The sequence below is a fragment of the Apteryx rowi genome, unplaced genomic scaffold, assembly GCF_003343035.1.
Source record: "Apteryx rowi isolate R43461 unplaced genomic scaffold, aptRow1 scaffold_374, whole genome shotgun sequence".
NCBI classification, from domain to species: domain Eukaryota; kingdom Metazoa; phylum Chordata; class Aves; order Apterygiformes; family Apterygidae; genus Apteryx; species Apteryx rowi.
The window spans coordinates 636006-708094 of NW_020450241.1; positions in this window are offsets into that span (position 1 = coordinate 636006).

The following is a 72089-nucleotide window of genomic DNA, read 5'->3' on the forward strand; positions in this document are numbered from 1 at the left end:
CAGAAAGAAAGAAAGGAAGGAAATAGAAGAAATGGAAAATACATTTTAAAATTGTCATACAATTCTTAAATATGTGTTGTTGTTGTTTTTTTCACTCAAATAATTATTGCCAGAATCAAATCATGAATTTAATGCGCAGTCCAGGGTATAGTGTTACAGAATGTAGAATTTTTTTAGGATATCTAATATGCAGCATTTTAAGACTGTAAATAGTCATCTACTTGGAACGATGGTCTGAAAGTAAAGCTAGAAACACAGCTTATCCTTAGTTTGAGTGAGTTCTTAATTCTACAGGAATCATTCACGTAGCTCTAATTTTTACTACTATTATGAATTCCACAAATGTATATAATTCATCATGCAGCCTCATTTTTTATATATAGGAATTAACCCATAGTTGCTTCAAGCAGACTAGGTAAAATTGAATTTGCCTGTAAAACAGCCTAGCATAATGAAAATGTGAAATATACCAGATGTGCCAATTTCACATTTTACAGTATGAGTTTAAATGCTCTAATCATCCACTGCAGTGTGTAATTAGGAAACATTTTGTTCATATATTATAACTGGCAGAGCATATTTTATCTCTTTCTAGAGATTACTGACAAAMAAGCTTTAAAAGGTTTAGAAATCCCTTTGAGATAAGCACCTCCAGTCTACTAAAGCCAGTAGCGGAAAGCAACTCCTGAAAGAGATAAAGACATAAAAGGGGAAAGGATTCTTCATGAAGGATGTAGCAGGTAGAACAACACTTCCTGTAACCTATCCTTCTTGATTCTCTGTTCACAAGGTGAAAAATTTCCTACAGTAATGTTATAGTAATAGAGAATATGAAAATTTGCATAAAGACTACGTAACTTCAAAGCTAAAATAAGTAGCAATGTTTGAAATGAAGACTGTCCAGGAAGTATGATAAACAAACAAATACTGGCTATTTACTCCCAAATTATCAAATTATTTTATGCTTTTACATCTCAGGATGGGGACTTCTCTCATAGGGAGACATTCTCTAGAGAACTGAAGTACCCCTGTTCCATTTCACAGATAAAAAAGGAAAGTAAAGAATGTTATTTAATGGGAAAAGAGTGCACAAAGTTTGTCAAATCTTTCTGAATATCTAAGAATTGTCAAATCTATTTTTATATATTTTAGGGTTTTTTATTTCTTTTTCTATTTTCTTAGAATTTGCAGCTAATGTAGCTAATTCCATAGCATAGGCAAAAATTCTGAAAAGATACAGAGTAGTGTAGGAGAAAGTTAAATACTATGGTTGTCCATAGAGTCACTTGTCAACACAAATTTCATTCTGTTTTTTTTATTATTTATTTTGTCACCCAAACTTCAGTGCTGTAAATTAACAGAACACAGATTCAAGAATTCAAAAGACAAAAATAAAAATACAGACTTCTGAATGTTTTCAAATTACAGAAAACACCTAGTTCAGATCCAAACTCTGCATTTTAAGTGATATAAATTATTTGGGATGAATTTATGCATGCTAGTAAAGTTTTTCTCCCCATTCTTTAGTCCCAAAACACTCTCTATACAAGATCACATAATCTACAACAGAGTTAACTTCCAGATAATGTCATACAAAACTGGTCTGTGAATGCATCCAGGACACAGCATTGATGAAAGGTGTCAAATTCTTTCACCTTTTCAACTTTCACTTTTGACCTTCATGCCAGTAAACACTGTTGTCTTCAGTCAAAGCCAATAATTCATTGTTCCCCTTTTGCTTTTAGTAGTTAGTTTGTTATTATGGCCTCTATTGTTAAAATGATTGTACATGTGTCTTAAAGTGCCTTAGACGACGACATGGCACGATAAAGTACTGTAAAAGTTTGAAGGGTTGATTTCACACGCTACCCTCTACCTCACTTCGGACATGATAGACTACAATGCTTGAAGTTATCAGTTATCCATGTCAATCATCTGCCATGCTACATCTCTTTAGTTCCAATCTGACAGCTATAATACTTACAGAGTCTATCTGATGATCTATTTGGAATTATCATTCCTATGTCTGAGACAAACACACTCTTCCTGAGCTGCAGTTAAAGCCTTCCTGAAAGCTGCAGTTCAAAGACATTATTCCTTATTCCTACTCTGCACAATATTTTATTAAAGCTAAAGCAAGCATTTTACAATCCATTTTAGGGGAAGAAAGAAAAACATACCATTTGGTTCTGATTTTAGAGATCTGCGCAAATGTTTTACTTTACCATATATATATGACTTGACATATTTAAATCCTGAGAAACATTCAGAAGTGTAATTTTTCTTATACATAAATCTTTTGTGGAACTTGGCCCTATACTGTTGTATTCAGAAACAAAATAAAAATCTTTCAACATACCATTCCAGAATATTTTCTGAAGTTATATTGATTCAATACCTTTACACAGTACTGATGAAGCACATTTTATGCTCGTGGACAGATACATCCAGACCTAAGGAATACGAAAAAAGATCAAGAGAAATATTTACCAGTTCACCATAGCATTCTTTTTACAAAGACTGAATCATTTCCTTTAAAGGAAATGTGCTAGTGCAGGCCTCATCTTTTATGGTTTGTTTCAAAAATATACACTCCCTTGTTTTCAAGGAGTACAATAAAATCACTGTTTTTGTTACTTTAACTTACCAGCTGTAGTATGGTCATTTAATGAAGTATTCAGATACAACATTTTGTGTTATATGAACTGTGTTCCATAAACCGTCTCTTGGGGAACATAACTGGGCAAATACAATTTAGGTGCCACTTCTGTTTATTAAGAATAATGAAAAGGAAACAAGCTATATCAGCAGTCAATTACTTTTCTTAGGTATTTATCCTGTAATTCTTATAATAATCAACTCTCATAATATGTAACCAGAAGGAAGTATGTATTGTGAATTTCAAATGTATTTTTTGTCTCATATACACTCTGTGTGTGTTTTCTTGAGTGCCTATGTGAAAAAGCACATTTCTTTCACATATGTATATGTATATACACATATATATGCATACACATATAAACGTACATACATTCATACAACATTTAACAGTTTGGTTCACAGAAAAAAGAAAATAAATAAAAATGGACAAATAACTTCAGTCTGGGTGCACATGCAAGTTGATAACTTGTAAATAAAACTGATAAAACACATTCACTAAAAAAAATATGCATTACAGGCTAAGACTTGTAATCCACTGTCTTTGCAGAGAAGATACCCATGAAAAAGTGAGAAACCCATGCATTATCCAACTATCAAAACAATGTTGACTCTACAGTGAATGTCTTTCTGTAAATGTGATTACTTCTTTGTTATAAACAAGCAATGAACACAATAATGAAAATACATTTCCATAAATACATCTATTAGAATCATTTTAATAAAATGCAGTTATATATAATATCTCAATAAATTAAATATGATTTATTTTCATATTATAAATAAATATATTTATAACAGTATATATATATTTTTTTATTTTCAAAAAAAGAGTTTTATAAATGATTTCAGAATCAAAAAAAGCTGTACAAAACATGGATTTATTTAACTTTTCTAGTGATCAAATTAGTATTAGTATGCAAGTAGTGTACTGTCCAAAAACATAGCAAATTGTAGATGGATATTTTAGCCACATCTTCTAATTGTTATTTATCACAGCTGCAAGATCTGTCAAAGGCTTTTACCACATGAAATATTACAAATCTGACAATAGGTAATTTATAAAGAAATACTTCTGAAGAAGCAAGAGGTGTTCGTTGGGGTGATCTCATRTGACAGCAGCATAGCTCAGAATACTTGGTATTCAAAGCATCTTCTCTTCAGCCCCATGATATTTGTCCTGTGCAGATTTGTTTTTATTTTTAGTCTATTCTGTCATACAGAAACACTTAAACTATCTATCTTGAACAAGATGGCTCCTATTATCAGCTCCCTCTGGTACTCAGAACTGCTCTTACTAAAGTGATATTAATCCTATAAGAAGTATTGGGAACTGGATGCCAGTTGGGAAGTAGGTTAAAAAAGGAGTGAATTGATCAGTAAACAATTACTTACAATACATATGATTTTCTCAAGCTAGACTGCATTATTGCTTTAGAGACTTTGAACCTTATTAGTTGAGGCAGAGTACTTTTGCAATATGTAGTCTTCATGAGAACTGTAGAAAGTTTTGTTCCTTGCCTCTGAAAGATAGAATAGTTAAATCAGTATGATTTCTAAGTACTAAATTCCTTTCAGTTACTCTTTAAAGTTCTTAGCTGCATGGATAGATTTGCCAAAAATTATACCTAAAATAAGTTGCTGGTGTATATTTATTTCACTAGCATGGATTTGTGTGAGTGGCTTTAATGAAAGACATCAAAAACGCTATACTAAAAAGGTAGTTCTTAGCAGAATATCTTGTTCTACCAAAGATTTGTTTTGGACATGTTCTTGCCTAAGTTTCTGACCCTAAGATCTGTTCATGAACATAGGCTTTGGTCTTGAAGCCACTGAAAATAATGGAAAGATTCTCTTTGATTTCAGTGGAACTTGAATCCATTGATTTGGCTTTCTTTTGATTTTGTGTTTATTTTTTCAGCTACTTGCCAAAGGCTAATTCAGAACTAAGGGCCAATTGCCAAGAGATAATACTGAAATGTTGTGCCAAACATTAAATCTTTAACCCTATCTCATGTATATGCTTTTGTAGCAAGTCTGAATGGTGGTGGTGATGTGTGTGGGGGTGTGCGTGTGCGTGTGTGGGGGTGTGTCTGTACAAAAGAGAAATCAAATTAAGTGTTGGCTAAATAAAAAGATGTTGGTTAATTTCATTGAATTATCAAGATGTGTCAGCACATGGATTGGTACTTTAGGTATTCAGTAGAAGATCACTGACTAGGGGCATGCATTTCAGGTGAAGCAAACTAATTACATGCAAAATCTTGAAATAAAACCTGAGGTGTCAGGATATACCATAAGATGTTCGGGGCCATCATCATTGTCATCATGAAAACCATGTATAGCTGTGTTTTTCCCTTTTCCTATAAATCTCAGAAGAAGTAAAGACTAGCAGGACTCACTGAATTGCTCCATTTTATTGCTGAAATTATGATCCAGTTTTGTAATAGCACCTTGCAGAAATGAAAGCTTAGCATGGTGCGAGAGTGAAGTGGATGAGACAGTCTTCCAAGAAGACATAAAGACCAGAAGAAAGCCTGCCTTCATAATCATATCATAAATTACTCAGACACAGTGAAAGAGAGAGGTATTACTTCACATTTCACTATTTTTTACTGAGGGTAATACTTAAAGCACGCAACTTGTTTCCAATAATTTCTCATCTTTTTTTCTTTTAAGAAACTACCACCATCGTTAATGGAGACAATTATAATAATTTGTAGATGAACTTGTAAGATGACCTTACAAAAAACAACCCTAGACTTCTTATTACTCTTTATTATTATAATGAAATATAACAAACAGCTCCTAGAAGAAAAAATCTTTTATATTTATTTGCAAAAGTATTACTTTCTTGATGAGGAATAATACTCTACAGAACTTTCTATTCATTGGCTTGAAACAAAAGTTTGTCAATCAAAACCTAGAGATCATTGCTTCACAATGCTTAAAGAACATTTAGGTTGAAAAGCCAAGCAATGAAAAGTTAAGGTATGGAGAAATTTAATCATTTTATACATAAATGTTAGCTTTTTGGTTTTTTATTTCATGATCACACTTTTTTCCTACTGAATCTCTGCATCACTCAAATTATTTCACTTATTTTTTGACCTTCCACATTCAGTGCATATTTTCATGTCTTATTTCCTTCCTCAACATGGCGAACATGACAGGCAGCATCCAGTCTGTCTAACTTAATACGTCACTTTTGTTGAAACTGTAGATGTCTAAGGAAGTAAGTGCTCAAGTTCTTTATATAAATTAAGGAGAGACATGGATGACTGAAGGCCTTTAAGGCATACCTGAATTAGTCCATAGAGTAAAGAAGCTTCATATGGACTATTTCACAGGATTCTAAAAATGAAGGCTCAAGACAGCTGCCAAAGTCAGATGGACTAAAGAATACCGACAATATTAATTTTCTTATGTGTGGTTTCAGCAGTGCTATTGCTGGAACAAGTCAGAGTCTCATAAATGTCAGTGAATTTCCTGTTAACAATATTTCTATTGAGTTATAATATTACTCCCATCTCAAAGTTGAGGCACTGAGAATTTAGTTGGAAAACACTGTAATCTTTTTGTCTTTTTCTTTTGTTTTGTTTTTCCTGGATTATACATTAGCTATTTCTGGTTGCCTGTTGGCTGGCATGGCCAAAGACCTTTTAAGTAGGATCATCTTTAAAAATATTTCTAATTTAGTTTGTTCTGAAGAATGGAACTACTAGAATTTATCGGTGTAAGAGAAATAAAAATATGTTTTAATATGGACTAACAAAATGTATTATTTTCTACTTTCAGACTTTGAAATTTTGAACAATTTTACATGATCTAAGTGATCTAAATGATTCTCAGCCTCAAGCAAGCATCTGGCATAAAATTTTCAGCCCAAAATGCCTAAAGTTTGCCAAAGTTATAAGTGACTTCCAAAGGCACTTGTCGGCAACATTGACTATTGTCAATGCAGTGCCGAATGCAAAGGGAATTTCCTGTTTAATTTGCCTGCAGCATGAAAGTTGACACAGTAAGAGTAGAAAAAATGCTGTTGTAGTCAAAACTTTGAGGAGGCAAAAAGATATCTTTCAAAGAACTTGAAAAATAAATAAATAAATAAATAAATCTTCTGGATATAATTTCAGACGCCTTTATAATATAACAATGACAGTAAGAATATAAGAATATAAAGGTTACTTTGTTCATCATGAAGAAATCAATGAATTAAAACACCACACTCACTAACAGCCTATGCAACTGCACACTGTTACCCATGAGTAACTTATCTTTTGACCTGTTTAAGTGTTTGTAAGGCCACAGCCTTTGTAAGAAACAGAAAAAAGTATTGCTGTAAAACAATGTCAAAAATTATTCCTATGTCTGAATTAGTTTAAAAGAAAGCCTCTGAAATGTTATCCATTTTAATTATGCATCTGTTCAACTCACTAGTCTATGCATGTCGTCACGTTCTAAAGCATTCATAAGGCTGAGCGCTAAGGGGTCCCTTTTCTACCTCTGTCTATGAGCATTTAATACCAACAAAACACAGACTCCAGATAGGTTCATATGATCCTAAATGAATTAGGGGCTTATATTGACTTTAATTAGGAACATCAACTATTTCTTTTTCTGGCAGTCAGAACAGCACCCCTGTTAATGAGCTCAAATGCACAAGGTCTTGTGTAGTTTAGACCTAATCCTTTCTTTTTTTCCCCCTTCTGACTGATTTTATAAAGACTATGATACAGGAAAGAACATGAATCACCATCTGTCACATATGTGTTCTTACAAAAATATTCATAATTAAAAAAATGAAAACTACTACTACATCTTGCTTAATTTTCACAAGGAATGTTATTCTGAAAGAAAGGCCTTAGCTAAGGTCTCATCCTAAAAGTTTCTGAGCAGCAAATCCTCCTCCTCCTTTTCCCCTCCAGCTATTAAAATAAGAATCCTGGAGGCTTGGGAAGATAAGAGGCTCCTTTTTACCTTGAAAGCAAAATTTATTGATGGACATCTGTAGAACACTGAACCCTAGTGGATATAACTAACAACAGGAATCTCACCCAGGCAAAAAATATCAGTGAGTCCTAAGCATATACTAGAGGGAAATCAATTAGTGAGGTTACGGTAAAGCTCTGGAATGAGGATCTCAGAGGAGCCATAGGTCCCAATCTTGGTAAGTCACAAACAGAAAAGCAGGATTTAGAAACCATCCAACATTTTCAGTGCAATGCACTTCCTCCTTAAAATGGTGGCAACTCTATATTTTAAGCACTCTTGTTCAACACAGTAACTCTGTGGCTTTTAGAGACGGGAGGGAAGAGTCATTCTTTTTCTGCTCTATGAATATTTTCCCAGTCTGGAGTGCAAAAAATGATGACGCTGACAATTCCACAATAAACTAATAGTTAAAGAATGTGAAGGGGGAATTCATTTTCTTACCTCTGGAGTAATATCCTAATGACTTCACTATGCTGAGTTTCTCTTTTTAATATTTGATCAGATTCCATCTTGAATTCAAGAAATCTTTATAAAGATAAGCTTAGTATGTTTTGCATACATTATTTCAATGAATCGACATTTTCAGTGCTTTGAGTGTTTAGCATGTCTCTAATTGACACCAAATTATAAATAATAAAAGTTACTACTTTTATATAAGACATTTTACTCTCTCTTTATGCTCCTGACTTTTTTCTCACATGGTAAAATCAATTTCAGCCAGTGATTTATTACCATTTGTGGAGAGCAAGATCAATGTATGAATTATTTAAAAAACAACAAGCAAACACTCCTAAATATTTTATTCTCTGATACATATTTGACAGGCTTTAGTATGGGTTCTTTCATTTTATTTATTTTTGCTATTTAAAAGAATGCCACACAACTAAAATAAAAGAAATAATCACAAAGAACATCAAGTGTGTTTTCTGATTACCAATGGGGATTACTACAATTTATTAAATCAGTGTGTATATGTATAAGTATGCAATCTATAGTTGTGATGCTCTCTCTCCTTCATAGAGATTGAAAGACCACACATCTCAGCAAATCGAGGGAGGATTAATTTCACCTAACTTTAGTGGCCTACAATGTAGATGTGAGTTGTCTAAGTGACCATTGTAGATAGTGGAGACCTAATCAACAGAGTAAATGTGATGAAAGGTACCATTTGTCTGAATGAAATTAAATATCTACTTTTGGTTGGGATGATTTTACTCCCTAAACTCCATTAACTGTATTGACTAAATCTCCCCTAAATATAATAAGAACACAGGGTTAGTCTGTCCAGATGCATCAGACAATGGGCAGATGTAGTTGTATGCATTCCGTGTGAACACCATTCCAAATGGATATGTGACTATTTTTCATATAAACTCTAAATGAGTAGGTTTCATATTGGAACTTGAACATTTCCATTTTGGCCACTAGGGTTGTTTTGTATGTACATACATATATGCATGCATTCGTATATATATGTACATATATGAGGGGAGTATATGAGTACGTGTATACACACACACACACACACACATTTATAAAACACATACATACGTACAGAACAACAGAAAATGCATACACAGACATGAGGACAAAAACCCTAGCTCTTTAAATGCTGAACTGGAATGACAGAAAATTATAATGGCAAAGAAGTTAAACATTAGTGGGTGCATGCTAAACTTCAATCTGTTTTTAAATAAATATTTTCTTTCTGAAAAAAAAATCTAAATTAACACCTCATTTTTGGACATTTGCTTTGCTATATGCATAATTTAATTCTTGTCTTCTGACTTATAGGCACATCAGAAGCAAAAATAAACCAGAGAAATCACCTTGTTTTCCATTCCCTTCTTTTAGCATAGACATGTTTTAAATGTGCTTAGATGTTTAGTTTAGTACAGAAAGAGTGATGTTTTGGGACCAAACCATTTTTTTTTCTCCTTTTGATACTGGAGAAAGCAAGCTAGCAGTGATGTGATGACTGCAGTGAATAATCTTATTTCATTATGAACTCAGATTGATGCTTCATCCTCTTTGACAAGACATGATGATTTTTGAATATAGTCAAGGGTCACAGTATCAGTTTCAGTGGATGACACCTTTAATTTTCTAAGATGTATGACTGTGCTAGGCCAGATGATTTTTGCAAGGCAAATTTGACAGAGCAAGAATCAAAAAAAACCAAAAAACAAACAAAAAACCCCCCAGATATTAGTGTTGCATCTTATCTACTGCACAGAAATAATGAATTTTTTAACCAGAAGTAAGTTACCTTTGAAAGTTGCTAAAGTATGGAAAGGTATATAGTAGATCTAAAAGCCAACTTACAGAACAGCCACTTTTTTCAATTCTTTGACTCTCAATGGTAAAGACAATCAGAAAAGGAAGAATATGTGCCTAGACACTCTGCTACATACATATCCAGCAATTTGGGCTTAGCCACATTTTTGCATTTTGTGGTTACATTGTCGACAATTTTTATCTAATATCTGATAAATACTGCATTGGCAAAATTTAAATCATTTTTACAAGAGACAAAATGGGAAAAGTTGCTGTTTATTTCACGCAGTGTAGAGATCCTGTCATGTCCTCTTCTTCTTCAACTGTAATGAGAATCCAGGTCATTCTGTACCCTGGTATGAAGTTGAATGGGTTAATTTTGAACCATTTCTTTGTGATTATTTTGCACTGTCAGAAAGAGCTTAGAATCATGATCTTTCCTTTGCTATTAGCCTGCACTTGGTTTTGTCTTACAGGCTCTGAGTACAGCTTCTTGGCAATAAAGAGAGAGATACCACAAATGAATATAGTGTTTGCATTTCAAAACTATAAATAACAAGCATTGCAATACATATTTCTGATATTAAGTAGGAAACATCAATAACAGGGGGTTAAAAACCCTAATGGCAGGGTTTAAGAAAACACCATTGGATCATATTTATATTATGAGCTAATTTTTGAATTCCTATGGACAACTAAATGCAGATTTTTCTCCCCAAATTGCCTTAGTATTATTTTTAAATTGTGATMATGTTTATGTAGTAAAATCATCTAGATTTATCTCCACAGGGTGTCATCTGCTCCCTAGGACCACACCATAGTTCTTCTCCTATATCTACCAAGTTTTAAAATAAGGTGTCCTTTACAACACAAAAATATAAGGATATTGCATGAGTTTGGGGACAGATTTKAATGTACATTCCAAAGAACTGGCAGGATCTCTACATCATATATTATGAATCAGTAAAAAAACCTATTTGTTATGACAAAATGGTGGAAATAATATTAAAACTTCACGATAAAAGAATGCTGACATATGAAGTATGTTATTGTTAGTATTAAATACATATTGACTTGCCTCACAAAAAGAGAATGGGTAGGAGCTTTGGCTCCAGCATGTCCAGCTGAAAATCTGGAAATGACTGTGAGCTTGCTTGCCTTACAGGTGTGAGCTAAATAGGAAGCTCATTGCCTTGTACTTCAGCAAACAGAAACAAAAGGTTGCAAAAGAAACAGCCCAAACATAGAGGGAAAATGAAATATAAAGCTGATTTCGAATGGCAATGCTTGTATGGTCTTGGTTCCTAACTCCCACCTGAAACTTGTAAATTTCAGCAATTGTTTCCCCATGAAAAAGACAATGAGCAGAAATATTAATGCAAAGAAACTTGTAATAATTATAGACTTCATTATCATCCAGCCATAACAAAATGCAGACAATAAATACAGGTAATTTACATCATCTTCAAGGTGTGTGTCTTACTTGCGCCTACAGTTCAATTATTTTACATGATTTGGATGAAGTGCCTCAGGCACAGTTCAGAATCATGACAATGAAGTTGTAACACAAGAACAATTCAAGTTGCTGAGTATCAGGATCAGACTTCATCACATGCCTTAGGACAAGAGGATTATTACTCCTCAAACCTGCTTGTAGCCAATACAAGCTAGAAAAAGAAACAATGTTACTAATAAATTGAGATGTTTCAGTATTACACCCAATTTGCTCATCAGAGCTAGTGAGATGGAAAAAAAAAATGCTTTTCTAGATGTAGGAGTCATGCTATATCACTTTGGAAAGAATAATAAAGCAACTGGAAATCATATCTATCTATTACTGTGCCAATTTCTACCGTTTCACAATTCCAGCATGTTATTAATTCTACTAGAATATTAAGCAGCAGCTTATGTTATTTTTCAGTAATTCAGGCTTTTTAATAAGCATCTTGATAGTATTAGGAGTTTTGGCAGAGATGGTATAATGTTTACTGAAAAGAAAACAAAAAAAAGCAAGGGGGGGATTTATCAACGAGGAGTCCTGGTTTGTATTCTGGTTCATACAGAGATTTACTCTAAGGATTTGCAATCTGACAACCATTCCTAGTGACCACCATTACAAATATTTCATTTTCTGTCTAATAATAATTGCTGTCAGAGAATTATCTGTCAATAATTCCATTTTAAAGAGCTGTTCACTAAAAGTTTTTGAATTGGAAACAAAAGATGTTAATGAAGTTGAAAGTCAAGCTACCAGAGATTGCACAGTATCATTGGATTAAAGTATCAGTTTCTATAAATTTAACTCTACTTCTGTACTAAGATATAATAAATATACTCTGACTTTTGTTGTTGTTGTTGTTTTTTTCCTGTCATTACCATCAAAAATAAATTAGTTGGAAAACTGACATAAGCCTAACAAGAAACTACCACAAAAATGAACCTGAATATGGGTTTTCAGAAATCATTGAAAATTTACAAACATTTAAAAATTCTTGATTATTGTCCAAACACATCCTGGGAGTTAATCCAGTTAGTACCTTGCTCAAGTAATGTCTTGCTGATATGAGATACTAAAAGAGAACAAACAAACTAGGCTTTCTTAGCCCACAATTCAAAACAGAATTGTCCTCCATTAGTAATGTAATGATGGAATGTGATGCCAGAGCTGTATTTGCTTATTGTCATGTAGTCATCAACTCAGATGCACGTATTTAGGAGAGAGTACTAGTAATAGGAAGCATATTAAGAGAGCCTGTTGTGTTGAGTATCCCAAGGACAGAAAAGTAATGGCTGATGAATAGTTGTGGTTCTCTTAAACCGGCACCTATTTGTTGAAAATAAATATACCTGAGTAAACATAACCGTTTAGAAAGGTAAAAATACTTAGAAACACATGGGGTGAATTAGGTATTTATCTTACTGTCATAAAATCTTTGATCCATATATTTGACATCGTTTTTGATGTTGGAGTATAGAACCATTCCTTCAAGACTTCCATCAAAATACCTGCTTATGTTTCAAATGATTGATGAACTTAAAAATGTCTTGTTTTTAGTTCAGATGTGTCTTAAAAAATGTTGAATGAACCTCTCTGGTGATTAGTTGACTTGAACCAGAGGAACGGTAATACTGTGATGTAATATTTCTCATTAAGAAAACATCAGTGCCATGAAAGAGATGAGAGAGGGGAAATATAAATCAGTTTCGAACTATTTCTGATGTAATACAAGGCGATACTGGTTCTGTCCCATCCTTCTCTCACAGGTAATGAAGAGGAAGGAAACTACCTCAATGCTCTTTCAGCACTGATTTATTTAATAATAATCACAGAAGAACTTTGAGATATGAAAGAATGATTGTAGCATAGTCAGTTGTGTCAGGTGAAAAGCAGTATTCATAATGTATTATTAAACGATTGCTATTCTCTGTTCAGAATAGGTCCTACTTTTCATTAACAGAATTCTTCAGATGGATTAGCAGAAATAGTAGTATAAAATGGCCAAGGTCTGTTATGGCAGGATAAAACATAGTGACAGACAAGAATGCATATCAGCTGTCATTAGCTTATTAATGCATGGGTCTCCCTGTTCACTACTGGCCTGAGATTAGGGAAACTAGAACAGTAGTACAATGTATGCTTTTGTTCTTTCTAAATCATCAGTCTGGTGGCACTGATAATTCACACTGTGCATATCTCAGCAGGAAATCTCATAATAAGATTTCTGGGATTCATCCATACTGTTTCTAGTTGAGCCAAAAAGAAGATTAGCCTTAAAGATTCTGCAAGAATTCTTAAACCTGTGCTGGAAATATCTGTTTGGGTTATGACTGAAATTTGGATATCCTTCATATTTCTCCTTCTGTTTCTTTCCATGACCAGAAGAAAAGCTATAACACTTTTTTTCAGGTATGAAACTATTCCTGAAAAATTACAACTTGATTTCAACATGCGTTATTCAAAGGTGACCTTGATTTGAACCAAAATACATGGTGATCATTCTATTCAACAGCAAGGTTTGGATTAAGGATTGGTCTGCAGAGGAGAACGTGGGTTTTGTTAACTTGACTTAAAGAGAGCTAGAGTCTTTAGACTGCAGATTCACATCTACTGTGGATTAGGTGCAGCAGGAATAAGCATGTGGGCAATATTAAACAGAACCAGAAACAATGCTCTAAGTTCATAATTCATTCTCTGGCAACATGTAGGCAAAGAATGGATAACAGAAATTATTTACAGGATCATTTCAACAAATACATGCATGAAAGAAAGTCAAAAATTGAACAAAAAGCAATACCATAAGAGTAACTCTCACCCGGGGCGGGAGGGGGGGCATTTCCCATCAGACATTATATCGTTATTTCCTGTTGGAAAATGGGAACATGCAATCTCAAATGAACAAACACTAAATTTTAAATTATGCCTATTGCATTCCCTGTAACTTGAATTATGATGAACAATTAGATGGGATTTTTATCAGTAACTCTACATTAATTTTAATATTTTTAGGCCATGGAATAAATTTAGAAATGTAGAATCACAGAAAGTAAGGGTCCTGACAAGTCTGAATAGCCAACACAACTGGTTGATCCAAACAAGTTAGACAATCCAGAACTGATACCTGCCCAAGAAATTTTCAATCTGTTCTTAGCTTCCCTTATGCAAAAGGTTCTAATGTTTAAATATTCTTTTCACTAGACACACTTCCTAACATCTATGCTAAATATCTGTCTGCAATTTAAGTCTACTTATCCCATTTCCATGAAGAATAGTTAATTCCCTTTCTGTTTTCCATACTGAAGACTATTATTTCATCTTTCCTCAATCTTGTCATTTCTAGACTAAACCTCTGTTTTCCCAATATTTCCTCATAATTCATGTTTTCTAGACTTCTGGTCATTCCTGTTGTTCTCTTTTGGATTCTCTCTGGTTGCTTGATGTTCTTTTTGAAACAGAGTGCTAAGAACTGGGCACAAAACTTGTTGAGATATTATTATAATTAATTCACATACCTCATATACAACCTTCCTGTTCATTCATCCCAGTTATATCTTGGGTTTTTTGTTTGTTTGTTTGTTTGTTTTTTGCCCCCACAGCTACAGGGGATAATTGACTGGGGATCACTATACCTTCCAGATCTAAAGAATAATTATGTGTGTATCAGTTGTGTTACTACTTTATGAACTGTACTACTGATTTTGGAATATGATTGATTTATTTTGGCTTTCTGCACATATGTACATAATGATATCATGTCACAATTGTGGAAGTTGCAGCGTAAAGAAGAAGTATTTATACTACACAAAAAATAAAGCAATAGCATTGCTGAACTGGTGGAAAAATACAGACACTATTTATTTCTCATCAGAAAGAGGAAGAAGACCAGGATCAGCCCAATGGTGAACCGTGGTTGGAACCCACTGGCAACACATACATTAAGCTGAGCTTGCCCTGAAAAGGGGAAAAATAAGAATAGGTTTTCAAAATAAAACTATTATTATTTTTTAGTTCAAGACAAAGAATACCAATTATTCACTTTAAAAGTAGTATATACTGATTTGTAACATCAGAGATGGCATGTCTTTCACTGTAAACTCTATATTTTGTTAGCAGGGGTCAATATATGCAGCTTCTTTTCACCTAATGAGTCAAGCTGGTCAAGTTGACAGGTGAAAAAAAATGCTACTTAAATAATTTACTAAAAAAAATATTATTAAAAAATGTCCATAACTACAACTGGTTGATCAGTCCATAAAGACTGCTAAAGGAGATTCCTTCAAACATTTATACATTTATACATGTCTTTAACATTCATAACAATATTATTTCAAAAGTTTCAAAAATAGAAAACTGAGGAAAGCTATATGGAAAAATTCATGGGTTAAAGACAGCAACGGCAGTATTTATATGATCAAAGCATTCTAAATATATATAAAGCTTTGTGGGTTTTTTTCTTTTTTCTTTCCCTATTTTGTAAATTGTTAAATCTGAATGTAAATCTGAAAGAATTAGTATTGCTATAGCAACCAGCCCTGTATATATACTCTACAGTAAATAGTAATTTTTATTTTTGTGAGTTAAGGTCATCAATACTTTACCTGGATTTAAGGTGGAATACAGAGACTGTAGGCACAGGGAATGGAATTTGTGTGAATAAGTGTAGGCATCTGAACTAGTTATCAAACCTAGCCATTTCTATGTCCTGACTCAACATGTACTAAAAGTACATCAAATAGATCTGCTGAGTTGTGCTCTAAAAATGCTTATTTTCCTCCAGTTAATGTAAAGGAAACTGATGGTGGCTAGGTATGTAGAGATCTATATTGTCAGCATCTCACCTCAAGGTAAAATGAATCCCACCCACAGAAAGACTGGCCAAGTGACTGCTTTACTGGGTTTTCTAAAAATGCACTTGTGAGCTGTGCAGGTTGTCAGACTGATATCCAGGGCCTGAAGTTGGGTTTTCATCCAGACACAGAAAGCAATGGCAATGGCAGCTCAAAATGTCCTCGCGGGTGCTTTAAATGTGCTCGTGTGCTTGCTTGCATCTGCTTTCATATAGAATTAGCACTGGGAAAATAGCACTTTAGTTAATGTGGATTAGATTTTTGTTGTCGATCCTTTGAATAATATTGGCCTAGCATTTATGCTGTTAAATTTAATTTCTATTGCTTTGTATGCCAGGGTATCAAAATGCAACTAAATATGGAATGACGAGGGACTACCAGTCAGAAATCTCTATCCATGCTGGACAACAGACATGAGTGAAAAGGAAAAATACACTGTAAACAATCAGAATAAATTATAGAGGGGAATTTTAGGTTGAGACAAATCCTACCTGAAGTAAGATCTTGGCCAAGAAGCCTGTTACATGATTTTTCATTTTGAAATGACTAACTCTTGAGAAAGCCTTTCCAAAAAATTAACTAATTTCACAAATTCTGTAATGTAAGAAAGCTTCTTTATTTATTTGAAAGAAAATTATTTGGAGTAATTCCTTTCAGATTTTAAAACTTCTTTTCCTTCCTACCAATGTAGAGTATTTGAACATAATTATGTACATGATATAAACTGGTTAAAATAAAAAGCCAGATTGAAAATAAAATAAAATAAAATAAAATAAAATAAAATAAAATATCTATGTAGGCTGACTCTTGCCTTCACTGTAAAAGAACTGGCCTTTCACTCTGGAGTTACCCAGAGAGGTTGTGGAGTCTCCTTCCTTGGACATATTCAAAACCCGCCTGGACACAATCCTTGGAAACGTTCACTAGGTGACCCTACTTGAGCAGGGGGGGGTTGGACTAGATGATGATCTCCAGAGGTCCCTTCCAACCTCAACCCTTCTGTGTGATTCTGTGATTCTGTGGTTCCCAGCCGAATGGACCTTTATTTATAAAAATCTCTGTTTAGACGAGCAGTCTAGAGCACAGCTCCCTTCAATAGCTTGGTCAAGAAAATAACGTAACTCTTGCCAATTGACTTGATTTGAAGCTTAGAAGCTAGGAAAATAGTCTTGATTGTGCATTGGGAAACTGTGTGGAAAATATTAGATCTTACTTTCACTAGAACTTAAAATGCTGCATAATACAACATAAACTTTGTGTGAGGCAAATGGTTAATTATCTTGTTCAGGTACTTACTGACATAGTGTTTGTCTCAACACAACTAGAAACTTTTTAATATATCTAGATTATTATTCACCTCACAGAAGCATGCTTGTTCCTTGGTTCTCAAAATATTATGAAAAATGTCATATTACATAGAATAACAAAACTATTTGGAAGACAGATATGCTATAAAAAAAGGTCTATATTTGAATGTCTTTTGACTATGTAACAGTAGCTGTTTTTAAAAAATATGTGATTTGTCATTTAAAAAAAAAGGAAAGAAAAACAATTTCAGAAATCATAAATATCAACCATATAACTTTCTACAGAATATATATGTTAAAATTCTAAAACACTTCCACAGGCATCTCACAATTCACTTGTGTTATGAGAATATCTATTTATGCAAAAATTATATGCATTTATTAAAAAAATATATTTTTAGAACTTTCTGATTTTATAAATTGATTTAAAGATATTATTTCTTGTGGGAAGGAGGAGATGGGAGTTCTTATTTAGTTAGAAAACAACAGAGGGGATTATTTTTTTTCTATTTAAAATTGTCCATGATCTGAAAATTAATTCCAGTTGTGGGAGCATTGTTTGAGTTTGAATTAATTTTAAAAATCCAAAAATCAGGGTGACTCACCAATCCTTGATGTCTTTTCATTTTTATTTATGTAAAGAATTGGCTTTTTCCATGTTATYCTATTAAGCTCTTCTTCCTAAGTTATTTTACAAGGGGTTTATTTTAGGGACTTTTTTTTTTTTAAGTTTAGAAATTCAGTGACTTAATATAGCCATAAATTCACTGATAGACTTTGATTATGGGACAAGGACCTTAGTTAAAGATGCAAACTTTCTTTGCACCATAACAAAAACATTCTATATTTGAGGAAAAAAAAGAAAAAAAATCTAAAAAAATCTAAATTGTCACAAAAACTTAGAATGTGTTCCCAGTTTATATGGTTCAAATAGAATAATTAATTATTTTTTGTTTAAATATGTATTTTATTTAATTATCAAAATCCTAATACAATTATGTTTCTCAAAATCCCTTTTCTTCTTTCCTTGTCCTGGATTTTTTTTTATTTTTAACAAATTTAAATTATTGGTCACCCTTTCCTTTACCTTAAAACTTTGGAATGAATACAAGCCTAAAAAGGATCCTAAATCCTTAAAAACCTATAACTCTTCACCATCAGAATGGGAGTATTATCAAATATTTTATTATGTATTAACCAGGGAGTATATGTTCTCTGGATTTCTTGGAAGCACATAGGCATGTATCTGACGATTAATGCATATCAAATAAACTTCTGAAACTGTTTCAGTAGAAGTTAACTGGCACATTCATGATCATAACCAATTCCTTAAAATATTACTTTGGAAAGACTATGACAGAGAATGACTTCAGGACAGGCCTACAGACAGTATATTGTAAGACAGGACAGGAAATTGCCTTCCCTAGTAAAGGGTATCTCTACTAGCAACATATTAAAGAAGGCACTGTAGCTATTCATTATGTCACGGTGATCTAGTCCTGAATGGGTCTGAAAGAAAAGAATATTCACTGAATAAAATCCCAACCTCTAAACTATGAAAATGTGTATAGGATCAGTCTGAACTACGTATTACAATAGATAACCAATTAAGTAAGTCCTTCTAGCAGAGGGGACTTGCAAGAAGAGTATCAGAATTGGAAAGGCTTGTTCATTATTCCTACAACAACCTAAGTTAAATTAAAAAATTGTGCAGACGCTGATGAAACATTTGCACATAAGAGGAGCTACAAATAACACAAGTACCTTGTGCCTATACAAATAACAGCTTTGTATGCATACCTTCAGTATTTTTATGGTTGAGTTAAGCAAGTCTGTTAACTCTCATAAATTGATATGCAACTAACATCATCACGAATAAAGAAAGGTAGGGAAATGAGATATTCCTAATTATGTGCCTTCACAACACTGGCAAGAATATTGGCTTTAAACTATTGTTGTTCCTTCTTAAATTGAGAAAATTAGATCATCAAAACCAGGCAGTGAAATAGGTTAGCCTCAGAAGAAATAGGTTAGCCTCACAATTTTTCCATAAGGAAAATGAATGAATGCTATTTCAGAAACATAATTTAGCATTCTCTGTAGCTAAGGTTATTATATTATTTGTGTTCTTCACTTCTCTGAAAATATGGACTATCTCAGATATCTTTTAAAATGTAAATGTCTCAGGATGATAAATGTTATGGTTTTCTGCATCTCAGGACCAAAGCTCATCCTTTTCCTCTCCCCATCTGTTTTTTCCTTGATTTTCATTTTTCCCCTTGTTTTAAGAACAGTGAAGACTAACTTGGTATGACTTAGGATCAGGGGTTTTTTTGCTGGCTAACAGTCAAATCTGGCGACCTGTCATCTTGGTCTTATTCAGTACCAAAATACAAGAAAGAATCTGAAACATGGCTTAAAATTCATTTGCCTCTTCTATATGTTACTGTCCTTTCAAAAGGTAACCTTTCTTAGGCAACCTTTAGGAAGAATTTGAGTGCTCCTAAAAAGATTATTGTGAAAAGGATAATCAGTTTTTTAAAAAGTATTATGTTTAGTATTTAATGAGAGCATATGTAGGTACTTCATTTGCAAATATCAAAATTTCCATTTCTTATTTTAATGCAGGCAGGTTAACAATATACAACAATTAAGTTTTCTTTTTACAGATTTATAATTATAAAAATGGATAGTGGGTGCAAATCTGTAGGCAGCTAAGCAACCTTTTTCTATGAATAAAGATGAAATTAAAGAAGAAGAAAAATGTTTGATCCACTTTTTTATGCCCTATCATTAATCATTGTTAGGGAGAGATTAGTCCACTTTAAATGAGTCTTACATACTGAATAAAATGCTTTGAAGTATTGAATTAGTGTATTAGATCTAGAGAAATTAATTCTTCTTTGGAATAGTTCTGTAAATACCTTTAAGGTCTACAAAAGCTATTAAACTAACAAACATTTCCTTCTTTTGTAGTACCAGTTTTATGAAATCATGAAGATTGTCACAGCTGAAAATATGATTATTATATGACTTCTACATCTGTATTGACATGACAATCTTTAAAAGCATCTCTATCAGAGAACATCAAACACATTTGAAGCATGTACAAAAATGTTATTAATTTGAACATGAAGGGAATGACAGCAATGTAATAGTATATTATTTAAAATCCATTGGTATTTAAAAAGAAGAATGTAAAATGATGTATTAAAAGTACATTCTGTGCATACTAAAATTTATCAAATCCCTTTTGTATTCCAGGCAAGAAAAAGATGGAAGGAGGCGTTGAGGCAACACAGGGCACATGGTGCATATAAGTTTATTTCAGTTTGGGGGAACAGGGTGTTGGTGGGGGGGKTTTTGGTCTTTAAATCTAGCAGAAAGATCTGCTAGCAGGATTCTTAACCAAAATCAGGGAGAGGCTGTGTTGGATTTATAGTCTGGTTGAATGCCAAAAGTGCATACCATGACACAGGCTGGTGCTACTGTTGCATCTCAGACTTCCTTCATGAGGAATGACAACAATGGCAGCAGACAATAGGAGGGCTAGCACTTGGCAAACACCTGAGTAGTGGCATGCTTGCTTGCAGACAAGTGCATAGCCATGAAAAAATCCATTCATTCAGTCACAGAGTTCACGGGAGGACTGCTGCTGCGTCACAAATTACGGTGGAGCAACAATTGCACTCTAATACCTCTGTTGCCCTCTAGTACATATATATACATGCATTTTTTGGAGGGAGCATATTATAGTAGGTGTCTTCTCTGGGCTTTTTCAGGTTCAACTACAAATTAAGACTATAAAAATAATTTAATAATTATCATAAAATATAATCAGACAGTGGACAGGCTTAGGGCTCATATCTTGAGCCCTATTGTGAAAGGTATCTTAAACTTTTATTTCTTTAGATTCGTTGTGCCAGTTTAGCTTGCATTGCTATGGAATAATTTTACTTCATCATCATTTTGTCTGCCTATTAAAGAATAACATAATATAAATAAAAAATGCAAATGAAAGTACTCAGCTCACCAAAAAATTCAGAAGCTTTTTAAAGAAAATCAATGGTATGTCGATGTTTTTTTTGTCATTTATTTGTTCATTTAGAGCAATTTAAATAATAGACTTGATTAAGCACACCACGATTTGTAGAAGGGGAGTTAAAAGGCAGCCAATGAAACAAATATAAATGCATTTTTATAATATCCATCTTTTTGTTAAATTTAAATGTAAACAAAGAGGAAAAGAAGGATGAAAGATTTTATGTTCTTCAGATGGGATATATAATTCTCTTTTTCATAATATTAAGATGGATCTGACTGCATACATCAGTCTCTTATTAGTTTTAATTTCATATTTCAGGCACAAAAATAATGTATCTTTTATCATTTTGTGTTATGATGTATGTTAGAACAAGTTGTGTCTTTATGTCACTTGCTCATGAATTTAGTGTTTAGACCTAGACTGGCTTTTTTAGAATTATGTCATTTGCTCCTTTGCAAATATCTGGGCAAATCTTAAGCCAGAACAAATTGCCATTGTTCCATAATTAAATGGTTACTACAAGCAACAGAGGTGATGTCATGACTTTACTACTTCAGGTGTATCTTAGTCACACATTGTAAAACACCTTGGTATGTCCAGTAATATAAACTGTATACGTCTCTCCATGTAGAAATAGTGCTGAGAATAAACAGAAATATGAGAATAGTAAAGCCATAGAAGTCCAGGAACTGAACTACAATGTACTATTAATTCCATCAGGTAATTCACTTGGGAACTACAAACCCACACAAAGGTCATCACTGACAAAACTGATTACATGTAGGGCATTAGGTCTGATCCTCTTGCCCTGATGTTGGCATCTCAGTGTTATTCAACATAGGTGTACGTGCAAGTGCTATTGAGTATTAATTTGACAGTTGATCTAATTATTTATGATGGATTTCTCATTCTCTCCTCTTTTCAGTTCACACTATCACCTTTGTCTTCAGGACTTTTTTATAAGCATTGGTTTAATCAAGCTGCAATGGAAATATTCACTCAAGACACTTATCAACTATTTTAGTTGATGGTAATTTCCTATTTATTCCTATGAAATGCTGAAACACATTTCTATGGTTTTAAGCAGTGGTAGAAAGTAAATAGAGACTGCAATCCTTTTTTCAAAGCACATGTACATAGCATAGCAACCCTAACTTGCAGTATGCAGAAAAAATATTACTCTGATAACTAGGGTTTATGTGAAACTGATTGTGCCCTCCACTTTACTGTACAAACCCAGAAATCTTCACTTGTTCTGCCTGTTCACATCACATTCTGAAAATTATTTGATTAGATTTGTCTAGTGGTAGAGAAACACATGAAACAACTTGGAATTATTTCTTGTTAAAGAAATACCCAACAGTAAATTAGGTCTGGTCTACATGCTGTTACAGCTGTTACACTGTTTGAACTTGATTACTTGATTTTTTAATCAAATACTGTATGATTTTATTTTATGTGAGGGTACGATTATCAAAAAGATTTGGTCACATATTGTGCTTTATTAACTCGGTGCATATTGCTGTGAGTGTACGAAATACACTTACAACACGGAAAAATGTTATTTTCTACCAAAAGGGACAATAAATCACTTTTGGTGCAGTCTCCAGTAGGGTCTGGCAACCATATTCTGCTATAATGGTGTCAAGTTGATCATGACATCTTAATTCACAGTTGTTTTCATATCTGCATTCATTGCCCTGCTATTAGAAGTAAAATTACAGCCATAATTTTATTTTTTATTAATAAATCTCAGGTAATTATCTCTGGTTAGAAATATTGTAAGAGATATTGTAAGAGATATTGGGGTTTTTTTAAACTTAAATTATCGCCCAATAGGAAGATCTAAAACTCTCTAAAGTTAACTTCTTAAAGATTTGCAGCTAACAAGCCAGGTCAGATTTTTCTGTGCCACTAAATTTCCATTATTTCAGAAGTTTAAAATAGCTCAAGAAATATTATCCTTAGGCCATTTGTATCTTCTAGATAAGAAGGTTCAGTTAATGAAATTACTTATCTCACACATTCAGAGAAAAGAATGAGACAGATAGATAGAGACATCAGTTTCCAAATTATTTCTTTAAAAAAAAAGATGATTGCAGAGAAAGATTTTCCTTAGGAAAAACTAGCAAAAGATGTATTTTTGATTAGTGAGAAACCAAGGCAAAACCTCTCTAGTGTATTACTTGTCAGGTCCATAGATACTGCAGTACCACATTTCTGAAAAGGCTACAGTTTGGGGGTTAATAAAATAACAAAGTCATCAGTCTCGGTAGCTTTGAACTATCCAGGAAACTGTAATTCCTCTTACACCAATAGCCTACTTTTAACAATATTTTCATTTTCTAAAACAGATATAGCCACAGTATCACCATGAAAACCTACCCACAGTATTCTGTCAACATGTTTGCATTATATTGAAACTGTTTGAAGCATCTGTTTAAAATATATAACCAATTTTATCCTTTTTACAATAACACTCTTCCCAATTAAGTTCCCCCACAAATCATTTTGATTTTTTTAGCCAATGGTGACTTTTAATAGGGTACAGAGAAAATACAGGAAACTATTGTGAGAACTGTAATTGTAAATCATTGCAATTTGTGCAACAAAATGCATTTTTATTAAAACAAAACAAAACCAAACAAAAGTGGCTCCATCCAAACTAACACATTCTATGTGAATATGTTGGTTTAGCAAAAAAAGACCCCCTCCCCCCCCCACACACAGAAATCCCCAAACACTGTAATAGTAAATAGTTTTTCTCAGCTCAGTTTCATTGTTTTAGTGCTTATTTCTGTAATAAAGCACAACAAAACTTTTAAATGTCTCAGTCCCATCCATTTCAGAGTGGGACTCTGAAATCTCACATTTCGCAAAACGGGAAACCTGTCCGTATCTGAGTTCTAGCAACGTCTACATGCAGTCGAAAAGCAGGATGATATACAGAAGCTGAATTGATGAAAAGAGGGTTGTAACCTCCCTGCACTCCTGAATGATTGTCACTGTCCAAAGCAGCAGCTTGTTTTATTTCCACCCAGTGAACCTGCCAGAATAACCTGGATCCTGACTGTAAAGGTCAAAATTCCATACAGAGAGATTACCCAGCATAACCAGTCAACCACAGTACTGTTAAGGAAGGAAACAATCTAATTAAGAAGAGAACATACAGGCATAGATGAGAGACAGGAGAGGAAAAGAACGAAGATGAAACAAAATGAGGTAACAGGAACAAGTGGAATTATTTGCAAGAGGCCCACACTTGCCCTGCTTTGGAGATGCTGATCTTAGCACCTCTAGAAAAGTTGCAAAGAATAATTGATAAAAGTTATAAAGAATGAAGAAAACCAGGCAGAGCCGTGGTGCAACGGCATTGCTCTCTCTTGTGATTGCAAAATCATCTCCTAGATCCTTTCCATGGTTAAAACCCTGCATTGGCTCCAGCTGAGGGTTGACATGGCTTTATGAAAGGCAAACAGTACATGATGATAGTGATCAGAATACACCCCAGCCATACTGCACTGAAATGAAATGACAATATTTTTCTTCATTACTGTTACTGTTTTTTAAAACAACTCAGCAGAATATAGCTGGATTTCTGTCATATTTTGTTTTATTAGACATAATACAGCTCCTTATCAGTTTATATTTGAGGAATTAATATTTATTAGCTACAAAGAACTATAAACCTTCACACAAACAAAAGGACAAGAGTTAGAGGTGATTTTTGCTGCTTTGTAATGTAACAAACTTAATTTTGTCTATGATGTCAGATCTCTACAAGAATCCTTTGTATGGGAAGTAGCATATAACATGTTAACACTGACTGCTATGCAGATAAAATTACTCCTATCAGTGCGGGGCAGAGAACAAAATACAGCAAGAGAGTTTGTGTGACCAAAGGTAATCATGTATTTAATCACATTCTACTGTGGGTAAGATTACAAATTCAAAATTACAAATGATGTTTTGAGATAAATTCACCTGTAATCTGCAATCAATATAATCCATATAGGGAAACAAATTATTCATCACCTTTTAATTGAGTTGTGCATTAAAACAGCTCTCCTTAGGCATAATTAAACGAAGATGGTCTGCAGAATTATCTAAATGTGTAGTTTCCTTTATAGCGATGATAAATGATGAATAATTAATTCTGATGTAAACTATTAAAACATAGTTCTTAATCCATAAGAAACAAATTAACATGCAGGTGCTAATCTCTATTTTATTACAGTGTTTTATCTTCCAGGAGGTATCTATGTTTAGATGCAGTGCAGCTGTCCTGCATAAAATAAGACTATTCTTTCTCTGCAGTGGTGGTAAATTTGTTATTCAGACACTATGTTTGCAGATGACTTTTTTAAGCAAGCCCTGCTTCCAGTTTTCAGTGTAGAAGACTGAAAAGGAAGGCAAATCATGAAAGCAGTAGAGTTCATGTGCTGGACAGAATTGATACTGAACATTTTATCSAGAGAAATGTGGGTAGTGACCAAGTCTGATAACTTAAAGTTGGCCTGTCTGTTCCAACACTTTTACTTAGATAGTATATTTACTGACTTCACTGAGATTTTTAACTTTATTCTGTGGACAGATCACTTTGTGGACAGAGGAAGAAGTAGCAATAAAGTGAAGTTTCCTTGAGGAGTTAATTCTGGCATACTTATTTTACTGCCAAGTATATTCCACATGTATAGACCAAACAAGTGTTCTAGTCAGCAGCAGGCCTTGCCAGCAGGGAGGATGGCAGATCAAGGTCCAGGTTTGACAGGTGAATAAAAATTCCAGAGAATGAACAGCTGAGCTGCTGAAAATTTCAAAGACCAGGATGTGGACACCATTTTTCTTTGAAATACAAGTCAGTCTTTTAATATCTACAGTTAGAAAGACATCCTAAACCTATTGAAATTAATGGATATCACTATAGGATAACGGATATCTTCATAGAATCTGTGTATCATAGATCTCCATCGGGTCTATTATTTGGATCATAAACTGCTAGCAGATTACAGCAACTATAAATGTTTGTAGTTCGATTTTTTTTTTTCAGTGAATATGTTTAAAAGAAACTGCAGTTCCAAAGCAATCATGTCAAGAAGTCACATGCAAAGAAGTTACAGTTAAAACTGTTACCATATATACATATAATCGAATATAAGAAACAGACAAAACTCAGATAACATTAGTTATTTAAGCCTTAGCTCCAAGTAGACATATTACTACTTACCATTAACATTAAGTTACTTGTTGGTATCTCTAACCTAATGAACTTACTGAAATTTAAATCAAAGTATACTTCAGTCTGTGTCTGTTGCTGCTTTCTGTCCCTGTTGTCAGGGTGTTGCATGAGTTATGCACCATCTTACAGATTAGAGTGAGGCAAACAAAGTAGTAAACAAGAGCTGGCATAGCACTAAAAGCAACAATAAATATAACCACCTTTATTATAGTAGAAATTAACTTCATACCACAAGGTCATAGATGTGCTTATGCTGGAATGACAGAACTCCACCGACACACAGAACTGCACACTTAAAAAAAGAAAAAAGAAAAAGAAAAAGAAAAAGAAAAGAAAAAGAAAAAGAAAAAGAAAAAGAAAAAGAAAAAGAAAAAGAAAAAGAAAAAGAAAGCCTTTGTGCAATATCCCCACCTCTTACATGAATGAGTTTTTCTAACAACATGAAAAGCAGTACTCAGAGTATCTAAACTGGAAGTAGCAAATTAGAGTGGATGAGTGCAGCAAGTGGAACGAGTTTGCTTGCAACAACCCATTGTGGTAAGTGAAGGAGGTCAAATGTGTTTTCCACTTTCCTTTAGGAGACAACTAGCCTCAAATATCCAGGTGGGTATGGAGAGGTATGCAGGACAGCAGTGGGATCCAGCTCCAAAGTGTAGACACTTTAATGTAAGTGTTTACACATGAGGTAGATGTTTAAGTTCCCTTTACGATCCACAGAAGTCACATCAGTACAGCCAGTGGAGTCTGTAGGCCCATGCAGCTGACCCTCAGCATGCTTCAGTGTGAGGGGAAGATCCCACTGATTCATCAATGCCGGGTATGTGTGATGTGTAACTCCCATGTAGACACCTATGCTTTCATTTATTTGCTTAAATATAGGCAGATAATACTATTTCAGATGTACTGATTGTCCAAGACATTGGGATGGAGTTTACAGATATGACAAAAATCTTCTTCTGACCTCTGGAATGACAGCTAGGGGACAGTGGGGGTATCAGGTGGGTCTAGGCATCTAGTATCTATCATTTAGGTGCTTCAGTTTGAGTTTTTTCACTTCAGAGCTCAATTTCACTCTCCTTGTGAGGCTCCAAAACATAAGGAGAAAGGCTGGAGAACGTCAGATGGAAGCAGCCCAAGAAGCAGCCAGACCTCAGGAGAAGGCTGCAACTGTGTAGCCCTGCAGTAAGGTATTGCCATTGCTAGTAACAGGCCACTTTGTACTGAGCTTGCAAAGCTTCAGGACTGAGGCTTGTCAGGCTTGTTCTGTCTAAACTTTTCTTGACCTGCCTGAAGTATTGTTTTTACTTGGTTTAGCTGTAACAGCATTTTTTCTAGTTCACCAGGTGTCTATGGCTAATGTGTTTAACTTGTATTCACCTTTGCATGGTACCACCATAGTTTTACACAGACAGCACTAACAGAAATTCTGTGCAGAATGAGATATTTATGAATCTAGTACAGTGACCCAGTGTAGAGAAATACAACCCTGTGTATGAGAGCAGAGGCCTTGAGAAGTGGAGACACAGGATGTGTTGTAGAGCTGTACAAGCACGGGTTGATAAGAGATGAGTCACAAGCTTGGCACTGGAGACCCCACAGCTATAAAGAACTCACCAGTGGTCAGTTAAAGGAAATGCAGACCAGAAGCTAGACAAAACTGGTTTTAGGAGTAACAAAGAGAACAAAGAAATAGTATCTAGCATAAATAAAAGGCACCATACATAGTAAATTTAAAAGTAATTGGGGGGGGGGGGGCTGCAGACCAGTGAAAGCAAAGGTGTAAGCAAACATATAAAAATGACTCCAAGTGGACTCTAGAATGAGGAAGAAGAAACCATAAACACAAACATTACATTTCTCCCAGTGAAGGATTCCAGAGGCCAAACTGTAACACTCACCCTGGCAGTCGAAAGCTACCGACATTAAGACCCAGAGAAGCCGTGGAAGGGTGAGCCTAACACCAGGAAAAAGGGGTAGAAACAAAGTGTGTGTATTACAGTTTTAATTTTATTATTACTCTTATTGAGAATTTTTCCATATAGAAGGTTTTTCTTTTTTTTCTGTAATAATTCTATTTAAACTAATAATGATTCTTGAATTAGAAGATTGCTAAGATTTCAATTATAGTAAAAATAAATTCTTGGCTTTTTATATATATTTTTTTCTCTTTGCCCATAAACACGATTTTAAGCATAATAAGGTTAAATGAGCATGTCATGTATATTAATAAATACAGGAACTAGGGAAGGGGTGATTATTTTAACATTATGCAGTGGGAGACTTTTGTTTTTCCAGGCTAAACTTAAACACCTATTCACAATGAAGGAACAGATCTAGATTCAGTTTGTACTAATGACTCACTCTTCAGTAATACTTTAAGTATGAGGGTACAGCAAGTATTCTACTATTTTTTTAAGGGAAGTGGCAGTTCTGCTCTCCTTTGTGAACAGCAGCTGTCATTACTATATTGCATCATTAAAAGTGAAGGAACCAAATATGAAATAAACAAGCAAGTAGAGATATGAAAATTAATGAAAACAAATAATTAGAGAGATTCTATCAACATTGTCCTATCACTAAGCAATATTGATATGATGTTTTGAACAGTAAAACATATCTCTAGGCTTGGGTCTAGGAAATGAAAATGTGAATGCAAGAATGAATATTTATATAACTGAATTTTTGAAAGAGTGCTTTGAAAAGTCTATAATGAAACCAGGACACACACTGAATTGTTTTGGAAATGTTCCAGGTGTTTTTTGTTTGTTTGTTTGTTTTTTGTTCTTTTCCATTTTTTTCTTTTTCATCATTTGATATTTCAGTTCAGACACAGTAAAATCTTGCAGGGAGATATGTCATGAACCACTGCAGTAGATCTAAGAATATTTATAATTTCTAACAGTGGCTACACTGAAAAGGCTTATTTGGCTAAATAACACACCAAACATCCTATTTGGTGTAAAATCTGCCACACATATTACATTTGACTGGAATTATAATGGCATAGAAAGAACTAGACATTTGTTCCTAGAGTGTTAACACAGTTGACTGAAATTATTAAAATCATTTCAGTATTACCCTAGAAACCTTAGTTATGGACCAAAATCCCCCTGCGGTGCATAAGAGTACTTGGCAGAATAACATATTTATGCCACAACAGGTGTCATTCCATTTACAATGACTTTACGTCTTGACATAAAAAGGGGATTTTCTTGTGGAAAGTCTTTAACGCAGATTCACCAAAGGAAAGAAATAGATGGGAGGAAAAGCACAATGAGACACATTGATCTACATGATAYGAAGTAACCACAGCACATCAACATTTTCACTGGAAAGGAAATCACTCAAGGAATCATATGCCTTCACATATACAAAAAAGGTGTATCTATAGGGTTCTTTGAGATATGTCTTTTTATTCTGTCTTCACTGTAAATAGGACCAGCAAGGTTCTTAAAAATGACAAAGGAAAGAACTTTCTTTTGGATGCATCCATTCTTTATAATGGAAATAAGAACTGAAGGCCCAGCCAACCCAACAAACACAACATCGTTGAACAACCATTTTATCCTTGTACAAAATAGGATACAGGAAATGTTCCCTGACTGCTTGGAATTCTCCCGCTGCCTCCTGTTCAAACTGTAGTTGCTTAGGTTTTAATACAAAAGATCTTCAATATGTTTTATGGAAGTGTTTTGTGTAATTATTCCTGAGAATCTTTCTAGACTCCTATTACATGACAACTTATGGGGATAGGATTCAAAGACTGAAGAGGTTTCTTCCAGGTTTGTATAAGCCCCTATCCACTGGGAGTGTATAATACCAAGTTTTCAGTATCATGGAAATATAATTCCAAAACAAAACATTCTTTCTAAATTCCCATCAGACTACCTAACCCACATCTGTCACCACATACTGTACTACTTACAGAGTACCTTTTCTCTCAAATCTACCTGTTTGCAAGGAACTCTCCTTTATTGCCTCCCAAACATATATTCCCTATTCCTCAGACTAGCACCTGTGAATTGAAGATTTCTTTAGGATTTTCAGCTTTTGTAAAAATTAACCATTTGAGATTGATAGGAGCTGTTATACCCAAAATCTTGTAGTGGGCCAAAAGGAAGCCACCATACAGATGGAGCCAAGAATTTCTTGGTCCAGTTAATATTTTAACAGTATAATAGTCCAAATTATTTAATTAAGACACCAAAACCTCATTAATGGATGAGTTAAAACTGTTACATAAAACCTCCCGAGTATCTATGCCTTTTGCTGGGTGTTATGCTCATCTTTGCAGTGTTCCCGGGATCCTATAGCTGACAGTTTCAGCCTTTCTTAATCAGATTTGGAGGGGGGAGGGTGTGACATTTCCTGAGGTCTTTGCTGGGAGGAGTATGATGATGTTCACAGTGGGGATTTCTTCCTCCTCACTCTTGAGGTCAGCTTGGGGCTACTTTTAGACATTTTCCTAACATAGTCCACCTTCTCACTGGTTTGCAGTTAAAGTTTGAAAGTTGCCCAATAATCTCCTTCAGCCTTGGTTAACATAAAGGGCTATTGTTTGTTCCACATTGACTACCTGGGCATGCCATGCTTACACTCTCCGGGGGATTCACTGAACTTAAGCTAAAGCAGGTTAGGTAATACTCACTTGACTTCTAGACAATTTTAAAAACAAATAAAATCAGCTCAGGCTAAGACAAATCCAGACAAGACCCTGTACTGTCAGGTCAATACATAGCCTATTGCCTCTTACTAGCAATGTCAAAAATCTTATTTACTCATATACAGAGCCAGTCAGAGCTATTTGCCATTAATAGTTCTTTCTGACTTGTTTAAATTTTAAATCCTAATTTTACTAAATAGATTTACTAAATAAATTTTACTAAATAGATGGCTACGGAGGAATCTAAAGAGACTCATGCTAGTATTAGTGGCTAATCTTGTGGTTTTGATGTATTCTTCTACATAAATATCATAATGGCCATGTAACTTTTAGCACTTATAAATTCATCATTCTCCACAATGCTTACAGGCTTGATCATCTTTATTCATTTGTCAGCAGAAGATGAAATTCTGCTTTTACTGCACTCCATGAATCCTCCCTATTTAAAAGTAATAGATGTAAACCAGGAAAGAATTTGAATGTGAGGAGATTGATGTAAGCCGGATTGCCCCTTACTCTTAATGTGCCCAAACGTATGTAAATGCTTCTACATCAGGACACCACTAACTGGGGACAAGATCATTATGTTGTAAAAAGAGCTGTCTCCACTAAAGGGCATGAAGACATGCCAGCTTCCATCAGAGACAATTTTTGTACCCATAATTACTGAATGTCTACACCAGTATATTATACATCAGAAGACAATGGATATCTTTTGGGGGTCTATTTTAATAGACCCCCAAAGACTAACTAGTTTCTAGCCATTTATTCTCAGTATTGAATTAACACAGTCTTTGTTCTGGTATATGACAAATGAGAGCAATCTTGAGCAATCTCTGATTAGAGGAAGATAAAATTAACAATTTAACCTATTGGAGCCACTATTAGTAATCTGCACTAGACCTCTTCTCATTTTAGCTTCAGTGCCTTTTAAGTTATTAAATGAAATAAAATCTGGACTTTTTATCTGTCATTGGGGCTTTTCAGTTACAACAATCCATGAATAAAGCACTAATGTGCTGCCTAGGTGAAATGGCTGCTTTTTCAAACAGCAATTGGTAATAATAGAACATCATAACATATTGTTAGAGTTAATTATTTTAGCCAAGTTCCACTAGCAAAGAGCTACAAGTGTACATGAATAGAGATTGGAAACCAATTCTATATAAGTGTTATGAATATTTCAATTTTTAAGTCCACTGTGTAGAGAAAAACTAGAGAGGAGGAGGATAAATGTGTCATGAAATTCTGACTTGCTGTATGAAAGGCAGCATCAAGAGACTTATGTTTCAGATACAGTACACAAATTAATGTTACACAAACTTAATGTCACTGGACTATGTTAATGTATTTAATTAATGTACTTAAGTACTTGACATTACTGTATTACTGTATACATCACTATGTGATCATGCTACCTACTGTCAGTATTTCCTGATCTAAAGCACTGTAATTTATTCACTAAACTTGTAATAACTTATGACAGAAATCAGTACTGAGTATACCTATTGTGTTAGATGCGTGCTAGAAAAGCAGTGTCTTTTAAAATGCCATTGTTATTTTCCTAATAATTTATTCTTTCCCTATTTATTCTCAAGGGAGTTATGATATGCTTAGTTGTTACCTTGGACATGTGGAAAGACAGTCAAGGTCCAGCAAACGTGACCAGAATAAAGTAGATAATGGTATCATTACTATATCAATGGAATTCATGTAAGAACTTTGAATAATCATTCATGATTCTTAATTATTTCTACTTGGTGCATGCAGTCTGTCACTAGGACTAGGATTTTGTTTTCCTCTTGTAGGAAATTTATGTATATCTCTTCATATGTAGGACTGTGGAAGTATTGTTGTCTTGCTGCAGCTTTTGGAGAGATTGACTTTCCTTAAACCTGTTTCTAATTCCCAAACTCGTCTATGCCTTAAGTATATTTATTATGATCTAAGAAATCTCGATTTGGTGTTTCTAAAYCCTACAAATGTTCCTGTTTATCACTCTCTCTCTCACACACACACACACACAMAAAAAAAAACAACAACAACAAAAAAACTTTTCAATTTTTTCCAGAGCTCCTCCATTTTTCAGGCTGGACTGGCCCTTCATATGCTCTCACAATGTGATTATTTGGAAATCTCAGTCAACTATTTTCTTCCTTGAGAGACAATTTCCTGCACCTGGGCCCTGTAGTGAAGAGTATCTTTGACTACATATTCCTGCTTATGTCTTGTTTCTATTCCCACTCTATGTGTTCCTCCCTGTTTTGCCAAACATGCTTTCTCCTTTGATGGCATGTAAAAAAAGAGCACAGACAGGAGACAGACCAATCTTCTCCACTTCCTCCACATGCTGCCCTATTGTCTATCTTTCCTCCCTCTCCCAGGTAAAGAGAAGAAAGGGAAAACACATTTGCCAGGCAGGAGAGGCTAAAATGTCTATAGGTCCTTCATTTCCTGCTGACAGAGCCTAACATAGCACGCATGCTCTTGTGGCACTGGGGAGCCTTCTCTGCTGCCTTTCCTCTCCACCTCCTATTTCATAACTATCAGGTTGTATAAAGCTGTTCTCATTGCTACCTGATGGTTACATTAACTGTATCTTTCCTGATATGGTAAAAAGGACCTGAATTAAAGTCTGAGTTTCCCAAAGCAAATAGTTCAAGCTAGCCGAGTACTCCATAGACCTTAGCCCATTTATGACTTATTGCAACTAAATCATCACTGTCCTTTGGCAGGAAGGAACTCAAGGTTATAAGTTTTCCTAAATGTCATTGTATTCCACTATGACATTCTCTTTGTTACAGATGCCACCACATTCCCCTTTTCCTATATTTTCCTTGTGTCAGACACCATCCTCACATCACCTCCTTTAAGGATGACTATAGAGCAGTCACTTGGATGGCTAACTGCAATATGGCACCCTGTGTAACCACTAGAAGACCAGCATCCCTGTCAGATAAAAGGTAGACTGTCACACTTGGACGATAGCCATTACATGTGCCTTGCTAGAAAACGATGACTGCTAATGGAGTGTATGGTATGTGAGGGAGGAGAGACAGAGGAGGATGTCATGCTGAGGACCTCACTGAGGTATTCCTGCCCTAGTTTTTATGCATTTCCTCAAAGAAAGGGCATTTGCACTCAAAGGTTTTCAGAGAGAAGGCCTTGAATATGAACTTCCACTGCATCTCTGTTCTGGCATTTAAGGATTAGACCACATACTTGAAGTAAATATCTTGCTTTTAAATTTTACAAGCCAGGAAGGTGTTCATGTAGCTATACTCTTAACCAGATTCTAGCTAGGATTATGTTTTGCTCAGTGCTATAAATAGTGTCTTTATAAACACCAACTTTGATGCTGGGAAAGAGAGTGCTCTTCTGACACTTGCTGCACTCAGATTTGTAGTGTGACACTGATCACAGCATGGAGGCAGACAAGTATGTGTGAGACACTGTGGCCTAACAAGTTTGGGTGCTATGGGTAAGCCAGGTCAAGGCAATTAATTGGTGTTTGAGCTCATTCTGTTTATAAGAGCAGAACAGAGTTGGAAAACATTCCCAGCCATTTCTGTCTCCTTGCCCCTCACACCTCCCCTAACCTAAAAGTCAACTGGCTGTCTTCAGAGCTGAACTAGACTATGAACTGACATAAACACTGTGGACAATCATGCAGTGTTGGCTCATGTGCAGCTTGAATATGACTAAATAAGACAGTATTTATATGTCCTCCAGGATTTCCAGTGAAACCAGTTCCTTCATAAAGGTGTCTATGCAAAGATGTTTCTGTGTCCTGCTTACCCATGCAATGATAGACAGAAAAAAATGGATTATGTTGTCTATGACTTCTAGCTTACATGAGCTTCGTTGATCTACCCAGCACTTCCAGTGGTGCTTGTCACCTTTCTTTCAAACCCTCCCCTAGGCTGTAAAGGCAGAAATGGATCTAAAAGGATCTGCCACCCTTTTCAATAATCAGTACAGAAAAACTTTGCTTTTGAGTTTCTAGGTGTTGCATTTCATTTTCTGTTCAAAGCTTAGCTTTATTGCTGTCCTTTCAAAAGAATTCCAGAACCTCTGAAATGCATATATGCATTTGATGATGCACTAGAGCCCCACACCTATTTCATTAGGTTTTGCTTAAGCTCTCTAATAGTGAGATTCAGTGAGACTAGATGGGCTTTTATATTTGGTAATTGGTATGTCACAAAAATTTTTAACTTCAACCTCCATCAGCACTAAAATATCCTAACAGGCAAAAAAATAGCCTACCAAAGTGTTTTGCTGGAAATGATCACCAATTAGTCTATGTTCACAGAAAAAGAAAAGAAAAGAAAAGAAAAGAAAAGAAAAGAAAAGATGCGTAGAAAATGCAACTCCAAAGTCAAATCAGATTACTTCATAACACGCTGTGTGTTACAAAGCAGTTTCTACCACCATTTTCTAAGTTGTACAGAACTAACGTAGATCAGAACGCTGATACAATACGACTTCCCCAAGCACATTACTCTCTAGGATTACTATCAATGGCTATCAAACTTTCCATAATCAAAACTAAATACTTTCTAAATCCACAGATTTAAAAAACTACAGTAGATTTGAATTTTGCTTTCAATGTGAAGTGGATTTAAAAAAGCATATGAAAGCTATAATCAGCTAGTACTCTGAAAACTCAAAACCTGGGTTTGCTAGTCTGTAAGACTATCGCAAGTCAGTTTCAGAGAACAGATATTACTCTCCCACTCCACCAAACATTTGCCAGGAAAAAAGTCAGACTAAGATGTATTCATTTATGTTGAAATGAAGATGCACCATCCTATCAAGGCCTCAGCCTGCTAACTATTCTTTTTGATACTGTGTAATAGTTTTCTGAAACAACTTCAGGGACAAATTTTCTCTTCCATACTGATTTCAGAACCAAGTTAAAACAACTATAAACATGATTAATATTATTTTATAGTATATGAATTACCATATACAGACTTAAGATTTATGTTCATTTGAACAGAAACACAGACTGTAACTTGGATTTATATAGCACCTTTCATACTGAAGATATCTTAGAGCACTTTACAATCTAAGTAAGAGACTGGCAAGGCACTTACTATGAAAGCAAGTATGCGTTCAATAATAGCTTACATACATCTCCCGATCTATTTTTATTGAGAGAAGATATTGGACTTCTATTCATTTTCAAACATGTCACAAACTGAACAACCCATCCAAACAATTACTACATAGAAATGCTAATTAATTAAATTATGTAAGGAATGTAGATGTTACCAGGTTTTAAACTTCCAGGCATCACACAAAATGAGACCTTACAGACTTCATTCTTTGAGCAGCAAAGACTTTGCTGAGTTAACACAGTCTTGTACAGACAGTCTTTTAGGGGCTGACCTTTCTCCCAACAGTAATGTTACTGAGTTAATGGAATGATCCATATCCTACTGGGACATCCGTAAACCTTCAAAGCTCATCCTTTGTTTGGAATCACACATCACATTTTCTCAAAAATAGCTGCTCCTTAGAAAAAAGTAAATTATAACAAGTTTTGTGCAGCTTTTAAGATTTTTATTCTTCCCTCTACTGGCTTTCTAGATATTTGTAAACTTTTTTTATATTTTTTGCATTTAGATTTTGTCTCTACTTTCAGCAACTGCCTATTTCTCTTTTGTATTCTTTCCAAGGCAACAGTTAATGGCATATCTAGACTAAGAGTTAGATATCTCAGAAGAATATTCATAAAAATTCCTGCCTGTAAGTCAAGATCAGTATGCTTCTGAAAACCGTTCAGAACTTCAGATATTCACAATCTGCCTTGAAGACACAATACCATTATTTTTCTATGGTGTCTGTAACATTTTCAAATCTTAGAACAGCTGAAGATATGAATCAATAAAACTCAAAGTGTTCCTCAAGGCCTGTCATATATTGTCACCTAACAGCTTCAGTAGAAATTCCAGTAGTGCTCTCCTACATGTAGCTCCAAGGTTGGATGTCTGGGGGCCCAAGCAGAAGCTGAGGTGTTGGTCTCCCCCTTCTCATAATTTTGCCATTAGACTTCAGCAGACCTCCTTTTCCTGAACTAAGGCTCTTATTTTCCATATGCCAGCTTTCGATTTCATGCATGCCTTGCACTCAGTGTCCAAAAAAGAGCAGAACAAAGTGGCCATTTCCTTCCTTTTCATTTATCTTTATTACCTCCTGACAAGATTTTCTTTGTGAAAAATCTCCCAGCTGTCCAATAACACCTGTTTTCACTAGACCTATGTCCCAGTTTTCAAACTGGGAATTTTTTAATATCTTGGTAGTGAGCATTTTCAAGACAGCAAGAACAAGTAAATAGAAGTTCTGCCCCAGATGGCTTTTGGATACTGTGTCATTGTGACTCTGTAAGGCTCAAACTGCAATTACACATTCTACATTCACTCATGGTTCTCTCTAGCTATATAAAACATTTGCATGATTCTGAGACAAAAGTCCATTTACGAGGCGTCATAAAGCCTTCCGCATAACTGAGACTCCAGTATTCTGGTTCAAAAATAATAATGTCATCCCCAGGAAATATCTTGGTCATTTGCTTACAAATTTTAGCTGGAAAAAAAAATTGGGGTAGGGTTGGTATGCAATTACGTTCTATAGTTTTAGTCTTTATATGATGAACTTGCCAAGAATTTTCTCAGAAAATTTGAAAAATATCACTGAGCAAGAGAGAATATCATTTAGGCAAAAGTCAACATCATTTCCTCAGAAAACATTCTTGAAAATTTATAGTAGTGAGTTTATTTTATTTTATTTTTACTTAAAAATATTTTAAAATACTAAATTAGAAACTGAGATTAACTAAGTAATTAACTACTGATGTGAAATTTCTTTCAATCTAACGTGATATCAGATTGTACATCCATACATATATTTGGCACATACTGGTTTTGGTCTAAAGAACAATTATCTCTAGCATTGACAATGCAGGGATAGACAGATTGTCTTAAGTGAACACTCATGACAGTCTCCTTTGGAATGTGCTCAAAATTTGCAATTATGTACTGACTCTTCAAATTCTTGTATAAAAATTAACAAACTCTACTGAGAGTAAATATCCTGTTGAATAAGCTACCTTGTGATTTTAATTAGCTATGAAAGAATAATAATTGAAATATATCTCTATTCCAACTCTCTGATAAAAATGTAGCATAGGCATTAATTAAAATTTGAACATTTTGGTCTATGTTGCATAGTTTCTGCTGATCTGCCAGCTCTACCAAAGAGAGATTAGGAACTGCATTAGCCAGTTCACCTCACCAGGACACACATATAAGTAACAATTTATTTACAAAAATAGTTAGAATTTCCTGCAGGAACACAAGATTAATTCCAAGACATGTAAATAGTTAACATTTGTTCTATCTAGACTTTAGAAGAATGCTATTGCTTTTTATTTAAACACAATATTACTGTTGCAATTCAGAGCTCATGTTTAAACAGGTTTACACTTCTGATTTTTGTAGTATACTATTTTTTGTTATTAATATTACACTGGAAAAAAAAAAAAAAAAGAGTACCAGCAACCCTCCATTTCTCTGGACATTTATCATGCTCATTGAAAATAACTCTGTGAAAAGAAAAGAAATTCTTATCATGCATCAGTTTTTAAATATATCCTCCTGAACAACCACATATAATCAGTGAAAATAGTTTGCTACATGCCATGTTGGAGAATTTGGATTCAAAATCAAACTCCAAGTGACCCCACAAAATTCTCTTGATAGTAGTTCTGCAGCTTTCTACTAAGAACTCCATCTTGAATATGTCAGCTATGTCAGCTGCTGCATGATAGCTAGAAACAAAAGTCCTCTCATACAAGCAGGGGTCAAACTACTTATAAATGTGTATATTAAAACTAATAAATTAAGACCCTTTGTTAAAGAATTAGCAAGCTAGTCAGACATGCTTATAGTTAAATAGAGGTTCATTTTTAAAACATATGTAAATGTTGGCTTTTATTATTATTAGCTTTATTAGCTGTAGGGGAAGATACTAAATGTCAGAAAAAAATAAAATAAGAAAATCACTCTCTTCAAAAAAAATAATAAACTCTGAATCTACTGGAACATGCAAATGAAGTGAATTCTAAACTACTATGGACTGAAATGCTGGACTGAAATAATTCAGTATTTCTTGAAAGAAGAGTTACATAATGAAAAAAAAATTGTTTCTGTCATAATTCCCTATCCCCTGGAGTCTCCTTCTCTGGAGATATTCAAAACGCACCTGGATGCAATCCTGTGCAATGTGCTCTAGGTGACCCTGCTTGAGCAGGGGGGTTAGACTAGATGATCTCCAGAGGTCCCTTCCAACCTCAGCGATTCTGTGATTCTGTGATTCTGTGTAATGCATGAGAAACTGCTAATGGCAGAAAAATAAACTCAATTTACCTTAAAATCTTTTCTGACCAGTTTAATCTTTTGTGACACAGAACAATTGCCATGGAAACTTGGGTTTTCTTTTCAGTATTTAATATTATTCATACAAATACCATAGCATGATTTCAGCAATTAGGAGACTGGAACAAATGTTTTTCCTAGTACAAGCCCAAATTGTTTAAAAGGAAAATATATCATTGTATTAAATTACAGTATTGTATAGACTGAAAAAGAAAAAGACTTATGTCAAGACGTGTAATCTTTACTGGATTTTATGTGGTTGAATGGTAAAGACATAAACTGTAGGTATATACATATATTTGCTTTGTCCTAACAAAACATATTCTAGAACCAAGTATGAATAATTTTTATGTTTTTTTCCTTGAAAGTTCTCATTTGTTGTAAAAGAAAGTAAATTAAATTAGTTACATAATCTTCTTGTCATTCAAAAGTGAAGTGTCAGTGAAGTGATCGAAGTTTGTTTCAACAAGGACATCTTCATATGTTTGTTTTTACCTTTCTGTCCTTCAGCCAGAAACCTCTCAAAATCTAGATTTCTTATAGAAATAACAACAGACCAAGTATAATAGAAAGTAAATAATCACATTATGATATTGGAAATAGTTTTACCTAGTAGATCTTTATAGAATACAATAAATAGTTTAACATTAAAGGCTGATTTTGCAAAGATATCTACATAGCTCGATTACACATATATCTGCACCCATATATTATATGGGTGATTTTTAACTGTTAGTAAAACACTCCTAATAAAATTGTGCATCATGCTAACTGTTTCTTCAAGATATAAGATACTGCTGTAGAATTTCTGTATACTACAATATTTTGTTATTGTCTTTGGAATATTTGCCATTTACTTCCCCATATTAAGCCAGCTTTTTAAGAACCTTGTAACTATGCTTTTTTAACATTATGATGATAAAGTCTAAGAGACTGAAAATTTGAAGTTATATCACAAACTGGAACAATTTCTTAATCTTGTACACAGTTCCATACTTTGAATATAAATCAGAGAAAGTGTGTGTGATATTCCATCGTGCTTCAAACTAATGCAATATGCTTTAAACAGTTATATATTATACACTATTTAGAAAAATACTTGGAGATAACACTGCTTTTCTTAGAGCTGGTAGGAGATTTATAATGAAAGAGATTTTCAGTTCCGAATTTTGTGTTTTATTTATTAGTCATAATAGCCTTTTAATACAAAAATCTAAATAATGAAGGCACTTTTAGCTGTATCTTTAGCATGCATGCCATTTGAGAGTGTAATTGAAATACTGGGGTGAGGCACTGAGGGGATTCAGAATTTCATTTCACTTTGAAGTAAAGAGTTTTTAAATAATTGATGTTTCTGAGTGAAACTCAATGATCTCAGGAGGATTTGCAAAGTTATACTAAACGCTTATACATTTTTGTAAGCTTTTTAATGATATATTTTAAAACAGTAATGTACATACACTACTATTGAATATACCTTTGTGGATGTATCTAAAGTATCTGTTTATTTTTCAACCTGAGCACAAAAGGGTTTTGGTGTACTTTGTACTTTATGTAAGCATTTTCTTTCTAACTATGTCACAGATAACACAAACTGAGAGAATAAGAGCCAATGTTTTCAATATTTAGGACAATGATTAAATGAGACTATTGAAGTCCACTGTAGTAAATGGGAAAGATTATTTCCTGATTTGGCTGTGGTTTGAAGTCTAAAATTTCAAAGGTATTTAGACAGCTAATGTGCAAATTGTCGAAGCAAAAAGATTTTAGATTTGAGAGAGACTTTCAGAGAGTGAATAGGGGATTAAATGTGTTTCTTACTCTGAGAGCCCTTACAGGGAACAGTCTCCATTGACCAGTTAGGCACCTAAAATTAGGTCTTGTCTTAATCTCCCCTCTGAAGCCCTATTTACACACTCACTTAACTGACAGTTAAATTCTTACACACTTCTTACACTCTGGGCCAAAGTGTTTCAATTTTTCAGATGTTTTTAACCAGCTGCCAGACAAACTAAGCCAATCTAAGTTTGTTGTCCTATCATCTTCCTTGGTACAGCATTGCATTCATCTGATGCAATGTTAATGTAGGTCTGAAAGCTAAACTGACACACAGTCTGCTTTTCTGCAAGGTGAGTTTTCTGCTGTGTTAATACCCTCCAGGGGTTAATCTCTTCGCAGCGTGAGAGAGGAATCATTATCAGCACAAGGGAAAGGGACAGGGACACGCACAGGTGGAATGAAGGCAACGCTGACTTAAATTGGTATAAACTGGCACTGGAGAGCACCAACAGCGGCCTGAAATCTCAGCCCATTTAGAAATTTGGGTATCTATATCGTGAATTTTGGCCTCTCTAGGCTTTTGCTATATATAAGACATCTATGTTCATGTTTTATGAGAAGTTAGAGAAAGAGCTTGAAATACCGAAGACTAGTGGGTGAAATATTTTGAAATCTATGTCTTCGCTAAAGCTAAAAYTTCACCCCAAATCCATTTTCTCTGGTTAAATAAAATGAAGAATAAACAAAAAAAAATTTTTTGAACTTCTTATGTAGGAACTTAAATTGAACATAAAAATATTGAATACTTCTGGTAAAAGACTTTTCTCTTAATGGAGAAATAATACCAATAAGTAATTCTTTTATTTGTACATAATAATAATTTTTTTTAACCCAAGAAAATAATGTTCAAGAAATTCCAYAATGAAAAAAAAATTTTAAAACTCATTCTTATTAGCTGTTGGATTTATTTATCTAAATGAAGTACAGTGGAAGCTAGTTGCCATAGTTACAGCAGTGCTCTGGAATAATTTTGTGTCTTCTTAATTGCTGCCTATTTGTATACAAACAGCTTAAGCATATCTTACAGTTTCAGTCAGAAACCTTAAAGTTGCAAAAAAAACCCTTCGTATTTGAATCTCCTGCTGATAGAAGGGTAGTCTATAAAAGGGCTCATTATGAAAGAAAACTCCTCAATTTAGAATTCTCTGTATAGAAACAATGATTTTGATTTTATAATATGAAGAATCTTGCACTATATGTAGGGCTGCAGCTTGGGAAACATGAGGTACATACAGAATTTTTTCCAGGAAAATCACATCAAAACCTTACATTCTAACATGAATTTTAATTGATAAGATAGGTAGAAAGAGTAACACTTTTCTTCGAAGCTTTCTGTGACATATGGCATCTGATTTTTGCCTAGTTAATGTCATCATTGTCCATTTTTTTAACATCAGATTGTAATACAATTACAAAAAGTGTACCTTCAACTTGTTCAGTGAAATATTTATTCTTATGATGGAGTGCAGAAATGAAAATTGACTCATCATAAAAGATAGTGTTAAGTTTTAATCAATGGCTTCATGATACTTTGCACAAATATTATTCTAATACACGTCAAGCAGTCTGGGAGGACATCAGTACCACTATACTCATTTATAGAACAGTGAACTCAAACATTTTTTTGTTAAGGCCATTATTCCCACATCCGATGATTAAAAGGTAAGCATCTCACTTCGTACCCAGGCACTGCATTGAAGTAAAACAATTTCTAGAGGTTTTTGATGTTTTTAAGTGGTTTTATAGTCTCAGGACCAGTCAGAGGTAGGAATGGGAGCAGAACACAAGAATGCAACCCTTTCTTCTCATAAGTAGTGGATGATAATATTTAGTATAAATGCACTGAGGTCTTTCACTTTTTTCTTTTTCACCCCCTTTTAGTTAAGAGAATCAAGGAATATAGGAACAAATAGACTGCATTTCAGGCTAAGGGGAAGCCATTAACCCTTTTTCCTTATTTTTTCTTTATTTGCTCTAACACCAATAGAAGACCACTTCTTAGCACATAGGTTACATAACTGACCACAACAGAAGGCCTCTATCAATGTTTTTCCCTGACTGAGGGATGACACAACTTCAGTGTTAATAACAAGCTATATTCACTTCTTCATGCCTTTGCTTGACTGCAGTCTATTTAAGGCTCTCTTTCTGTCAATCCCTCCTCTACCCTGGGAGTTCAAGAAGACATTGTTCCCACTGTCTTCCGGTGTCTTCCAATAACTTTCCCATGAATGCTCTGTTTCTGCCACAAACCACACAATCCTCCCACATCAGTACTTCACTGAATACTTTTCCAGAGTAAGGCTGTCAGGAGATGATCTGAACTATGCAAACTGAAAACTACTGGTGATACACCTCACATTTCAGTATTTTTATTTTCTGAGTAACTGAGCAAAAGTGAAATCTAGCTGTGGCTTTCATACAGTCACACAAACACAAGCTTAAATAAGACCCTGCTTTCTAGAGTTTAAAATATCCAATTACAGCAATTATAATCAATTTGGAAATTGGCAGACTTCCAAGGAGTTGTTTGCTGTTATATCAAACAGAATAAAACTTTTTCTTCTTTATATTCAGGAAGAGACTTATTTAGCAGTAACAGCAAACTACTGATTCACTCTTCTTTCTGGCTCACGGAACATCTGAACTCTACCAAAAATAACATACAACTTTCATGATTTTGACATCTATTACACTACATTAAAATATAGGTTTCATTGTAATTGGAATTTTACATATAAACTCTACTTACATTAAAAGGAGTAATAGTCTTCATTTCATACCTACTGATTTTAATCTTACTGAGAAAAAAATCACTCATTATTTTATTTGCTCATGGATTTAATCATTCATTTACCGGCAGGGCAGTTTAAATAAATTGAAATGAGATATTCAAACACATCTGTCTCAGATGATACTTTATGGTATTTCAGAATCTGGATGATTTGCTCTTTAATATCTCTTCTCTTTATGAATTCTATATCTATGACACAAAAGCTGATTTTTTAGTACTCAAGAATAATGAGGTTTGTAAGAAATAGTTTTTAAAGGTAGATGCCTGCTTACCTTTTAACAATTATTTTGAGTTGATCTTGCAGGTTTCATATGGTTGTGAAAGTAAAAGCTAAAAACTGATGTCAAAACTGACTATGTAAACTCAGATCTGTACTCACAGGCCTATGTAGACCTGTTTTGAGAAACACGTTGCTCTTGTAATAGCTGAGAGTGTTCAGCACCTTGTAAAACAAAGTTCACAGCAAATAATGTTTCATTCTTCCTAGAATGTGCAGTAGAATTTATGATTGATGTGTTCTTGTATTTCCAGTCAAGACATCTCTACATTGTATACTTTCTAGTACCTTTCAAGCCCTATTGTGTCATTTTGATAAAGTCCTTTTCTGATTTGCATTACAAAACTGACAGAAGTTTCAGTTAAGCAGAGTGTTCCATTATTCTGACTTCTGTATAAACAAAACCAAGGATATCTCCCTTCCAAAGCAACATACTTTACCCTTTCTACTGGCAATTAATTATTTGGCCCATGTATTCTGTGATCTTATTCTCTTCATTCATAGTCAGATGCCTTTCATGATTCACTGCATTTTTATATATATATGAATATTTCTCCCCCTCTGTTGCTTTCAAGAGAATAGATCATATTTCAACTCAGAATTCTCATTTTTAATCTCAAATATATGCTTGAAATTTTTACCTTTACAGTCCATCTCATTCATACTACTCCCATTTTCAAGGTATTCTTTCTCATCTGCATACATATAGAAGATCCAAATTTGTGTCATCATCACATTTCATTTTACTTTCATATCTTGATCATCATTGAAAGTGTTTTTAAAAATGTTTCCAGAACTGATGTCCACCAGGAATTGGTGTCCTCCAGGACACCAGCCCAGTTCTCCTTTTCAGGATTAGCAATGGATTCCATGTACATTAGGTATTTTCATTGCCTTACAGTTCTCGTATTAAACCCCATTTCCTATGCCTTCCCTGCCCCCCGCCCCCCCAAAAAAAGGGAAAAAAGAAAAAATCCAAGTGGCCTAATTGCTTTAATAACATTCTGGCAGATGCTGTCTGATGCATTTCTTTCTCAAGAAATTCAGTTGTTTTAGGAAAGGAAAGTAATACTGTAGTCTGGCATATGTACTCTGAATTAGCCCAGGTTATATACCTCAGTGTCTTGTCATTTCTTGATATCAGTAGTATGCCTTGCTTATTGAGTATGCCTATGCCTTACTGAGGTTTCCATTCCCTCCTTTTGCCTAAAATCTTTTTTTTTTCTCCCCCCCCATGTTATTCCTGTTAAGGATCAGCTTCAAAGTCAAATATCATGAGCACATTAATATGTTATCATGAATCAACTAAGCTGTTACAGTGTCAACATGCATATTCTTGGCCCATGGAAATGCAAGGAATCTTTATAAATTCTTTGTTAGGAAAATGCAGGTAAGCAAGATCAGTTCTGTTTGAATTTTCCATGGAGTAGAGACACACACATCAGACACAATGGTTCAAGTGAGGTGTATAATTTGTTACACTATTGTTTATCTGAACTGGTAAATCCCACTGAATTTTTTTTAATAAGAACTTCCTATGGACTGAATGAGTTAAGTGTTTAGAAACTTCATGGGTAGGACTTTTTAGCAGCACCTTCTCACGTGCCATATTATAAGAATAACCAGGGACTGTTGCTGTTTTAAGCTATGCCACTTCCTGAAGCCTTACACTTCCAGCAGCAATACTTCCAGTGACGACGTCTTAGTATTGTGATGAAACACTGGCCCTTTAGTCCTTCGTAATAGACTCTCTCTTTTCAGCCCAATTACTAACATAGAAATATGATGACTCATCTGTACATCATTGTATTGAAGCTTTATAGTCTGCTGATTGGGATTAATTCATATCTTCTTGTGTTTGAAAATCAGCTACTCAAGGCATCCTACTTTTCCAGTTGAAAGCATTGCTCACCATGCTTTATTATGATTCCTTATTTCTCTTTCAGAGAAAGACTACTGTAAAGATTTCTTGGAAGGATTAAGCACCTTAACTTAAGTAGTGTTTCAGGAAAACATACTTTTAGTGACTAAATAGAGCAACATAATTCAGAAGTAAATGGATGGTTAAACCATTCAGTTTAACTCTCAACAAATTTTAATTATATTTCCAAGTTAACCTTCATAAAAGTTTCCATGGACTTTACTTGTATATTAAAAAGATAGAAAATTTTAATATGAAAAAGTATGTTCACAAAAGATTATTAAAAATGCTAGGCCTTGAAATGTTAAAGAGCTTCACAGTAAGTTAGGAAAAAAATAGAAACTGAATTATTAACCTTCATGAAGATTATTATTAGTTCTAATTGTAATAAATTATACTGAGGTCACTAATAAGTATAAACAAATTAGCAGAGAAAAAGACCTCCTATATTATTACCTTTTCAGCTGAAACATTGGTAACAAGAATAACAGAGAGAAAAACAAGCAAGCAATAGTCCATTTGAGATCAAGATAACGAATCCCTAGACAGATGTATGCTGGATATTATCTATGTTATGCAACTTAGTTGAAAAAGTAATGTGTAAATTTTTAAATATAGAAAAGAGAGTCTGACCCTGCCCCCACTGAAATCAGTACAGACTCCTATTAACTTCAGAGGCATTAGGAGAAGGCAATGACATTTATTAGCTTTATTAGAGTTTTGTCAGAAAAACTGCTGGACAAGGAGAAAACAGTGCTCTTTACTGAGTAGGAAAAAAAATAATTACATACATTCAACACTATTTGAAAGTTAGAACTGAAGTTTTATTTTGCCTTTTGTCTGATTTCCGTCATCACCTACCTTTAGTAATACTCTAGTCAAAGAGTGCCATGAATTTAAAAGGCAAGAAGGGAGAACTGGAAGAGAAGTTTCTCTGAGAATACTTAATAAATATCCCAGAAAAAGTGAAAGGCATTCCAAGTTAGGGAAAAATAATAATAATAAAAACATTGTAATTTTCCTTATTCTTATTTTTAGAATTTTCTTTACTTTGGTGTGAGGTGGGAGTGAAAAAAGGAATGAAGAAAAGGAAAAGCAGTAATATAACATATTGGAGTGTCTCCTTACACAAACACCTATTTTTTTACAAATAAGAGTAATAACAAATGTCCTAACTATTTCATGCATCACAGCAGAACTGCAGCAACCTTTGTTACTAGTTTCAGGAGAAGTGTTGACCCTTTGCACAACCCTATCTTGATTCTTAAAAAGGTATTCAGAATGTTTTAATTCATCTGAAACTATTGTAAAGTCATTCACATCTACAAGACCCAAGAATCAATGTGTGGTATCATCCTAGATATCCTACAAAATAATTCCATGTAAATTATACTGGGAATGAAGTATACTAATGTATTCAGAATTCTGTGTGTATTTAGAAGTAATATTAAACAAAAAACAAAATTTACTGTTATTTAGGGGAAAGGTATGTTATGTAATGAAATCATTGACTGTGGTGTATGACTGTTTGAAGAACAGACTTTAAAAATGTCTCTGCCTCTTTGAGGACCAGCAGTCGAACAACACAGTTTTTCCACACCCCGGCTATATAATAATATTTTGAATATCAAGAGCCTAATGGCATTTTAAGCATCTGTATCTTTCTTCAAAAAAGCAGGTTCAACACAAGGATATCACCATCACACAACCTCTTAACAGAGGAGATGGAATACTTAGGTACAGGGTGGACACCAAAGCCAATTCTTTGAATATTCAGAAGGATAACCATAAATAAGCATCTCAGTGTCCCCTGGGGACCAGACGGGTGGACAAGACAAGTCTTTAGTTACAGCTTATTTGGAATGCTGGAGCTGTAAAGTAGCTTGCTATTGCCAAGGTTTATACTAAGGTAAAATCATCAGTTCCTAAAACAAACAAACAAAAAACCCCACAAAAAACCCCAACCTATATAACATATAGATTCTTCTTGAATTCAGAAGGATCTTCTATTTTAAAAAATCTAACATAAAAATTAAGAACAGCCATACTACAACACAGATCAAAGCCAGGCCCATCTGTCCCAATATTTTAACTCTGATGGTGGTCAATAGTGGAGTCCTAAAGAGTATAAACACAGGATAAATACCCAGGGATACTTTCCTATCACATTCTCCCAGCTTCCAGAGCCCCACTGTTCAGGGACTTACTGATCCAGAAGATACACCTCCATTAATGGTAAAATGTATTGGAGGGATTCTTTTTAACTGAATCTGTCTTCTATCTGTACTTCTGAGTGCTTGCGTGTATTCACTTTGGTGCAACATTAGTGTTGTTTAAGTGGTTTTCCTTCTGCTGAAATCCAAGTTGAAGTCAAGCATCAGCATGCCAACCAGTACGCCCTACTTGTAGTGTGGAAAGGTACCTCCCTTGCTCCAGTAGTTTACCCTCTACAACACATGCAGGATCCTGCTAGCAGAGGAAAGCAACAGGAACAGGAATATCTCTCGCATTGACTGCTAGTTCTAGATTCATAGTGCATGCATCTATCCAGGACAAGCAACTGCAGTGAACTTCACAGCAATGAAGTAAACTTGTGATATGTACATCAAGAATAAAAGAACTGTAATGGATTATGCCAAGTCACAATCGAGTCCCTTCCTCTTTGTGCTGCACCAGTCATTAAAGTAGATAACATCCAGGAGCCCTTTGCATCCAGGAGCCCTCAATGATTTTTTTTTTTTCCTTCTTTGTTTGTTCCATGTAAACTTTGGAACAGCTTAAGTATGAATTGTATGAAAAAGTGGTCCCTTTAGTTTGTTTTGAGCAAGCTGCCCTTAAATAACTGTATTAATTACTAAATTATTATGATGTCAAGATATTACATGATGCTATTAAAAGATTATGCATTATCTGTAAAGTAGTGTCAGACTAAGGAATAAATAATTACAGTATGAAAAAACCCAACTAAACAAACAGTGCAGTATGGATAAGAAGGTAAAAAGGAATGTCCTCAAGCATATTTATTTGTGATATAAAAAATAAAATAATTATATATACAAAAGTGTTGGGGAATCATATTTAATTTCCAATGTCAGAGAGAAAAAAAGAAAATATAATCAGCAATATTTATATATCATGACTAGGAGTGAACATGATTCAGTTTTTAGGAAGCCAAAAAAAAAGAGACAGAAAGGAGAATCAATAGCATTTTTATAAGACCATCTGGAATGAATCTATGCAATATATAGAATAAATGTCTAAGAAAACCTTCACGCACAAAATGTAGGAGTTATATGTTGTAAATTCTGCTGTCACAGAATAAAGATTAATCAGGAAACTGACTTTAAAATAAAGCCATTCAAAGAAAAAAAAAAGCAAAAAACAAATAAGAAACTATATATTCCTTTTCCAGATAAAAATATCCATGAATACACAATCACAGAAGAGTGGCTGGCAAATGAACTCTATCTTTATTTCACTCTTCTGTAAATGGATTGCCTTTGCTAATGCAGAGATGGGTTACGTTAGTCTCATTGATACCTTAGGCAATATTACTAGAACTATCTTCTTCAGCAAATTGTTACTTTTTTTAATTGACCTCACTATCATAACTTTCTGTATTAATATGTAAATTAATATTTCGTGTTTGAGTTTCAGGCCATTATTCTTGCTTTTATCACCTTTATCATCTTAAATAATTCCTCCCCATCTTCTTTGTTCATACCTCCTACATTTTTATAGGCAGTTACATCCTACTAACCCATGCCTCTACTGCTTCACCTTTTTTCTTACATTCCACTTCCTTAAATCCTCCCTATAAGTCATACTGTCAAATTTTTTGTCACATTAACATTTTTGTGTCCTAATAACACATTTGCTAGTCTTGCTTGATCGTCTTGCACTGCTGTTTGGAGCACTAGGTAAACAATGTTTGACCAGAGCACGTGGTTAACAAGTGCTTTCTGATCCTTTCAAAGACATATACTATAACCTCCATCCACAAAGGCTGGATTTTCTATTCACAACCACAAGTATTCCACTAGGCAATTTTTCATGAATTGACAGCAATAATCAGAATTTATCAGCTGTACTCAGATTTTCCAAATTATCACTGCTGAGTTGAGCATTCCTGAATTGGACAGGAGCTACTATATTGATCTAAACTTTGTGGAATGGGTTCCAGCTGAATAAGAAAACTCAGATTATAGGATAATATTTACAAAAGATTAATATCAAAAGACTTTACATTTATTTAATATACACAGTCATAAGTTTCTCATCAATTTTTCATAAATCTGGTTAGTCTCAGGCAAGATGATGATGTAAATGTGATTGATTCTTCTTACCATAATTATTTATTCCTTAATCTGACACTACTTTACAGATAATGCATAGTCTTTTAATAGCATCATGTAATATCTTGACATCACAATAATTTAGTAATTAATTGTAGCTTTTAATAAACTGTTTAATCTTTTCATTCCCTTTTCCAATGTACATATTGATTAAACGATAAAATAGTCCTCTCCTGCATGAAGTTTGGTTTGGTATTCCTAAAGATCAGAGAGGCTAAGACTGTGTGCCTAAAGTTTTCCTTCAGAAGCTTTTCCTACTTCTCTATCAGTATGGGAAGCACTGCCATCCTGTTTGCCATTCGTAACCTGACTTGTGTTTGATCCAGTTCTCTCGCTAGACCTACAAGTTCAAGACAATCTCCTCCACCTTTCTCCCACCCCACTTTTAAGGCAGAGCTTGACCAGCCTGTAAAGAGGATAGCAGGAGTCCTGATTAATTAAATCTTTACTGCACAGAGTAGCTCAAAGATCCAGTAGCCAGCAGGGACTTGAACATGGAAATACACACAGCTCAGCACCCTGAGGTGAAGGCTTCCCAGTTGGGGTTTGAAAGTGGCCACCCATGAGACTAGCACAGGCCAGGGCAGTTTTGGTTTGCCTGCACCCTAGCAGGGAAACTCCTTGTGTTTCAGCAAGCCTTTTCAAGTTCTGCATGCCTAAACTTTGCTGATTCTTCCCAGACTCTAAAGTCTGGATACTTCTCCATTCATAATGCAGAAATCCTCATTAACTCATGCACTGCAATCCTCTCCTTTCTAACTTCTCTCATGCCATATGTTGCCAAGCTAATTAAAATGCTCCCAAGGTTACCAGAAAGAGCTGACATAGTGCACTTTTTAAGAAGAGAGAAGTTTTTCGACATAATAATTTTATATCAGTTATGCCTGTTACAATCTCCATTGCCACCCCCTTCATTTGTTTCAATACCTTGAGGCGTTGTGTGAATAAGAGCTGAGGCTGGACCCACAGCAGCAGGCAGGGGAGCAGCTTCCCCCAAGCATGTGCAGCTGCACCTTGGGGAGCGAGGAGGTGAACAGCAAGAGAGGGCTGGCTCGCAGGGGGCACCTGCTTGTTTGCACRTGCCCGCTACGGGCCATTTAGGTTGTCCTCTCCCACAGCTCTGCTGTTTTGTTTGGAACTGAAGTGGGTAAATCAGTGAGCTCACCCTTTGCACGAAATATACTGTGGGATATCTAATCAGCAAAGTTCCTTCAGGTTAAGAAAGATATTTTCTTCCCTTAGGAAGACCAGCTGTTATCAGCTGGCTTATTTATCAGTTTCATAATTGATAAATAACTTTCTGCCTTCGTTCCTGCCTGTCTACCTTCCCTACATACATACATTATGCAATCTAAATTCACTGTCTGTGTCATCTCTTCATTTGTGCTTTCAAACCGATTTTGGGAACACCTGTTTCAATACATAATGCCATTCTCTATTTCCATATCTTAGAGACAACTGATATATATATAATTTTTTTTCTTTTACATCCCTGGGCTATGGATAGGTCACTGATTTCCAAAATTCATCTAGCTATGATCAATAAGGTATGTGAGATGTAATTAAAAAAGTGAAGTAAAAAGAAACATAGACAACCTCAGTTATAATCTAATAAAGCTGTCAGTAAACATCTCCCTCTCTCTCATCCTACTACTGGTATTACACAGGATCAAGCAAGGGCTCTACTGGGAGTGACAAACCCAGGCATTTTACAAGAGGTGCTGAACATCTCTGGAGCAATTCCTCAGCCAGGGAAAAACACTAAAAATGGGAAGGAGAAAGAAAAAAATAACCTCAGTGACTCTGATACAAAGCTCAAGCACTTCAATGACACTAAGAAGGGTACAAATTTTAGAACAGCTTCTTTCAAAGTATATAATGATATTTTGGTAATTTCTCAGACATAGCAATGTATAATCTAGGGTATTTTATTATTTGTGCGTTTTATTCTGATGGTACTTTAATGCTCTTTGGATACAAAGTTTTTCCATCTGTAAGTTTAAAAATAAAAATCTGCAGCAATATCAGAATGCAAATCTCATTTGCAAGAGGGTTTCAAGAATTCCTCCTGTGAGAAATCTACTTCCCAATTTTGTGTTAATTACTTGTACAAGGACAAAAGAAACAGACGTTTATTTGTGTTTACACCATGCAGTAATAATACCTTGATTCCAGCAGAGACCCATACCTGATGTAAAAAAAAGATTTTTCATTTGCTTTGTGAGAAGATCTATGGTGGAAAACTAAAACATTAAAAGATAAATATAAATATATATATATATAAACAGTACTGAAAGCAATGAAACTGTAATCTAGGATGTTGTAATCTTTAATTATTACATAATAGGCTGCCTAGTATACATGAAATGATTGCATCTCATGTTGGAATTTAGAGGATTTTGTTAAAATATATTCAGTAAAGACTGCATATCACATTGGAATTTAGAGGATTTTGTTAAAACACATTCAGTAAAGACCTTATATCTTTCTTAATTCTTTATTTCATCTAGTTTTTTAAGTAATGAATTTCTTCTCGATCTGTCTGTACAACAATAAATAACAGCTGACTGAACAACTGGCCATGCACTAGTTATCAGGAGTTTAGTATCAAAGTTTAATCTCCCATCTTGACTGTAAAACAGAATAAAATCTAGAGCCTAAAATAGATGTTGTCTATAAATACAATATATTTTAAACACTAGTTAGTATATTTATTCTTTATTAATTTCTTAAAATAAAAATTGATAAAAGTACATGAATTTTGATGTGACCTAAGTATTCCTTGATTGTGAATCTTAGTGTTTTAAATAAAATTATTACGGAAATTCTATTCAGACAAAAAAAGGACAGAAAAGATTTTGATAAAGATGACTTTGTGACTAAGCTGTTTCTGTTTTCACCACATCAGTGTCACTAACATATTATTTCTATAGCCTTTACAACATTGCTATGTTCTCTGTGCTGTTTTTGCCTAAAGCATATAACTTTTCCACTTATTTGAGCTGACAGGATGATTTTCTTTATTTTCTGACTACTCAGTTTCATCCCAATTGTACCTTTTTTCTCTGTGTATAGTTTGCAGTACAAAACCTTAATCATGTAATTTAGCTTTCACAATCATTATATAATCAGATTAAGGATACAGCCCTTTTTTGTAAATAAATTAGCAAGTGAAATGTGAATTACCAAACGTATCGTGAGAACCTGATTTTTGCTTGATTTCCTCTCACATTAGAAAATCTGTTTTAGGAATCTACAAAAAAATGACTTCAGTTCTCTTCTCCTTTCCATGAGACAGACATGAGATTCCAAAAGCTGTGTTGAGAGCTCTGGTCCTGCCTGAGGCCACTCTCTGGACTCCTTAAAGGAAAGCCTTACAGTATGGAGAGAGTTTCCACGTGAGAATGAGAACAAGATTTCCCTTAGTCAGTTTATTTCTTCCTTAACTTGCCACTTCCCTGATTCCTATGCTCTGAGGAGAGGTATGAAGAAGGAAGCACCATTTCCATGAACTGGTGGTTGAGTTTGTGTATTCACTATCTTTCAGTATAAAAGGGATAAATAAGGTTGTTATATAAAGAAATAGATTACCTGTATTTAAAAAGATGTAATTTGAAGAATTAGCCTTACACTCAAAATTCAATGGCTAACAAATGATTATTTTATTACTTCAATTTCTCTCTTACATGATTTTGATGCATACTAAAAGACTCTAATCATCAAGGTCATTGTTAATTATCTATATACTAGATGCTGGGCATTAACTTTTTGATCCGTCAGTTGGACATTTATTTTTGAAGGAATGGCTTACAGAAAAATATCTTCCTACTCTCCAATAAGGTGGGAGAAGTCAATATATTGTATGTCAAGTGATGCTGAAACTCACTGAGGGAAGTTGCTTCTAGTCATGTTTATATCAAAGTTGTTATTCAAGCTGAGGATGAAAATTCTCTCTCTGGCAAGCTACTTCAACTCAGGTTAGAGGAAACATGGCATCAGTCTTTTTTGACAGTTTGTTTGCTAACAATTAAAACTTATTATATCTCTAACTTTTCCTTTCCTGCATGAGTCCTAGATATCTCACCAACAACAAATATTACTAGTAAAAGGCTATATGCAAAACTTAAGGTCAGAAAAAGCCTGGCAATGCTGACTGAGCCATACTGTTGTTTCCCATTTGAAAAATAACACTTTTGAAAAGAAGAGGTCAAAATTTTTGAGCCCAAAGTTTCAGTTTCTTTGATTATTTTTTTTTCTTGCATATTGTAATGTTTTCTCATCTCATCTATGTAAAAAATACACAAATAATGAAATAACAATCAGAACAATCTACCTTAACATGTATACATTTTTTTTTGGGGGGGGGGGGTTGTTAAAAGAATTATATTCAAGATTGTCTTGCTTTCTAATTTTACTCTTTTTATTAAAAAAAATAAAATAAAATATAACAGACATTTCTCCAAATATTATAAATTAACCTAAAGAGGTGTTTCAACTTCTGATGTGAGACTACTGATTCCCAGTGTGGGCATACCACACAGAGCAAATAGAGCATAGAGCAAATCAAAGCCCAATGAGAACTGATTTGCTTTGTTTATTTAATGTTCATGAACTTACTAGATGTAGTCCACAGACCCCAAGGATTCCTGAGAAAAACTGAAAGCTACTTCTCTAAAAGATTCAGCTATATTCACTGAAAGACTAGTTATCTGGTTTTGGCAATAGCATTTATTTGACAGTACAAGACTAAGTAAATAAAAGCATATCTAAGGCATTTCCTCAGAGACTGTTTTTACATTCAGGATTCCTGCGGACCCTGCTGAAGTAAGCAGGAGTTACTCCTATCACATGGCTGGAAAAAAATAAAGTCGCATGCATGCAATTCTTATCTTTCAGAGGTGACATTTCTGATTGGCAGATTGTTTCTACTGTGTTTTAGGTCTGTAGTGTTACACCATCCAGTGAATGAAATAGCTGTAGAAGAAATATTACAAAAAAATCCAGATTTATAGTGAGGCAGCATGAATGATGAGTCTGGAAAGCTCTTTATTGATATTTTCTTTCAAGAATAGGGAAAAAAAAAAGATTGAGATTCTCAAAGCAACTAATGATATCCATGTGCTTTGCTTTTTAAAATGTATCTTGAGAGAATCCTAAAGAAGCCAGTTATTGAAATTAATGTTCTTTTGATCTACCTCATGTTGAGTGCCACTAGTCACTGCTGACAAGCTGTTTCCTGGTGCTCGGCTTAGCATTTTAGAATTAGAACAGTGTTTAGATTAAGGTCAGTGTGAAAGATACTGAACACTGCCAAACCTTCTTGAGGATTTAGGTGCTCTGCAGCCATGTTATCTTTGAGTTAGAATGATCCACTTCCACTGAAATGAGAAAAGTTTCAATACAATTAAATTATCTTTCAAGCCCTTTGAAAAATTCTAAATTAGAATAACAAACAATGAAACCATCCTGTGGATTGTGCAAAATGAAGAAATTAAGTCTGAAACCAGGCACTGTTCCTGGAAGCCTGAGTACCTTCTCGGAAGTACTGAGTCTCCTTAAATCAGGTTCATTTCAATAGAAGTTGTTAGCACTCAGTGCCTCTTAGGTGCTCAGCACCTTGAAGGATCAGGCTTTTGAGAGATACTTTAGAGGTAAAATTATGTTCTTCAACCTATATTTTTCCAGCCCACTCTTCTTTACACCTCATCACTAAGTGACCTTATGTGGTAATGACTGCTGAACTGAGTAGACATCTGCAATTTTAGAAAGTAATCATAGCTTCTACTTTAGTGCCTCCCTGCTGCTTTCAACAATTTATGAACAATAGCTGATGATGGCTAAATAATTAATTCATCTGAAAGGAAGAAAAAAAATCTCTGAATAGATTTCATAGTGTTAGGAAAAGAAAAATGTCACAGGAGGCAAAGAAGAAGGAAGGGCAGTGTTCCTTTTTCTGTTTAAGTACCAGAGTTTCCCGTTTCTGTGGGAAAGACTTTGGATCATGGTGTCCTGTCTTTCTATAAGTATAAAGATGGCTTTTCCCCTTTCCTAGTCCTTCTTCCTGAGTTAAAATAACACCTATACCTATCTCGAGCTAAGCATTACTCTGAATTAACAGCTTTTAGTTCCTTTTTTTGACTACAATGTATTAACATTAATTCCTTTTCTTGATGTTGCTTGAGGGTAGCCCAACTGTATTTAAGGAAAGAGGCTCACTTCACCTATTTAACTACTATTTTTCCCTTTAATGAAATGGCTTTTTCTTTTAAAAAAAGAGCCAAAAGAGACCTGACTTCTCTCTGATTTAAGGTATCTGCAAAATTCCTATTGATTTTAATTAAAATCATTGTAAGTGACCACTGAAAGAAACTTAATGGGTTCTTTCTTCTCTCACCCATATAGTAGCTGAAGAGCAAACTATTTTTAAGGCTACTGTGATATGAATGGCAAAATACAAGGTCTAATTCAGTAGAGCTGGTAACAACAGTTCTGTATAAGAACCCTGGGCCCAGAAGACACTTTAAGGAAATATGAAATTAAACCTGTGCCACTAGTCAATATATCTTGATTTTCATTAACAGTAAGATCACTTCATGATAATACAGAATAGAGCAAATGTAAACTGCTCCCATTTAAAAGCCTTTTTATACTAAAAACCAAATGGATAATAGCATCTCCTATTGTCCTGCTCTATATTCCTAAGTAACATCTCCTTTGCCGTGCTAAGGGACTGAATATTGGGCTAGATGGACCAGTGGTCTGACACAGAAGGTCATTCCTTATGGATTGCAAGAGAGTAAGATCTCTCCATACTTTTAAGCATATTGTCAAAAGCACATTATGAGCTGGTTTATGTATTTTCTGGATGAGACACATAGTAAATAAAACTCAGAGTAGAGAAATGCACTATTTTAATTCATATTGTTAGTAAAACAAAATTAAATTTCAGCTCTAAATGTTAGAAGGAAATCAATGTTAAAAATGAGCAAAATTAATAATGAAAATGTTATTTTCATGAATCTGGAATGGGACAAGCTAATGTGAGGGAGTATTCATTAATGTTGGTTCATCTATATAACATAAAAAAGTAGAAATGCTGAATTAAAATAAACTAGAAAAAACATCATGTAAACATATTTCTTTCAAAGTGATCAAATATTTTTGGGAAAAAAAGCTTACAGGAGAAATTACTCATCCATGTTTTAAATATAATTAGAATGATTCATTAAATGTTTTCAGAAAATAAGAACTGGAATAAATAGCCTTAAAAATATCTCAATTTAAATTAGTCTCAAAGCTTTCCTGAATATGCAATTGCCCTGTTCTCTTAGCAAATTTTGTTTTCATATAAAAGACATCACTTCTAGAACAAAAATGAAGTAAAGTTATGTACTGGCCTTCAGTGCCTACAGGGTTTGCAGTTTTTCTCTCACTATAAATCTCTTACTGCTTCTCACCCTTCAATGTCTAATACTTTTTGCAAGTAATAACCACTACCATGCTACTTGCTTGCCCAGTTAAGAGCTTTTCCTTTCTTGTCCWTTCTTTCATAATGTTTTCTATCACATAAAAAAAACACAGGTGAAATAGCAGGAACATAATGAGAACAGAAGAATAATTTCCTAGAATTCAGAGTTAGAAAATTGTACCTTCCTCTACTAGTGAAAATAAGGCACTGTTATCTTCTAAATTAGGCCTTTAGTACATCTACTATGGGAGGGTCTGTACGTTTTGTTAAGTTTCATAGTGATTCTCTTAACTCTCATTAGCTGTTACTTTTTGAAGGCCAGCAAAGAGAGATGCAATGTATTTTCATCTAGCTTAATAATAGCAACAAAAAATACTTTGTAATACAGAAAACGGTCTGAAAAGAATGGCATATGCCTCCATCTATTTATCAGGGATGAAAAATTATTAACAAGCTGCTTTGTTTTATAAATATAACAACAGGTTCAAAATTCCTGGTTTTGGTTACACAAAGAAAAATTACACTTTTCTCCACATGGTATCCTGACATCTGGACCTAATGCTCAGATTTCCCAGGATTCAAAGCTCTCCAAATTCACAGAAGATACCAGCTATCCACATAGAGATATCATTTTAGCATCTAATCAACTCGGTTTAGGACTAACAGCAAAACTAAGGTTTTCATCAGTTTTGATAACTGGTTATTCTAGTTATCTATGTAAACAGCCAATCACTATTTAGACACCTACTTGAGTTGCATATCTACAGTGAGGCTCTGCACGGAAGCTTGCTTTTGAAGGAAAAAAACCTGATTTTGTTTTCCACTGAAAATAGGAACAGAAAGATTTGAATTCAAGAAAAGTTATTTTTAAAGCTAAATTATCCATAAAACCTATATATACCCTCAAAATCTCAAGGTCACCAGGGATACTGTAGAGTGGGGCTATGCCTATCCTGCTTTGAGAAATAAATTCTCCTCCATCACTTCCCCCCAGCTATGTAGCAGGTTCAGCTTCTCCCTATTTATTCTTGCTTCCTTCGTGGTTGTGTAGCATATCTTGTTATCTTTTTCACTGTATTTGTTATCAGTGGTAGTTGTCCTCAGATACATGATATTCTCTTCATCTGTGTTAATTCAATGTCAGCTTGAGGTCAAGTTGACACACACACACACACACACACACAAATGTGTCAGAAGTGTAACCGAACTCTGCATCTACATTTCAAATTTCTCCTGACTTCTGGGACAGAGCCTGACAAATCATATTTAAAAGAAGATAGCTCCAAGCTCAGCAGCTTGTTCATCAATTTAGATTCGGTTTTCAAGGTAGACAAGACACTATTCTTGAAATACCTATGAGGAAGCTAGACCTGGATAGCTGTTCTGAGCTAATGTGGTTCAACAATTGACTCTTCAAAATGTCGCTGTCTACTGGTTCATCTGAAGTCTGCTTAACGCAGAAAACAAAACATTTTCAAACTCATCTTAATGTCAGGCTTACATTTAGATATTCATCTGTGTAGGGACAGTTTTTCGAAAAACTGGTTATACAGATTCTCAGGGAAGTCAATGGGAGTTGCAGATAATCAGCTGTCTAAAATCATCAAGCTAATTTTTATGTGTCTTTGGTGCTTCACCTGTAGTAGCTTTGTATATTGCATTGTTAGTGAAGAGAAAGTTTTATGAGAAGGCGTGAAAGTTCTGATATGTTTTCAGATTTTTTTCGCATTCACTTTTTGCCAAATAGTAATTTTCCTTCACAGTACTTTTCTATTAATTTTAGAACTTTCTTTTGTAGTTGTCTGTCTTTTTTATTGTCCATTAATATGTATTAACATATGAAAGAAAATGAGTACAGCTCTTTCTCACACCTTGTTTTTTCTTATCTAGGCACTGACCTCCAAAGAGCCAGGATTTCATCATGGAAGTCCAGCACTTTTGTTGGAAAATATAATTTACTGCCAACTGCAATTTTGTCTGGGAGAAAAGCATTTCATTTCTCTTGGCAGAGGTCTGAGAAAATATTTTAAAGGAGCATTTGCTGATCTTGCAGCATAACTACTCTTTCTTCATATTCAATGCTCTTCTTAACAGAGCACAATTCTTGCCTTTCATTATCAACAGACTGATTCTCATCTTTGTTTTCCCTAAGGTCCCCTTTAATCTATTGTTAGTTTATTTTTAAAAAGTGCCATTCTATTTTTTACCCATAATGCTACTTTCGTTCAGAAGGAGTTAATTCAATGTTCTCTTGCAGATCTCTCTTAAAACTATTTATCCACACAACCATTTAAGAAACAAAACAATAAAACTGTGTGAATGTTAAGGGTATTTCTGCACTAAATGATTGTCCTGTTGTTTCCTTGTACTCCCCCACCAATCCATCTGGACCTGTTTCTTGTTTCTCCTCTTTTGAATTTAAGGGAAGCTCTTTTTCTAATTATTTGTAGTTCACATAATGAAATAGAGTCTTAATCTATATCAACTGTTCTTTATGATATGCTCATCTGAAGAATTAATATTATTTAAAGTCATAATGGATAAAGTAGACTCACTGTCATTAGGAGAAAATAAATGTTTTTAATCAACTTCACTAACTTACAGTGAAATCCTACTGAAACAAGGAAACTGATTTTCATCTCATTTTGCAAACAGAATGATAAGTTGAAAACTTAACCTTAGTCCATCTTCTTAAATGGAAAAAATCCAAAAATTGCTTTCATATTTGTTTTTGTGGGTTTTTTTTTAGTGAGGACATGACCAATAACTTCTATAATCTGATGGAACCTATCCAATTTTGCCTTTCAACATACTCTACAGAAAGATTCAATGACATTTCATTCACATAAGGAAAGAAACTGAGGCAAACATTTGCAGTATGTAGTACACATTTTAGAAGAAAACATCAGTTTCATGTGATATTAATTTTCTGATGATTAGCACATGTCATGTTACCCTTCTTTTTTAAAGAAAAACTACACACCTCTTTGATACCCTTAAGTGCTGTTCAAAACTTGTTTTTTAAAGTTCCTTCAAATCCAAGATTAATATTAGACTCAACTGATAAATGGGCAAATTGAGAATTGACTCCAGCTTTACATTTTAGACATGAGAATGAACTAATATCTGTGAAGAATTTGATTTTCATGTTCATGACTATTACCATTATTAAGGAGGGCTTCTAGAATAATGCAGGCTTTTAGGGTTTCTTTTCTTTTTTTCTCTCTCTCCTCTTCATATTTCCTTTCATTTAAACTTCAATTATGCTGTAACTTTTCAAGAAACTTAAAAAAAACCACTCAAAACAAATTTTGAGTGCTCAGATTATCTATTTTTTTAAAAGTCATTTTTAATCAACTTATGCATTTTTGCAAACTGCAAAAGTTCCACACTATTCCTTCTCCATGAGTGAGAAAGTACATGAATAATTAGCATACAGGACTTTAATCAATGGACTGGTGACATTACTTGTGAGTGATGATGACAGAGGTGAATTACAAAAATTCCCTAATGACTTCCAAACAAAGGTTCAAAAATCTAGGGGCAAACCACACCATAATGTGTAGCAGGTACATGCATACAGCCATCAGGAAACAAGATATTTTAATATTTTTCAGAATTGTTTCCATACCGAAGAAACTAGACTCCCTAATCAATGAATTGGCAAACAGTCTGAGAAAGCTGGGTTGCAAATCTAACTAACCAAAAGAGTTAACCAATGCCAACCCTTAACCTTTCAAAGTCAGTAAGTGTGATTACATGCAGCTAGAAGAATATGGAAGAAATTGCATTGTAGCTCCTCTTAGGCTTTTCAGTAAAAAGTCAGTAGTGTATTAGGAAGTCACTACTAGTGTATTAGGACGGAGGTGCATCAGAAATATCAGATGTAGTGTTTTTTTATCAGCATATATGCATATTGCAAAGTATCAGGGTCTCCATTTTACAGATAAGAACAAGCAATAACGGTAACAGCCAGGCAGGTAATTAGTGATACAGAAATGAATTCCTTCTATAGCAAAAAATTAAAATACTATCTCAGCAAAAGATCTCTCTTCTGAGTATAACATCTTGACAGCTCTGAGTTATGCATTCTGGAATATATATAACAACATTTCATTCAGATATCCTAACTTAGGCTTAGCGTTATGTTTATCAGTTCTCAGAAGCATTTCTGTAAGGCTTATCCCTTAAATTAGGAAACCTTAAGCAAAATGTCTCATTGTTCATTGTCTTAGTCTCATGAGAATCAAGAGAAATTTCTGCTTACACAATTGGGACTGCACCAGCAAAAGCTTTGCTTAACAGGGATGCATTTGGCTAGTTCTGTGGCATTTTTAAGGCTTAAATACATGGTACAGTATCCTTCTGGATGACAGTAAATAGTATTAAGAACAAAAACTTCTCTGTTTATATTTCATCCCATTAGTGTTTCAGATTTGAACTGAGCGCCTTAGGGATCATTTCCTATTTCTGTTATTCATCACAAAGTACTCCTTCTATGATGTCAAATCTTATCATTAATTCTTAAATTGTCATTTCTTCATAAAAATGCCAAACAAGTAAAAAATCAATAGATTTCATTAAACTTCAGAAGTTGATAAATTTTAATGAAACACTATCATAGATTCAAATCCTAGTTTAAAAGATTTCGTAGGTTAAAAAACAATAGTATAACCAAAGTAGAAAGTTATATCTATTCAAAGATTCATTATAATATTACAGCATGAAAAAACTGAGGAATAGCAGATTTTTTCTTCCAAATACTGTTAATTTATAGTGATGGAAATTTATTTTAGATAACTGCTTTCCTCAGTCTAATTAAATATATCAGAGTGCTGTGAAAAAAAAAAAAAGCTTTTTCTGCCAAACAACATAAACAAACAATCAAAGCAAGAGTAATTCTAAAAAAGTATTTTGAAGATGCTTACATATATTCCTGAATTTTTATTATTTCTTGAATATAAAAATATCATGTAAGATGAAATATTGCAAGGAGAAATTCGTCCAAAGGCAAGTTCTCCTTTTATAATAATGCAAGGGATGTTAGGTGACCTAAGAAACTGGGTATTAAAAACAAACAAAAAAGCAAACAAAAAGCAGAACACAGCAGCAGATGGCCAGAATAGAATTCTGGAGAGGACTTTTGGTTTACATTTTTTTAAAAACCAATCTGCCTGAAAACATGTCTAATCCACAGGCCGCCAGAAAGTGGTGGATTTTGTTCAAACTCTGGCTTTAGAAGAAGGAATTATTTTTCAAAAAGGTTTATTTTTTAGCCTCTGCAACAGAGGGAACATCTGTTTCTGATAGAAAGATTATTTTTAAACCATCATGCAAGCCATCCATTTGAATTAGTTGATCTTTTCCCTAAAATTAAGATTAACCCATAGTTATATGTCGTGCCAAATTAATGCAAATTAAAGCACAAACACCAGAAAGAGACCAAGACAGGTGGAGATTCAATATGAAGACATAGGAACATACAAATTACTGACCAAAAAAGACTAATGTTGGTGTGTTCATTACTATGCAGATAAAGAAGCCATTGCTACATTTATGTGAAGAAATTGATCCAAGATCACTGGCATTAATAAAATTGTTTTCATTTAAAAATAGAATTGCACATTTACAAAAATAATATTATCACATCAGTTCTGTGACAATATGGCACTAAACAAAAGTTTACGACATATGTTCTTAAAGGTTCCCTTAGCTGTAGGAAATGAAAAAAATGAAAAAATATATATACTTTTTATCTCAGAAATTCCCATGGCTAAAACTACAAAGGTGCCCATGTGTCCTGCTACCTTGTGAGACTGACCAGTTTAGACTCCTCATATAAATCACAGAGAGAATTAGTCTTCTAAAAACCCCAAACTAATAGAAAGCTAAGCATTAAGCCATGTAAATAATTACTAGAAAATGTTCAGAAGTGGAACCCCACTTCTTAAGCACCTGAGAAGACTCTTAAGTTCATTTTGGAAATTCTCCCTGCTTTGGGGACAGCTGACTTTGTACTCAATCAGGACAATGAAACAACCATTTTCTTTGTAAACAGTCCAGTTCGTCTACAGACTCACCCAACTCTCTAAACTTTATTACATAATCTACTTCAAAGGTTAGAGCAGTCACTGTGAAAACTGAAGACTTGTTTTCAGCTCTCCATTTCACCTAATTTGACTTGAAGTATAGATTGGAAATGAGGTCTCACCTTTCCAGATGAATGCTCTAACCACTGTGCCATAGATTCACTTGTTCTTCTCTCCATTTATCCATTTTCCTCCTAACCTAACTTTAACACAAAATTTTGGAGGAACAAGGGCATCAGGAGAAGTAAAAGTTGCTGCAAGTCAGCATTTGTCCAGCAAAATTGTTCAAAGTAGTGAGTTACAGAGTTGTGAGCTCCCCCATTTTTAACAGAAATCAGAAGAGCTTTTGCAAAAATTTGAAAGAACTATCCCAGAACATCCAGATAATCTGAAGATGAGGGAACACTGGTGAAATGTGGGTTGAAGTCTCTGTTCCACAGAATATTAGTAAATGTTCCTTCTTGTTATAGAAGATTAAGAAAAAATATGATACTTCCATGTGTGTAGCCTATCCCTGCCAGTAAAAAATAAATGTTGGGTGGCAGCTGAGCAGTTCAGCAGATCTTATCAACGACTAACTGTTGGACACAAACACAGTCACACTGAGAATGTATTCTAATTATTAATTGGAACAGGTACTATTGGTGGTATCAATAGGAAAACTTATAATAAGCAATCCCCCTTGGAGAAATTCTGAGGTTTTCAGAAGTGCCTACCATCTTGGGAGTATTTTCTTTGAATAGGATTTTTTCTCAGCTACTCTGGGAATTTTTGTGATTAATAATAGAGCAAGCTGCAAGGAGTCCTGATATGGCCACATACATAGCTACACACAGAGTAGTGTGCTGAATCATGAATCCCCAAAGCTGCACAGTTGCATTAGAGCAGTTTGGCACCAAAAAGAATGASCTTCATGTCTCCACAGAACTAATCAGCCTAAGCAGAAAGACAGCATGATATGGCTATATTGCTCCAGTCCCACAGCTACACACATTATGATTAACTCTGGTGTCTCTTGTCGTCTTCTAAGCACTGTAAAAATGCCCTTAAACACTCCTGAAAGATCCCATCTTATAATGTAGCTCTTAATAGAAAAGAAAGAAAAAGATCTGAATAAATCTATCCTGCTCCACCCCTTCAACCTGATAAACTTTCTCAGAGGCTTATACAATATTTTACAATTTGTCATTATCTAGGCAACCATTAATTAGACAAAATACCTTAGGCTTATACCCATATAATTAGCTATGCAATTATTTTAAAAGCTTGGAAGCTGAAACTTTTTAGTTACAATTATTATAAGTACTAGCAATCAAAATTACAATACAATTTGTCAGATCTCAAGTCTTTGTGTTGGAACTTAGAAAAGTGAATGAATTTGCTTTCATTTGTATAGCTCTGCATAGACATAACATTGAGAAAAAATAACAACACAATTCACAAGCAGGATAGTAAAGGTAAGGTCCAAGAAAGAGGATAATGATTGTGGCCTAGTAGAGAATGTTACAAAAAGGCTCTCAGACATTAGGAAAAAAGATACAATCTGCCAATATTTCTCTTCCTGAGTATAAGATAATCTTTCAGGTGATCTGAAATCATAAATGCTTTTAATCTTTGACTGAGAAAGTTAATACAGTTCTGAGTTTTTAGAACTGAAAATGGAATCTTTTTAAAATTCTACTAGGCAGCTTTTGCCTGATGGGTAAATTCTCTGATGGATGTACGAATTGTTCCTAATAGATGCAACCTGAGGTTCCAGGTATGCTCAGAAACTGAAACCTTCTCAGGAAAAACAAGAAGTCTCTGTGAAGAGGATTGCTGGGGGCGGGGGGAGAGGGGTGATGAGGAGGAGGAGGAGAGAAAAAGAGAGATAGGGAGGGAGGGAGGGAGAGGGAGCTATTCAAAACTCAACTGAACAAGGCCCTGAGCAACCTGATCTAAATTTTCAGCCCTGCTTTGAGCAGGAGGTTGGACTACACAACCTCCAGAAGTCTCTTCCCAGCTAAATTATTTGATAAGTCTATGATTCAAATAAAAAAAACATGTACGGCAAAAAGAAAAAAAAATCTCTTGGTGTGAAACAAAATAAATTGTTAGGGTGTATCTACATTAGCATTTTATTTCTGATTAGAAGCTACTTTGGAAGAAATTTTCTGAACATTCCTACTTCCTGTGCTTTGGTACACATTGCAGAGCTGTCTTGAGGTACATAAACTGTATTCTTTTAGGATGAAACTAAATTAAAAGATACATTAGTCCTTCTGCATCTCAGCAGTTAATAAGCATTCAGGCCACATGCAAGCCTAGACCTAACCTGGAATAAATCCCCAAACATTGCATATAATGTGGATGCTGGCTCCTCACAACAACTACTGTCAACTACCAGCTACTCACTATCATCTACTTCCTTCTATAGATCCAATTCTATTGCATCGCACCATTTGCTGATCTAGGTAGACATAGCTTTAGATCTTCAGCTGTTATATAAGTCATAACTAATTGGTCAGTTCTATGCAGTTAGCCAGGAAAAGAGCCAAAAATTATTAATAGATATGGTTACAGAGGAAAAAGTCAATTCAACATCAAGACTCGGAGACTGTAAGGGTAAACAATTAGAGTCCCATTAAGCAGCAGGAGCAGTCTCTAGCCCAGCTAGGGTCTTTGAAACATGGTTTGTTAAAGCTSGAAACTGAAAAACTAAGGTAGAAAATGAGGCCCTTTAAAATCAGGACACATAACAGAAAACTGAGAATGAAAAGCAGGGCAAGCAACAACAAAAACAAGACTCGAGTTGGAGCTGCACAGATGAAGAACTAGTCTAAAACATGAGTGGGACCAGGATCCAGAATGCCAATTCCACTTAAAAGAGTTGGGGGAGGGAAAAGATTACTGTTACCTATAGACTTGCTTTTTGGTTTGTGATTGCAACCACAGAACCATAGAAAGATTGCTAGGTGTGAAAAAACCTACAGTCAAACAGAAGGAATGAAAGCAAAGAGCAGCCAGAAAGTGTCACTTTTTAAATTTGAACTGACTCTTGATTCTTGTAGTGGAAAAAATGGAGGGAATCTTCAAAGCGCAACAGTGTAAAGATAATGAATCAAAGAGGAGACTAGTTTAAAACAAAACAAAAGAGGAGAGTGGTGATACTCTCATGAATCTCTCATTAAAAATTTGCCAATGTCTAGACTAATCCCATATGCACCAGTTCTGGGTTACAGTGGTAATAAAAGTCTCCATTTTACTCAATATTTTCTTGCATAACCAAATAGAGATTACCTTTATTGTTTTAGTAATCCTAACACGCACAGTTTGTGCTTTGTTGGTAAATCTATATTAATCCTTTTTTAAATTACTGCTTTCCAAAATGCTTTTTCTCATAATGTAAGTATAGCTTCAGTTTTCTCCTCGGTGCATGTCCTTGGATTTAGCCATTTTAAAACAAGTTCAAATAAGCCTCACTTCCCAAGAGATGCAGATCACAATGTGAAAGTGACCTGACTTTATTTATCCCTCCACAAATGTGTGTGCATCATCCATAGCATCTGCTGGTAATGATTTTCTGTTTGTACTCAATAGATTGTGTGTTGGGACAGTCTATCACTTGTGTGTGTGTGTATGTAAGCGCCAGTGCTAGAAACATGCATATGTGGGTGTGAGTTTAAAAACTCACATTCACCCAATTGAAAGCCAGAACTTAAAATAAGACTACGTTTCTTCCTCCGCTTTCTTGCTTTACACAAAAAGATCACAGTTCTTTTCGGTTTCTTTGTAAAATCTTGGATTTGAGGGGAAGAAGAAGGGGAGTGAAATGTGTTGGCCATATTATCAGTTTGTATAAACGAGCATTACTACATGATCTTTAACAGAGAGACACTGTCAGATGCCAGTTGAAGATGTCCTGCTTACAGTAGTTTTAAGCATTTGTCAAACTATCAGAAACAGAGGTGATCACACACCTGATGTCTTGTCTTCTTGTATTGTGCCAGTGAGAACTGCAGATGGGAAAAAAGTGTTGTTCAGCTTGGTCCAACACCACTGATTCTCTTCAGCTCCCTGCATCTGATCTCGGGAGTTCAAAAGTGAGAAGAAAACTATGGTGCTGTGACAGGAATATGCAAGTCCCTAGCTCTATGTTTAGAAATAAGGGTCAAAAAGTGCCCTCCTCCATCATAAATCCAGAGCTGATTATAACAACACTTGCAGCAAAGAACCAATGTGATCATGTTGTCAAAGTGCCATAGTTGCTGAAAAGAGTAACAGATGTCAGAAATGGAATATGATTTAATATTCTGAAGGCCTGAATATGAAGCTCCCCCACACAAACACCCTTCACATATTTGTGAATAATTGCAGCACCCCACATCTGAAAAAAGAGACAGAAATGGAGAAAGTAAAAATAGGATCCAGAGGAAGGTTCCCCAGAGAGACACCTAAAGCTAAAGCATCTAAAGCATTGCAAGCTCTGGTTTAGGTTCACTATGCAGAAGGAAGGGTAGACATTTGAGAATTTCAGAAATATAAAAATGAATGTGTAAGAGACAGAAAGTGGTACATGTGGTCCTTGTGCCCAGAATTGTGTGGCATTTCTATTAAATAATCATTTTAATTAAAAAAAAAAGTAATTTTAAAGATAAGACCTAAAATCTGCCTGCCCACTGAGGTCTGAGCACCCAAACTGACAGGCTACAAAGTCAACAAGGTTTTTCTTGCTTTTTCTTTATTCCAGCTTCACGACAGTCACACCCTGCTGCACTGCTGCACTATGGCCCAACTTAGCACAAAGTTAGAACTTCCCTTCTACCTCGTAAAGCCTATATTGAATTGTTAAAGACATAGTCCTGGAAAATAAGAAATGAAACACTGAATCCTTGCAAGTTAAAAAGGAACGAGCACAGCGAACAGACACAGTGAACAGATGCAGCTGTTTGCACAGCAGTGTCTGGGCTCTGCTTAGACCCTTTGAGAACCTTACTGGAAGCTGTGGGGACTTTCTAGGGACCCTCTGAGGAAAGAAAGGGTGCTTGCTGCAGACAGGTAAGGAGGGCAAAGCAAGGACAGCTACAGGAGGCTTTAACTTCTGCTGGGAAGCTCTAGCAAGGTGTAGCTGGGTGTAGCTGCTGCTAACGAGCTCTGTTGGCTGCCCCTGATCAGAGGGAGTTGGGGCCTTTGTTCCAGCTGACCCTTGATTAGGGTGGGTTAAGCACCCTGTTAGTCGGTGCTAGGGAGAGGCTATGTAAGAGCCAGGTCTAGAGCATAGCTAACAGTGGTAGTGAACAGATGTAGCAGTTTGTGCAGAAGGGTGTAAAGGAGGGGCCCTCCTCTCCAGTCATAATATTGTACACTTCCTGAATATGGTTAAGAGGCACTGCAGAGCACATTCTCCAGCAGCCCTTGGAGCTGCTGCATCTGCCATTTTGGAGGCTTCCACCTGACCTTCTGATAGAAGATGCAGCTCTGCAGGTTTTGGGCTGCAGAGAGTACCTGGGGCCTCTCTGTGAGGCTGGAGCTGACAGTCATCTTCTCTGCAGAAKATGTACTGTTGTTGATGAGTTGTGTTACCAGGTAAAGGAGTTATGGGAGGAGGTAAGCAGGCTGTGTAGTATCTAAGAAGATGAGCAAGAGATAGGATATTCTCAGAGACCCTACAGCTTCAAGAGTCTCAACCCCCCCACAGCAGTGGAGATGCAGACAGGCTCTGTGCCATGTTGAACAGTAAGTCATAACTCCGTAGAAGATGAGGGCTGGAAGCTGATCGCCTCTTGTATGAAGAGTAAGGCTCCTGCTCCTCCTGAAACCCTGCAGCTGATGAAGAGGTTCAGTGTCCTCCAAACTGAGGAAGATCTGGTCATGGCTTCAAGTGAAGCAACTGAGCTGATGGACCCTGTGCTGTACAGGAACACCTGGAAGAAGCAGAGAGTGATTGTAGTGGGTGACTCTCTGCTGCAGGGGACAGAGGCACTTATCAGCTGTCCTGTAGTAGACCTCTTGTCTAGAGAGGTTTGTTGCTTGCTGGGGACTCGAATCTGAGATGTCAAGGAAAGACTGCCAAGGCTTGTCTGCCCATCTGACTATTACCCCTGCTGTTCTTCCATGTTGTCACCAATGATACTGCCAAGGGCAACTTGGAAAGTATCAAATGGGATTTCAGAGCTCTGGGACAATGGTCAGGGGTCTGGGGGCCCAGGTTGTTTTCTCCTTTATCCTGTCAGTGAGGGGGAATGATGGAGAAGAAGTAGATGGATACTCCAAGTAAATAACTGCTTGTGCTGTTGGTGTTGGCAACAGGGTTTTGTTTTCTGTGACCATGGGACCCTGTCTGAAGATCAACAACTGACTGGGAGAGGTGGGATCCACCTCACCAAATGGCACACATGCGTCTGCCAACAGACCAGCCAACCTGGTAAGAAGGACTTTAAACTAGGAAAGACAGGGAAGGGAAGAGTTATTGAGACCATGCAGGCAGCAGAATGGGACTCAAGGGGGGATGCCTCAAGCAATTGCATGCAGCTAAGGAAGTACTTACAAGACAAGACTATGGGGAATCCCCTTGCATCCCTCCTGGTAAATCAGCATGCTTGAATACCCTCTCTGAAGTGCCTGTACACAAGTGCACACAGCATAGGGAATAAATAGGAAGAATTAGAGCTCTGTGTGGTTGCTTGGATATGATCTCATTTGCAATTAGAGACATGGTGTGTTAGCTTGCATGACTGGAATGCTGCAGTGGATGGCTACAGGCCCTTTAGGAAGGACAGGCCAGGAAGGTGAGATGGAGGAGTTGCCCTTTATGTGAGAAAGCAACTGGAATGTATGGAGCTATGCCTAGGGGTGGATGATGAGCAGGTCTAGAGCTTATGGGTAAGGATTTAGGGGTGGACTAACACGGGTGACACTGCAGGTGTTTGCTACGGGCCACCTGATCAGGAAGAGGAAGTTGAGGAGGCTTTCTACAGACAGCTGGAAGTAGCCTCACAATCACAGGCTCTGGATCTCCTGGGGGATTTTAACCACCCTGATATCTGCTGGAACCACAACCCAATGAGGCACAAGCAATACAGGAGATTCCTGCAGAGCACTGATGATAGCTTCCTGACACAGGTGCTGGAGGGGCCAATGAGGAGAGGTGCACTGCTGGACCTTGTACTAACAAACAAGGAAGGGCTGGCTGGAGATGTGAAGACTGGGAGCAGCCTTGGCTGCAGTGACCACAAGATGGTGGAGTTCAGGATCCTGCGAGGAGGAAGCAGGGCACTAAGTAGGATCACAATGCTGGACTTCAGGAGAGCAAACTTTGGCCTCTTCAGGGACCTTCTTGGAAGAATCCCATGAGATAGGGCCCTAGAAGAAAGAGGGATTCAAGAGAGCTGGTT